General features: G+C 34.8%; 1 protein-coding gene across 2 annotated transcripts; it reads left to right on the top strand.

The window, feature by feature from the left end:
• The first annotated feature begins 12,642 nt into the window (after window positions 1–12,642).
• Window positions 12,643–51,559, top strand: LOC148939902 (heterogeneous nuclear ribonucleoprotein A1, A2/B1 homolog). Of its 2 annotated transcripts, none has more exons than XM_089105873.1 (4): window positions 12,643–12,759; window positions 14,272–14,482; window positions 16,782–17,023; window positions 51,322–51,559. In XM_089105873.1, the coding sequence occupies exons 1-4, from the start codon at window positions 12,679–12,681 to the stop codon at window positions 51,355–51,357; spliced, it is 570 nt and encodes a 189-aa protein (XP_088961999.1). In that variant the 5' UTR covers window positions 12,643–12,678; the 3' UTR covers window positions 51,358–51,559. The 2 variants fall into 2 exon arrangements, with proteins under 2 accessions (XP_088961999.1, XP_088961998.1); XM_089105872.1 differs by lacking the exon at window positions 51,322–51,559 and adding an exon at window positions 21,059–21,213.
• The last annotated feature ends 20,530 nt before the right edge of the window (window positions 51,560–72,089 follow it).

The following is a 72,089-nucleotide window of genomic DNA, read 5'->3' as shown; positions in this document are numbered from 1 at the left end:
TTTCTTTATCTTTTTATTTATAAGGAGGGGGGGCAAGGACCTTAGATTCTTTTTGTCAGAATGTCTATCAATAGGATTTCAAGCAAACTTTGTCTAAAGTTAGAATAATTGCACTGTCTGTGCCTTTTGTCCTAGCTGTGCTACAGAATGATTACAGCATGAAGAGCAAGGGATGCTGCTTGTTTTAAGTTTTAATATTGCTACTTACTTTCGCTTTTGGGCAGAGAACACAAGCATATTTGTGCAAAGAACAGGGGTACAAAGACTGGAAGTAGCGGGGTGAATGACTCATAAAGCAACACTTTTGAATTTCCTCAGATCCAATGTATTCTAAAGATAAATAACCCATTTGTGCACCTTATTTTTGAAGAGGCCAACTGTAAACATGGTAAACATACTGCTACATTTTTATGGTAAGCTAAACAGTAAACATAGTGCTACACTTTGTGAGAGATTAGATTTTGAAGTCCTGGGAAATACCTTAAATGATTATAGGTGGGGAAATTGAGGGTATAATTGTCCACCTTTGATGATAAATTCTTGACAAGCTGATGAACTTTAGAGGCTTGAGGGTGGCTGCAAAGAGGTCACACATAGCAACACTGGTGCTTAAGTTGGCAGTTTAAGTTGAAGTACAGCTAAGCTCAACATCTGGAACAAGTACTTTAGGCCAGTTGATGAGTGTCAGAGGTCCTGGCTCTTCTCAGAACATTTCATGAATGCACTCGTATCCTGTTGAAACTTATGGCACAAGTGCCTTGTGCCAATTGAGTGGATTTTTAAAGCTGAATGCTACCTAGCTTGTATATAAAGATACCCAGGTTCATTTAATATTTTGTATGCAATTACTTATAGCCAAAGTAATTTTGTCTAATTGATTTTCTACCATTGACCTTCATGGTTCAACTATTTGTAGGTATCAAAGTTTCATAGTTTGACTATTTTCCTATTATCATGGAAAGTGACTTGTAAACAAAAAATCAAAGAGCTCCTTAATTTTCAGGGGGAAGGGTTAGACACTGTCTTGTGCTAAATCCCCACTGACGTTTTTTTTTTTTAATTTTTTTTTTTTTTTTTAAGAAGGTTTTGTTTCCACCTCTATCATGGAGATTGACTTGTAATCAAAGAGCATGATTTTGTTCTTGCGTAAAGGTTTACATGCTTATACTAAATGGCATATACTTTATTTATATTATGATATGTCTTTTGCTAGGGAAATTTACCTTTATGCATGTGACTTCAAAATGTTTATAAGTGGTAATGTTGTGCAATGATATAGATTCACAAGGACTAGTAAAGTGTTTTGCCTGTATTATTGATATAAAACCATGAGGTTCTTACTGTAAATTCATTGGAAACGGATAAGTGTCATATATTTTTGGGTAATGCAGCACAGGCTTAGTTTGGTCATGATGTACTTTAAGAAATAGCACAGTTTGGGATTTTTAACTGTAAGTATAGATTGGTCCATGCTAAAAGTGACCAAAACTCTAAAAAAAGTGAGCTAAACTTAAGATGTATATACAAAATTAACATAGCAAATGAATCTACTTTTCTTGGCCTTAATTTGCATTGAGTTGAAAAATCACTATTTTTCAAATGAAAGCAATGAATAACATCAAACCCCAATTCAAACATAATTAGTCCTGGAGAATGAGATTACCAGTTTTTTTTCACATTACCTCAAGAATAAAAGAAGTTTTTGTTTGCATTTTTTTACAAAGTAAAATGTTCACTTAAAATGTTTTGAATGGCAATTGGTAAACCAATCACTAGCAGCCTCCAGCTTGCTATATTTTTACACTCTAAGATGCTCCCTGTTAAGCTCTCGCCATAGTGTAAAGAAAGTAGCAGAAACTTCCTCATGTGGAATAATTTTAATGATTACTTTCCTGTGGAAAAAACTTGTTTTTAAAAACTAATGAACAAGATAAGTACTGCTCACATGTTAGTTTGTTAGAACTCAAATACTATTTACAAAATATGCTTTTAATTTTACCCTTTAGGATTGTTCCCCAACACTTCCTGATTGATCATAATTCAAAAAGTGGTCAGCATGTCTATTTATGGGAACAAGCATGGGGAGATGCTGGAGAGGGTGGGAACAAGAAGCAAAATTTTTAGTCCTCTAATTATAGAGATTGGGAATCTTGTTCATGCTCAGATCCCTACAAGATGTGATATAACCACTATATGTGAAATACATTTTTTGGTTTGTTTTGATTTGGAATGTTTATATTTCAATATTGGCATCAGATTTGTAATCAGCAAGCTAGAAAATTATCAAGAATCAATTCTCGTTGAAATCAAACACCATTGCAAATATGCACCAAGTTTGTCTTGATTTTGGCCAGTCAAACTGCAGTCTTCAAATATTTAAAATTTATCTGAGGATTATAAAAAAAACTCATACATCTATATTATTTTTTGACAACCAAAACAAATCATACCATATCTATATTTGGTAATAGCTAAATCTAGAGAGCACTTCTTGGGAAGGTGTTATGAGCATAGATGATGCTAATAGAGGATTCGAGAAATTCCATAGTATTTTTGTGAGTACACATAAGGACTGTTGCTGTCAAAAGTGTACAAAAACCCCTGGGCAGAAAAATCAACCTATCAGCCCTTGTATTAGTAACGGACTGCTCCAGTCTATTAATAAGAAAATAAACTTACAACTGATCACATAAATGACCCATACATAGCAACGCTTGAGAAAGAGAATTATAATAAATTTCTTTGATCAATTCTACAAAAAAGTCAAGAGAGATTATCTTAATGAGAAGATTGATGAAAGTGGAAATAACTCTCGGAAAATACGGAACGTTGTAAACTCCATACTGCGCCCCTGCAGCCCTCCCCCTGAGCTTCTATTGCAATTATCTGTTAAGGGGGAAACTGTAACAGGACAAGAAAATATTGTAAATGCATTGGGGACATTTTTGCAAAGGTTGGAAAAAAAAAACAGGAGATTCGATTGAAAAGCCCAGAAAGAGTTTTAAAAATTACCTTGGTCCAGCACGCTTCAAGTCATTAGCACCCGTACCTATCTCTCCATCTGACATCCTGTTAATTATACGAAATCTGCGAGGCAATTTGGCTTCTAGGTTTGACCGAGTACACACAAAAGTTTTAAAAGCAGTTGCCCTGTCTATCATTGAGTCCCTTACTTACTTAATAAATTTGTCGTTACAAAAGGGTACTTTCCCAGAATTACTAAAGAAAGCTAGAATAATTCCGCTGTACTAAGGAGGTTCTCGACTTGACCCAGCTAATTACAGACCTATTTCTATTCTTTCAGTATTTTCAAAAGTTTTTGAAAACCTATGCAGCAGCAGCTACTCCTGTTTCTGGAAAAGAAAGGGCTTCTTAATAATCGCCAGTTTGGGTTCAGACCAGGGCACTCCACTCAAGATGCACTAACAGCTTTAAGTTTGTGGATAAACAAAGCTCTTGACTCTGGCATACTACCTGCAGTAGTTCTGCTTGATATCAGAAAAGCATTTCATAGTATGTACAACTCAATTCTCCTCGGGAAACTGGAACACACAGGAATACGAGGCGAAGCTCTGGATTGTTTATGATTTTATCTTAGGGACCACAGGATTTATATGGGAGATGATCCAAGGAACGATGTACTCGTCAACTGTGGTGTCCTCCAAGGCTTAATATTAGGCCCACTTCTATTCCTGCTGCACGTTAACGATCTAAGTCGAGTGCTGCACACAATAATCTTTGCTGCTTGGTTCCATGCTACAATGGAGACTATTTTCAATCCAAAGATGATGACAATGAGCTTGTGGCCTTTGCTGATGATTCGATGCTTGGCTGTTGTGAAAAGGATAAGACACTGCTCATATACAAGCTGAGGGATGTTCTGGAGGAGACATATTTCTGGAGGGATGCTAACCGACTAGTCATTAACGTTAATAAATCTTGGGTTTTATTTTTTTCCCGGATCGGAGGTGTCCATCCAGAGATATATGGTATCCAAACTTCCAGAGGTCTAATTAGTCAGCCAGAAAAGCGCTTCAACAAATACCTGGGAATCCTCCTTGATGAGAAACTGTCGTTCCTGTATCACATCCAAGCAATAGAGCTGAAGCTATCCCAGAATCTTAGAATAATAAAAAACTGAAGCCCAGCTTGCCATAGAAAACACTTGTCCCTCTATACAACGCCCTCATAAAGCCCCATTTACTGTACTGTGCAATGATCTGGTTGTCAACTTTCAATTCTCATATGCAAAAACTGAATTCGATTCGTAGACAATGTCTTATATCATAGGCAGCGCAATAGCGCTGCCTAAGTAAAGAACGGTGTTGAAACAATTTATTATTTATTTTTTGGTTTCTTGGTCTTAGTCCAGGGCACTTCGTATCGAAGGAGTTGTCGTAGAAACTGCAAAAAGGGCTCATTTGATTAAATTGGAGGGGCTTATGTTCTTTTTAATAGTCAAAAATGATTGGAAGGCAACTCCAAATTTTAAGATAGCCATTTTGTACAGCGTAGTTTATTTTCAGATAGAAATTGATATTTTTGAGGAGAACACACCCCCACACCCCTCAGGGCAAGGGTTGTAAGTTGTGCCCTGATGGCATATAAGGTTTTTATAGAAAGCGTTGTCGTAGAAACTTGAAAAAAGGCTCCTTCGATTGGAAATTCAAAGGGCTATTACCCTTTTTAATAGTCGAAAGTGTTTGGAGGGCAACTAACCCCCTTCTCGCGCCCATCATTTCCCCAAACACATACAATCAAAATTTCGAAATAGCCCTTTTGTTCACAATATTTAAAAGTTCTGGAAATTAGTTCTTTGAGGATGACAATCCCCCACCCCCTCAGCCCGCAGGGCAAGGGCTATAAGTTATGCCCTGGGGTTATATAAGGTTTTTTGTAGAAAGTGTTGTCGTAGAAACTTCAAAAAGGGCTCATTTGATTGTAAATTGAAATGGCTAGTGACTTTTTTATAGTCGAAAATGATTGGAAGGCAACTAAAACCCCTTCCACACCCACCATTTATTCAAACCCATCCAATTATAATTTTGAGATAGCCATCTTGTTCAAAGTAGTTGAAAGGTCAAAAAATTTATGTCAAAGAGAATGATACTCCCCCACAGCCCTCAGGGCAAGGGTTGTAAGTTATGCCCTAGGGACATATAAGATTTTTTATCAAAAGCTTTGTCATAGAAACTGGAAAAAGGGCTCATTTGATTGGAAATTCAAAGGGCTAGTGTCCTTTTTAATAGTCGAAAGTGATTTGAGGGCAACTAGAGGAAGTCCGATCAAATACTGAGAATAGATTCGTTATCATTTTCAATTCGGGTAAACAACTTGATTCAATAGCGTCCTAGTAGGAGATATCGGTTGTGGCTGATAGAGGGGCCAACATTCTAGTAATTGATCTTTTTTGTTTATTCTATTTAATAATTTTGTCGGCTTATTTCCGTATATTTTTACTGCTACCAGACATTTAGCGGTTACCTTAAGATTGGCTGTACCCACCCCCCTCTCACGCCACCATTTCCCCAAACGCATCCAATCAAAGTTTTTAGATAGCCATTTTCTTCAACGTAGTTAAAAGTTTTAGAAATTAGGTCTTTGAGGATGAAAAACCCCTCAGAGCCCCCCGGGTAAGGGTTGTAAGTTATGCCCTGTGGGCTTATAAGGTTTTAAAGATAGTGATGCTGTAGAAACTTCAAAAAGGGCTTATTCGATTGGAAATTAGAAGGGAATGTGCCCTGTTTAATAGTCAAAAGTGATTGGAGGATAACTAACACCCCTGTCACACCCACCATTTCCCCAAACACATTCAATCAAAATTTTGAGATAGCCATTTTGTTTGATGTGGTTAAAAAGTCTGGAAATTATATATTTTTGAGGAAAGCAATCCCCTAGAGCCCTCAGGGCAAGGGTTGTAATTTATTCCCTGGGGGCATATAAGGTTGTTCTTATAGAAAGTATTGCCGTAGAAACTTCAAAAAGGAATCATTCGATTTGAAATTGAAATGGCTAGTGCCTTTTTAATAGTCGAAAGTGACACCCCTCTCACACCCTCTATTTCCCTAAACACATCCAATCAAAGTTTTGAGATAGCCATTTTTTCAATTTATTTCAAAAGTCCGAAAATAATGTCTTTCAGGATGACAACCCCCTTACAGCCCTCAGGTCAAGGGTTGTAAGGTATGCCCTGGGGCATATAAGGTTTTATAGAAAGCATTGTCGTAGAGACTTCAAAAAGGGCTAATTTAACTAGAAATTGAATGGACCGGTGTCCTTTTCAATAGTTGGAATAATCGGAGGGCAGCAAAACCCCCTCTCACGCCCACCATTTCCCTAAACACATCCAATGAAAATTTCGAGATAGTAATTTTCTTCAACATAGTTGAAAGTTCTAGAAATTAGGTCTTTGAGGATGACAACCCCCTCCCCTCCCTATCCCTCAGGGAAAGGGTTATAAGTTTTGCATTGGGGCATATAAGTTTTTATTGAAAGTGTTGCCGTATAAACTTTAAAAGGGCTCATTCGATTGAAAATTGAAAGGTCTAGTGCCTTGTTTAATCGTTGAAAGTGATTGGAGAGCAACTAACGCCCCTCTCACGCCCATCAGTTCCCCAAACACATCCAATCAAAATTTTGAGATAGCTATTTTGTTAAACGTAGTTGAAAGTTCTGGAAATTAGGTGTTTGAAGAGGACAAACCCCCCACAGCCCTCAGGGCAAAGGTTGTAATTAATGCTCTGGATGCATATAAGGTTTTTATAGAAAGTATTGTCGTAGAAACTGCAACAAGGGCTCATTCGATTGTAAATTGAGAAGGCTAGTGCCCTTTTTAATAGTCGAAAGTTATTGGAAGGCTTGGCATTTTGTAGTAAAGACCGATATGGGTACAGTGTATTATTCGATTGAAAATGTATATCGAAAAGGGCTTATTCGACTGAAAATAGAATGGGCTAATGCCCTTTTTAAAGGTCGAAAGTGATTGGAGGGTAACTAGTCCCCCTCTCACGCCTCCCCCCCCCATTTGCCCATTATGTTTAAAAACTAAATTTTGCCTTAAGATTAAATCAAAATGCACTGTGTTAATGCTAATTCCCAATAAGGCATCTCAGCAGTATCCCAAGAACGACTGAGGGTACTATGTTCAAACTTTTGGGGCTACTTCTGCTCTTAAAATTAAACCAAAGCAAATTAGCGTAAGTGTATCCAAGATATCAAAGAAAGTAAACAGATTTTTTTTTACAAATGGTATCAAGTTTTCTATCTCAGGTCAACTAAAGGAGGTATGAAACTAAATTAAATTCTACTATTTGTGTCCGGATTTTTAAAAGGGTGTATGTTGTTAAAAATTGCTGAAAATTTTTCTCCAGCATACAAATAGCAGGCCCAACTATAAAGACTTAAAAAAAAAGATTTAAAGAATTTGAAAAATCCAGGCAACTGATCAGAGGCCGAATGGTGTCTGGTCGACGCTACGGGGCACCTAGTGCATTTGCTCCGCATTTTGGAGGAAGAAGAGTACAAGACTGTAGATAAGCTGGAATAAAACTAAAATTATCTTCTTCTCACAAGGTCAGCGTTGCAATAATCTCCGGCCACAACTACCTTGAAAAGAGTCCTTTAGTTGATATTTCTTTGCTCAATCATTGCGCCTAACGGCCTTATCCTCCCTAAACTTAAGAAAAACTGTTCAAAACCATCAGTGTCATAGGATGGTTAAACCATTATTTTTAGAGGAAACCTCTCATCCATTTTGTTCATCCATGAATCTACAATGTTCAACAGAGCCGGGAATTGCCTAGCCAGAGTAGCAGCAATTGGAATAATTGACATTTTGAAAACAAAACGTCTTTGAAAGTTTGAAGATAGGCTCAACTTCCTATGCAACGGGGAATGACTGCGGACAACCAAACAGACTCTTTTAGTGAGCCAAGCAGTTCGATGCATACACATTATGATGGTCTGCAGGGGCGGATCCAGGATTTTTTTAGGGCGGGGGGCGCAAAATAGGTTAAATTTTGCATAATATAGGTATCATGCGTAATAATGTGTTTTGCGTAATATGTTAATAGGTAAGTTATTACTAAGTAAATATTAATACTTATTATTAATATTTACCTAAAAAATAATATAGCCTTCCCGTTACGCTCTGTTCTTCAGAAGTCAAAGGGAGTGTTAGTTCTACTCCCTCTTCGCTATAGTTTCTCCTTGTTTTAAGCTTGCCTTTGTTATTTATTCTAATTTCTGTTCGTTTTGGGTTTCATCAAACATTTCGTGGTAACGAACTGTAAGTAAAGAGCGACCCGGCTCAATAGTAACCGAAACTCTATAAAACGGAATTTTGATACCAATAGATACATCAGAAGAATCAGATTTTTATGCTGGTTTCAAATATATAAGCTTCATCAAGTTTAGTCTTACACACCTGAGAAAATTTGCCTTATTTTCAAAAAAGGGGAAAACAACCCCTAAAAGTCATAGAACTCTAATGAAAATCACACCATCAGATTCAGCGTATCAGAAAACCCTACTGTAAAAGTTTCAAGCTCCTATCTGCAAAAAATGTGGAATTTTTTATTTTTTGCCAGAAGAAAGATCATGGATGCGTGTTTTTTTTTGTTTTTTTTCCAGGGGTGATCGTATCGATCCAGTGGTACTGTAATTTCGGAAAACTGGTCATTTTAATGGAAAATAAAAGTTCTAGTGCCGTTTCCAAGCGACTAAAATAACTGGAGGGCAACTTCGCCCCCCTCCCACGCTCATTTCTTTCCTAAAGTCACCCAATCAAAATTTTTTGATAAGCATTTTGTTCCGCAAAGTAAAAAACCTAATAGATATGTCTTTTAGGATGACTTAATCTCCCACAGTTCCCGGGGGAAGGGCTGCAATTATAAACTTTGCCCATTGTTTACATATAGTATTGGTTATTGGGAAGTATACAGGTGTTTTCAGGAGGAATTTGTTTCTAGTGGAGGGTCGGGGTTGAAGTAGGGGTTACGGGGGAGGATCGTTCCAGGGAGGATATTTCCTTGGGGGAAGGAATATTTCGATGAAGGGGGCGCCAGATTGCCCGGAATTATTTAAAAAACGATCAGAAATTAAATAAAAAATAAGTTTTTTTCAACTGAAAATAAGGAGCAACATTATAACCTCAAACAAACCGAAATCATTACGCATATGAGAGGGTTCACCTCCTATTCAATAACACACTCTTTAATCTAAAGGTTTTTATTACTTTCAAAAGGGCTATCTATTCTTATTAACCGGCCTTTGTGATTCAGGGGCATGTGATTCGAACAAAATTTGAACTTTAGCGTAAAGAGCGAGGCATTGATTAGGGGGCGAACTCCCTAATATATGTATTAAAAACATACGAACATATAAGTTTGTTACGTAAGTTAATTCGTAAGTTACGTCAGAACAAAATTTCGAGAAAGCAAATTAGCCAAAAAAGGAAAATTAATACGCGAATTTCGTTTTAAATATTCACGTACGGTGAGCCAAAATCAAAGCTGCATTAATTCAAAAACGTTCAGAAATTAACTAAAAAAAAACTAGTTTTTCTAACTGAAAGTAAGGAGCGAAATTAAAACTCAAAACGAACATAAATTATTCCGTATATGAAAGGGGCTGTCCCCTCCTCAACGCCTCGCTCTTTACGCTAAAGTTGGACTCTGTATCAACTTTATTTTTAAAACAATACAAAACTTTAGCGTAAAGAGCTAGGCGTTGAGGAGGGGACAGCCCGTTTCATATGCGGAATAATTTCTGTTCGTTTTAAGTTTTAATGTCGCTCCTTGCTTTCAGTTAAAAAAACTGTTTTTTTTTTAGTTAATTTTTACTTATTGATTGTAATTTATGGTCTTTCTACGCTTGAAATATTCCTTGCCTTTATTTCTGCTCGTCTTTGGTTTAATGTAGCTCTTTACTTTTCTTAGAAAATTTGTTTTCTGTTTTAATTCCAAAAATGTGTTATGTTTTAAACGAGTCGGTCAACATTTTGGGGCTGGGGGGGGGGACAAACACCTTAGCAGCACCAAAATACTAAAATAATTTTTAATGCTGAATTAGCCTTTCTAAAAACCTTTTTTGAGTATTTTTATTGAAAAACAATTTTTTTGGCATTTTCACTGAAAAATAAAAAATATATATAGCCTTTACTTCATAATTTTTTTTCTGTTTCAGCTCCTCTTTTTAGGGGGAGGGCACCTTGAATTAACATCTATAAAAAAAAAATTTAAATACAAGCATTATATGTTGAATATAAACCATCATAGTCAACACACCAACGTTGACTCAGTGCAAGCAGTGTAAACGACACATGCTTTACACTGGATTCTGATGAATGGATATTTCTTCTGGGTTTCGTTTGCTGCGCTGGGCTTCTTTTGGACTGTAAAACCCCTTCCTAGCTAAGGTATCTATTATGGGTAGCCTTCCCATATGGGTTCTTCCTCATATGGGTATATTATTCCTGTATAATAATATTATTACTAGTAAATATTATATGTATTTGCGTAATATATTAATAGGTAAATTACAAATATAGGTATTTTGCGTAATAAAATAGGTGTCATGTGGATTATGCCTGGATTTTGAAAAATATTTTGTTCACCCTCCTCCCTAAATTCCCATGAAATGGTACCAGTGTGTAACAGATTGCCTCATGGCAACTAGGCCACATGGCAACATGGCAACTTTCAGTATTGCTGTTTAAAGCTCATGTATTGGCTTTTAAAAAAGTGATTTTGAAAGTAGAATAATTTTTTTTTTCAGTTCATAAGTCACCATGGATTACGATGAAAATGACGATTACAGAGTCTCAATAATTTAGAAAACTGTTTGTTGGAGGTCTTGACGAGGAGACGACAGTCGAGAGTCTTAGGTCTCATTTTAAACAATTTGGTGAAGTTGTAGATGCTGTTGTCATGAGAGATCCAGAAACAAAAAGGCAAGTATCAGTTTATATTTTGATTTTTTTTTTTTTTAAGTACATGATATTATGAAGACCCAGTGCTCCCAGTTGCAGTAATGTAAAAGGCAGTTTGGTATACAGCACAAATTTTGCAGGAGTTTAGGAAACTACAAAATGTGTTTTAATATTATTATGAATATTATCAATAAGTAGTAATCTGTAAAAAGGGGACTTTGTCTTGGTGTTCAAGATACAGTAACGAACTCTAATGCAGAGCAATTTTTTAGCAAGAAAGTAAGAGAGAATGCATTTTGGAAAAATAGAGAGCTTCTAAATATTTATGAATGGAATGCAGAAGCCATTCTAGGCAAATGGTTAGTGCCCCAGAGATGAAAACCTAGGGTCAGGAGTTCAAGTCCTGGTGTTTTTTATTTGGTTTGAAATGGGGATCAATGGTATGACCCTGTAAGTTCAGCCAGAGTCGACCCAGCTCTAAATGGGTACCTGGTGAAATCTGGGAGAAAGACACGGGAAGTGTCGGATGATTTTCCGCCAACCATGCATTGCAATCCCAGTCGAAGGCATTGCAAATCATTGGTCAGCATGTAAAAAAAGTTTTTAAGTAAGTTTAACACATTTATAGAAAGGGTTGTTGTGCTGGCCCTGCTTGTAACTATAAGTTTTCAAGATGTCACATAATACCTTTTGATTTATCTCACCTTCTCTGCTAGCCTTTCAAAGAGCTTATTAAATGTGTTTTTGTACTGGTGGATAACTTGGAAAGGTATTTTACAACAATCATAAATTGGGTTGTAAATGTTTCTTGCATGATTTCTTTAAAGTACCAAGGACACCTAAAATGAAAACTAATTCTTTAAATTAGTCAAGTGGAAACTAACACAACCATATACGTCTTAAAAAAATGTGAAAAACTTGGAATTCAATTTTTAAGGAAAACGAGCTTCAATTTATGAATGTATTCTGGAAGCAAGTTCGTAGCAAATTTTAAAAATAAAGAGCACATGTTACTAATCAGTAGAAAATGAGCAAAAAAAAAAAAAAATCAGTTTATAACCTTAGAAAGTGTTGCTTTCTCGATTTTGCTGGTAAAATAAAAGTTGGAACCTAGTTCAGCAAAGCTCTTTTCTTTGAAAAATAATTTTGAGCAACGCTTCTTGAAAAGAGCTTGGCTAGACTAGGCCTATTATTGATGTTACTAGAATTTTCGACACTCCGGGACCTTTTAACTATGAAGCAGTTTACAGGGTTTTGTAGTAATATATGTTAAGAACAAGGACTGAAAATATCTTAATGTAATTAACAAATTTTTGCTAGTACTAATGAGAAAAATTTGTCTTTCTGTAGTTTGATATTGGAGAAAACAAAATCAAGCCTCAATATCTAGCCTACAATAAAGCTATTATAATCTATGTGATGCTTTTTGTATGGCATTAGTGGTCTGTTTAATGTATGGAAAACGTAAAAACAGTGTTATCTGAGCACCACTGTCACTGATTTTAAGTTTAGTCATGATTGGCTTATTTCCTGTACAATAAAGCTTTTAAGGCTGGTTTGGTACACTTTTGATTCTAATTATTTTTCGCCATTGTGAAGTGTATTTTCGGTTCGAATCTTGCACAGTGGACTTCTTTTCTAAATACATTCATTGATAAATGGTGTCAAAATCCTGTAATTTTTTTTTATTGATGGTTTTTCTCTTCAGATCTCGGGGTTTTGGATTTGTAACATATTCAAGAGCTGCAATGGTTGATGATGCACAAGACGCTAGACCTCACAGAGTTGATGGTAGAGAAGTTCAACCAAAGAGAGCTGTTCCTAGACAGGTATGATTGATAATGACCTAATTTATTACATATTGTATATTTACTCATTAGCTTAGATCCTCTTGAGCCATTGATGGCACATAGGTCATTGACGAAACCTCTCCACTTATCTCGAAGCTATGCTGTAGGGGTGGCATCTTTTGATTCCGGTACTAACGATGTCTCAGCCATCCTTAGATGTCGGTGATATGTTCACTTTTAGATACAGAGATACCCATTGATATGGATAACTCATACATTTGAACAGCACCTGTTCCTTATTTGCACTACTCCTTATTGTCAATAATTCCGCTCCAAGAGCCACTTGGAGCCATATCTTCATCAGTGAGGCTCTTTCATAATAAAGGTTTGATTTATTCTCACAGTTACTACTGTAAATTTGAGGTTGTGGAAATTGCCTTCTGTGATTTTTGTGTTTTGCATATAAATATTTCAAGTGATGTATAAAAAAATATTAGCGATTAATGGTTGTCGTGCGGATCCCAGTTCTTTGTGCCTTATTATTAGCATAATTGATTAGTAATATAAAAAATATAATTAATAAAAGTTAATTATTTTAGGAATACTTTGTAGTCATTAATCTAATAAAGCGTAAGGTTTTGAGTAACAAGAGGGTGGAGCCTAAATGAGCCCCAATCAGTATGTGACATATATTTATCTCCCCCTGAAAAATGTTGAATTGATGCAACTGATGGTGGCCCATTGGGCTGATTCTGCTTAGCAATACAAAGGCCGAGGAGTGATCCCAGCTGCCGCAAGGTCTGGAATTGCTTAGAAATTGTACATAAGCGTTTGTAAATAATCAAATAAGAAGAGGAAAAGCTACACTCACTATTGTTAAGTTGAAAACACATATGTTTTTAATTGCAATGAAGTTCTACGTAATTTTATTTGAAAAATGAAGTTAAAAAATTTACTCATTTTTTCTTCAAACACATTAAAAATACAAGATATCAAGAAATCTTATTAATCATACATCTTTTAAGAAAGCTCTTCAATTTTCTCTTCAAAATGAAGTTAAAAAATTTATTCATTTTTACATCAAACACATTAAAAATATAAGATATCAAGAAATCTTATTATTCATGCATCTTTTAAGATGCATGAATAAGCTCTTCAATATTCTCTTCAAAATTAAGTTAAAAAATTAATTCATTTTTGCTTCAACAGATTAAAAATATAAGATATCAAGAAATCTTATTATTCGTACATCTTTTAAGAAAGCTCCTCAATTTTCTCTTCAAAATGAAGTTTAAATTTTTTTTTATTTTTACCTCAAACACATTAAAAATGTAAGATATCAAGAAATATTATTATTCATGCATCTTTTAAAAAAAACTCTTCAATTTTCTCTTCAAAATGAAGCTAAACAATTTATTCATTTTTGCTTCAAACACATTAAAAATATATTATATCAAGAAATCTTATTATTCGTACATCTTTTAAGAAAGCTCCTCAATTTTCTTGGCATCAAAGCTGCTGTTAAATTTTGCAAAAAAAATTTTTGTTTAGCTTTCTGGAAAAGCAGATGCTGGTGCCTCTGTGAAAAAGATTTTCATTGGTGGACTGAAGGAAGACGTCGAGGATGAGGACCTTAGAAAATACTTTGGAAGATATGGCACCATCACTGATGCTGAAGTGATTATAGACAAAAACACAAAGAGGAAAAGGGGATTTGGTTTTGTTGAATTTGACGATTATGATCCAGTTGACAAAATTATTCGTAAGTTTTGTTGTTTTAGCTTTAACTTGTGTTGTGTGTGTTATGTTAACTTGTTTATTGCCCTTACCGCATATATAGCTATAAAAGTGATATTTCAGTGAAGAAAGAAGAGGGTAGTTTAGGGAGTTTTTTTTTTTTTTTTTTTTTTTTAAAGCCACATAAACCAAACGAAGAAAAAGAATGTTAGGCATGTTTTGAAAATCAAACAAGGAGCCTAGTACTTCACTGCAGTAAAGTCAGGGAAATAAGAAAATGACTAAGTAATATAGACTTGCAAATAACTAAAAATAGGGACCATAAACAGCTCTCCTGACTTTTGTTCTCCTCTCTCTGATTGTAGCCTTTAGTACTAGGATGTTAGTTCTTCGGGTATTCAGTACAAATTTCGTAAATTAAATCGAAGGGGAAGAAATATATTGTGCCCTTTTTTGCTTGATAATTTATGTTTAATGTCAGCGGAAATTAGTGCTATTCCAATTTTTGTAGAACTTTCAAATGCGCCAACACCCAAGGTTATAAAGATTTACTTTTATTATATTGCAGCGAGTCAGGTAGTATGGGTAAGCATCGCGCAGACGAATTATTTTTATTCCCTGAATATTGAACTGCTAAATGGGTAATCCGTCCCCTTAAAAGGCGCTTCTCAGTGGAAGCTATTGAAGGTCTTTATAACTAATAATAAACCCAATTTATCCCCATTCCCCTCCAAAATGTTTCATAGATTCTTTGGAGACTTAAAAGGTCTCACCCTTGCGTATTGTAGGTTCTGCAGCATTAAGAATAAAAGTATTGACAGTTTGAATTGTGAATGTGCCGAAACTGTTACAGTTGGCTCCTCCCAATAAAACAATAAAGTACCTCAAACTCTGCAAACTAACACCTCAAGTTAATAGCTTGGTTGACCCCACCCTAACAATGAGTGTTCAACTCGAAATATTCAACTTATAGTCAAATGCCTATAATTTAAAGAGCTAGTGCAAGAGCTGCAAGCAGTCGTACTAGAATACACCACTTTAAGACAGAGGAATCAGAGCAGTGTTAAATAGTCTTGACTGGGAAGTTCATAAACCCTAATAGAAGAACGAGAAGAATCAGGCTCAGCAACATTGGAAAGCTAGGTTGTCTTAATATATGTTACAGTTTTCATAGCCATCGAGGCATAGAAAAAAAGGAATAAGTAGATAGAATAGCGAGATAAGTTCTATTGATATTAGTCTTCTTAATACCATTACAGCCAACCTTAGCCATCTTTTCTATTCATACTAGTTGGAGCAACCAAATGGAGACGCAGCTAGTAGTCTATTGCACAAACATTTTGAACTTAAAGAAGAATACACTAGCCATATACTACTTATTTGTAAAAAAAAAAGAAGAGAAAACAAAGGAGTCAATATCATTAAAATACTGAACCCCTCAACTAAACACTAGCTCAACTATAATACAATACCAATAAAATACCAACTAGGCAGGGATTAAAATAAACCCTTTGATAGTAATAAAAACATGGACCAAATCTTCAAAAAGGGAATCTTGTGTATTTTTTTTTTAGTTTTTTTGATGATTTAGACCTGCAACATCGTATATATTAGGTTTTTATTTGAAAAAAAAAAACCTAGAATAGATTTTCTAGGTGAAGGCTTCGAAGCCAGTTGCTCAGCTGATCAACTTCCATCATGCTGCTACCGAAGATAGGGACACGAATAAATCCAGAAGGAAGAGGGGCAAATATTCCAGGCTTCAGGACGCACGCACTCATTGTCTGTAGTTGGTTCAAGCTGATCCTCTGATTTTTCTTTTGACCTTTAGAACTTAATCCGCTGGTATGAATACTAAAAGATGTCAACGATTAGACGATTGCTAGTATAAGCTAAACTAGTATCTTTGACTAATAGGCATCAATTGAAGAGAACTTCGATAATGCTAGATCAGAGGACAGATAAACTACCCAAAAGTGTGCCTCAGCACTAAAAAATTAGTCCTCTGATTTTTTTTTTTTTTTTTTTTTTTTTTTTTTTTTTTTTTTTTTTTTTTTTAGCAGTGTAACGAGCCAAAATTTGTTCTGCAGTTTAGCTATAATTTAAGGTAGAAAACATAGTGAGAAGATGCCTAATGCTGCTGTGAATGAATTAGCTGTAGCCCTCGTGGTATATGTTTCCACCCAATGAAAAAGAATCACTAGGTTTTGGTGAATCATAGGTTGATTTAATGATTTTCTTCACTAATCTAGTGATTTATGTGCTGATTTAGTGATTTTTTTTTGTTTAGGAAAAATTAAACAGTTATTTTTGTTTTCTTTCAGTCGAAGGTAATCACTATTTAAAGGGACGTGTTGTGGATATTAAAAAAGCCATGAGAAAAGGAGAAATATTTGATCAAAAACAAAAAAGAGATCGTCCTGCCAATAGCGGTTGTGGTGACTGGGATGGTCCAAGGACAAACGAGCAACGCTGGAATCGAGGCAGTGTTGGAGGTGGTAGCTATAACCAGGGACCTGCTAGCGGCTGGGGTGGTGGATATGGTGGACCAGGACCTGCCCCACAGGTAAAAGCTTTTCCATTTCATCCTTCTAAGTGTAAAAATAGCATCACTTTCGTCTTTAGTAATCATTATATAGTTGATTGCGGGGGAGGAAGAGTGTTTAGGGCTGTGTTGGGCTTCAAGCGGTCTGATTCAGAGAAGCTGATTCAGAGAAGTTTTATTCACAGAAGCTGTCTACAATTGTGTCTTATTTTGCTTTTCAATGTTGATGTTTTTTCTATTAATCCTTAACTTGTCCAACACGGAAAATGCTATAAAAATCTGTGTAGCTTTTACGCTTGACTTCTGTGTAGCTTTATACTACTACTACATTCATTTGTTACTGACGCTAAGAAAAGAGATGGCGCTAAAAAAAATAGATAATTTCTTGAAATATTGGAACTTTTTCCTCTTTAATGTTAATACATTAACTCTTGAAACTGTGTTCGCTGCTGTCCACTGACAACTTTCTAAAATGTCTCTTGGTAAGACAGAAACAGGATTTGGAACCTTGGTGAATGCCCTGACGAGAATAAACTTGGTATTAAAGGTTGGAGCTGTTCTGGTAATGTGGGATGGTTTGGGGTTTCTGTTCTATCACAAGCTCCTTTTTCCGTCCCTATCACCGACAGACAAATTCTGCTTGTATGGCCTCAAAGTGGCATCAGGATGGATCTTTCACGAGTGTTCCTTACCGAAGCTGTGACTGTTAACAGCGCTAGAGGGTTACCTTGAAGAGTGGTGCCCCTCGAGGAAATTATAGCTAGTAAACGACACAGCATTTGCGCTGGATTCTGACTAATGGATAATTCTTCTGGCTCTGGTTTGTTTTGAATAGACTTTTTTGGGTTAAAAAACTTCTTCCTAACTAAGTTATCTATTATGAGTTACCTGCCCGTAGTAGCATAATATTTTTTAGGCATGAATATATGATTAGTCGGAGGTAATAGGCATGAGATTGTCTGTGCAAGATTTAGACTCTTGTTGATAGAAGATCATTGCCAAGTGTGGAAAGCCATGTTGTGACCAAGATGGGCCCAGGACTGCACAAAGTCTACATTCAACTTGAGGTCTGAGGGAATTCTTGTTGTCCGGTTCTAAGCCTGGCTTAAGCGCTTCGTGTTGACTTTAGAATATATGTTAGTTTCCGTCCTGCAGTAATTCTGGGACCATTGCTTTTCCTGAGGCAATAATAATTTCAGTTATTTAAACAATATGAAAATTGCAACTTGAAATGTTACGACGTTAAAAACCAACTATCATATCGAAGTTTTGACTGACTAATTCAGACGCTTTGAATTGGACTTATTAGGAGTTTCAGAAACTCGTATCCCAGGAGTAGGAAACATGAAATCAAGTGATGTATAATTTATTTACTCAGGCAGGAAGGATGGGGTGATAGACTGGGAGCTTAACCGTGGCGCCCTGAAAAATTGTTTTTTTTATGTATAAGTTTGGAAATATTCTTGTTTAAGGAGCACAGGAAAGGCAATGGGAGACCACAGAATCAAATGGGGAAGAAAAAGTCTCCTGGACTTAGATTACGCTGATGATTTGAGCATCCTAGATGAAAGTCTGAGCAAAATGAATGAAGTTTTAGAGGTTTTGCGAGTTCAGGGTGCTAGAATAGGTTTGAAAATTAATATCGACTAGGAATAAGTTACGTTGGGTAATGAAAAGATTGATTAGGTGGACAGCTTCACTTACCTTGGTAGTATTATTAGTAAAGATGGTGGGAGAAGTGAAGATGTTAAAAATAGAATAGCCAAGGCACAGGGTGTTTTTTCACAGTTAAAAAAGGTTTGAAAGAATAGGGAGATAAGTCTGCAAACCAAAATTAGAATATTAGTAGCTACAGTGATGACATTGATCAAAAATGCCTCTGAAGCATGGGCACTCCGAAAAGCGGATGAAGATTTGCTAGATTTTGTTCTGGGTACCCGGCTGACTGACCATATTTCAAACAATAGGTTATACGAAAAAAGTGGCTCAATACCGCTCTCTAGGGTTATAATGAAAGAAAGGTTGAGGTGGCTAGGGCACGTTGTGCGGATGAAGGATGACAGATTGCCGAAGATTCTTCTTTTCGGCAAACCGTCTAGGGCTAAACGGAAAGCAGGTCGTCCTCGTCAGGGGTGGGAGGACGTCATAAAGAAAGATTTAAAGGAAATGGGAACTTCGTGGGCGGGTGTAAAAAGGGAGGCTTTGAATAGATTGGTGAGTTGTTAGTAGTATTAGTAGTAGTATTCTTGCTGTGTAACTTGTAAATCTCTTAAATCTATGCACGCTCCTCCTCCTCCATCCGAATCTCCTGTTCAAAGCCTCCCTATTTACATTTGCCCAAGAAGTTTCCTTTCCCTTAAGTCTCTCCTTACGACACCCTCCCACCCCATTCGGGGACGACCTGCTTTTCGCCGGACCCTAGACAGTTGGCTGACAAGGACTTTCTTTGGCAAATTGTCATCCTTCATCCGCAGAACGTGTCTTGGCCATCTCAACCTTTTTCTTTATAGCCCTAGAAATCGGGATTGAACCACATCTTTCGCACAGCCTATTGCTTGAAATGCGGTCAATCAGTCGAGTACCCAAAACAATCCTTTGGTATTTCGGCAAATGGGCAAGTTTGTGTTAACAAAGCGTTCTTTGGAATATGCTCCATTTTGAAGCTTTCCTCAATCTGTCGTTTTATTCCCCTGATCATCCAAGCCGATTAGCATTTCTAGTCCTAGCTCTAGCATAAAAAAATCGTTATCTTTATAAATTACGAGAAATTCATGTAAATGTTTTCGAGGATTGTAAAAAGACTTTTACAAATAATTCGGGTTAGAAGTACATTATCCGTAAGGTATTCTATTCAAACTTTCGATTTTTCTTTTAAACTGTCTTCAATATTGTCAACACGTATGCCTCTTTGGTATAAAGCTATGTTGGAAAAAATGGGATTTCTTAGGAATGTTGGTTGGCAGGAATTGCAAACCCCTATTGTATCCGTTAACTTTCTCTTTAGTGAGTAACCCTTTGTTCTTCATAAAACAATATTACTAAAAAACGGCAAACAATATACGTAAAGAGATTTTCTTTTCATTTTTTTTTTTACCTTTCTTCTTAAATAATTTAAGTATTTTGGTTCTGACGGAAATATTTGCATAGTTTTCTTTATTTTTTCACTGGCTTTTATTGTCCTTGTTTTCTCTCCTTCGCAATTTTTTGTTTTGACATTTCTTCTTTTTTTATCTTTTCTTATGTATGTTTAAATGCAGATCGTATACTAATATTATTGTCACATTGTGGTTTTTAAAAGTTATATAAAAATATTGACCAACTTCGAGTTCAGGTCCTTATTTCGAGTCTCATTAGTTCTGCTTCCTCATTATCATCACTAGCTTTATTCAATTTATTTGACTGCAGACGAAATACACCTCTAAATCATTATTAATCAATCTTTCCTAGAAGACTAATTAATTTCCTTCTCATTATTAGGTATAAAGTACAAAACTTTGTTACAAGTGTTTTAAGAGTTCTGCTACAAATTTGATTATAAGTACTTCAGAGGTTTTGATTTCAGTGACGAAATGAGAGGACGTATCTGTTAGTAAAGCTGGATCCGTTTATTTCAAATTATTAATTAATCTAAGCAAATCTTAAAGAATCTTGATGGTTTTTTGGTATGAACGGATTTAAGATGGGTTCAAGGGAAAGGGAAGAGGATAGAAAACGCTTTTTAATATATTAGTAGCGTGTACTTTTATCAAACGCTTCTAGAAACTCCCTGTGATTTAAAGGATCCATAAAAATAGACAGACTTCAGGCCTGCCCCTGTAGGAATTACAGTTGGCTGCGTGTATTTTAAGATGTGCAGTGCAAGCTATACAGAAATCTTCTTTTAATTTAGGAGTGTGATTGTGAAGATCTGAGAAATGTGACTTCTATTGGGCTGTTTAAAATATGTGTATCTATAACGTATATGTTTATAAAAAAAACAGAAAATCACCCTTAGAGTTCATATGCTTGTTAGTATAGTGAGATATTTTTGATAAAGTCTAAATTTCGAATCAATAGGGAGGTTACGGCGGCGCTCCACCACAGCAATGGGGTGGCCCACAGCAGTAATGGGGTGGCCCACAGCAGCAATGGGGTGGCCCAAAGCAGCAATGGGGTGACCCACAGCAGCAATGGGGTGGCCCACGGCAGCAATGGGTTGGTGCGCAGGCGCAATGGGGTGGTCAACAACAGCAATGGGGACCTTACCCGTCTTCAATCACTTACCCTAACCAACCATATGGTGAAGGTGGATATCCCTCACAAGGGGGACCAGCCAGAGGAGGCTGTGGCTCAGGTTATGGTGGCCCACCACAAGCAGCAGCACTTCAAGGATGGGGTGGTCAACCATCACAACCGCCTTTTGGTATTGGGTATGGACCAGAGCCAGTCTACGGAGAGGGCGGAACAATGCGAGGTGCTGGATATCAGGGTGGCTACCAAAGTCCAGCTCTGTATGCTCGTAAGTGGCTACTAATCTTTCTTTATTTAAAGTTTCCATTTATTTCTTCTTTTTCTACTTCTCTTCTCTTATTTTTCTTATTATTCTCTTATTTTTATTTCTTCTCTGTTTAGAAGCTCGGACGTAGTAGTGAATAAACTGATTCGAAGCAGATTTGATTTGGGGAATTAATATTTGGAATTCCCCTTGTTGCTTGTCATTATGGTTGAACCTGAGGAAATGCTTAAACAACTATTTTAAACTCTCTTGATTCGAAACTTCATTAGCCTACATGTATGGTCTTTGGGGCTTCTTTTTGTTTGAACATATAATAAACACTATCTCTTGTTGTATCAACCATTGTTTTTATGTAATATTTGGGCAATCATGCATTAGAAATTTCCCTTGTGCCGCATTTTTAATGCTTTGTATAATTAAGGACCCTCAATGCCTTACGAAAATGTCTGCCCTCATTATACCCAAGTTATGACTTTATGGAATAGCCAGAAGTTGGTGGGTAAAACCATGTGCAACAACGAAGAATTTTCTATCGCTGATGATACTACCCCTCCCCAATCCATCTATTCATGCAGCTAGAAATAAATTGCATGTGAAAAGTCTAAAGCTTGTTGCTCTGGGTATTTCAATTTCGGTTTCGAATTCGTTCCCTCCCAATATCGAGGCTGATCTTGTTAGTGGAAATTCATTTAAAGTATAGTGTTGGTGATCTGATTACGGAACTTAGTAGTGAGCCTCCATCGTCTCTTTTTGTTTCCCCTTCCTATGTTCTTATTTTTTTAATTGTTTTTATTAGTGTTGCATTTTATGTTATATTAATGTTATATTAATGTATTTTTAATGTTATATTAATGTTATATTCAAATATAACATTAGCTCTTGCAAATCAAGTAATATTGAAATATAAATAATAAAACATATTAATTTTAAATCTATGAAACCCAGTTATTTTGATAAAGAAAATATTTTTTCAATGAGAAACCTTCCACTGGACACTATCTGAGGCTTGGATACGACCTGTGTGTGTGTGTGTGGGGGGGGGGGGGTTGGAGCTGCCCTCCGATCACTGACTATTAAAAGAGCACTAGAGGTCTGATTGCCAGTCCAATGAGCCCCCTCCGAAGTTTATATGACCATACTTTCTATAAAAAACCTTATATGCTCCCAGGGAATAACTTGCCCTCGCCCTGATAACAACCCTCGCCCTGAGGGCTGGGGGATTTGTTATCCTCGCAGACATAATTTCCAGAGCTTTCAAAGACGTTGAACAAAATGACTATCTCAAAATTTTTATTAGAAGTGTTTGGGGAAATGATGGATGTGGAGGGGGGGCATTAGCCCTATGATTACTTTCGATTAATACAAAAGGCACTGGTCCTCTCAACTTCCAATCAAATGAGCTCTTTTTGAAGCTTCTACAACAAAACTTTCCATAAAAAACCTAATATGCCCAAGGGTATAACTTACTACCCTTGTCCTGAGGGCTATGGGGGAGGGTTGTCTTTCTCAAATATATAATTTCCAGGCCTTTCAACTAGGTTGAACAAAAGGGTCATATCAAAATGTTGATCGAAAATGTTTTGGGAAATGATTGGTGTTGGGATGGGGGGGGGATTCTCCCTCCGATTACTTTCGACTGCTAAAAAGGACCCAAGCCCTCTCAATTTCCAATCGAATGAGCCCTTTTTGAAGTTTTGACAATAACACTTTCTATAAAAACCTTATATGCCCCCAGGGCATAACTTACAACCTTGGCCCGGAGGTATGTGGGGTGGGAGGGGGGGGGCGGGGTTCATACTCTATGCAAATCAAGCTTGAAAGGAACAAAAATTACCACAAACAAGGGTTTGGGTATGACCTCCTTCTCTCACTGTAAAAGTCTAAAACCTCCTTCACCATTGGCACTTTACTGAAAAAGATATACGCCTTGAACGGTCTTCGAAAGTATACACAACTTCAAATTGAAATTTTTATGTAGAGAGATATAAATTATGGAAAGATCCGTCAGGTCAAGATTTTGTTTCACAGTAATTGTATTTTTATTTTCAATGCTGTAAGAACTGGAAAAGAAAATATTTGTAATATTATCCGTTTTCAGTTAAGCGCCAATGACGCATTAGGCTTTTGGTTTTTATTTTCAGTTAGGAACGGAGGTAGTATGCCAATAATTGTCTGTGGTAACACTATAATCGTCTTTAATAACTTTAAAAAGAGCTAATAAATTAAACAAAATGTTTGATGTATAATTATATTAATCGCTGAAAGCTCGTCAGTCCAAAATGTTACTAAAATTTTAGATTTTATTTGCAATATTAACTAGAAAAGATAATATTTGTCTTAAAATTCGTTTTCAGTAACGCGCCAATGACGGATTAGTTTAGGTTTTTATCTTCTTTTACGTATACATATAAATTTGTCTTGAAAGGAATGTGACATCGATTTTAAGAGAAAATCGCATATAATAGATAAATTACTTCGAAGCTAGAAATGGTCAAAAAATAGAAAAAAAAACTTAATATTCAGAATGAAGAGTGGGAAGGGCGCTATGGGATTCTTTCTCCCCCCTTCTGTATTATTAATGAGTTTTTACACTGCTCCCTCATTTTAGGTAAGAAAGATGGGGACAACTATCAAATTACAGTAAGAAAAAAGAAGAATGATAATGGAGAAGAAAGGACAGATTTACTTGAAAAGATTGCTAATGGAGAAGATTTAGAGGTACGTATTTGTTAAACATTGGCAAGGAGACCATCTGGAAAAAAGGGAGGGGGCTATGCGCCTACTCAAGGTTTAAAATGCCAAAGAAGCTAGTGCCACTTCGAGTTCAACACAAGATACAAAGAAATCAATAATATATGAGAAATAAAATATGGATAATTATCATATTAATGAGTTTATGTTGCCGAAGACGAAGTTTTTTAAAATAACATCTACAGGTATTTTTGTTCTATTTCATGTAGTCTAGTGATTAGTATGCAAGTAGTCTTGGTAAAGAGGAAGGTGTCTTCATTTTTATGGTTGAAAGGCAGTGTGGTGTTCCCGACTGTAGACTGAGCAAGCTCAATCCGTCGATTCAATCACGTTTGAGATGTTTTCCGGCTAATCTGTTAATTGCTAAAAAGCTGGGAGGTTGCTCCTGTAGTAGATACAAACCGTAAGTGTGGTAATGGCAAATCGTCGTCGCTGGGTTCAACCAGTTCAAGCTTTGTTTTTAGGTGCCAATTCACGATGATTTAATGAAGGGGTCAATTTTTTCGAATTTTTCATAAAGATCTAGGTAAAGGCAATTGCCCCTATCCCCTTACTGTCTCTCTAATTTTAACATACTGTAGTGTCACCAACATTTGGTGTCTAGTGATATCAGGTCTCTGATCTAGATAGTCAATAGAATGTCAATTGTCGCCATCCAGATTATGAGTTTGAAATCCTATCCTGATTGTCACTGGAAAAATTACAGCAATGATACACAGTTACTAGAAAACACAGCGATGGGTTTTCAACATATTATGAAGTTGTCAAGATATTTAAGATATTTTGGAAAAATAGAAGTAGTTAAGTGTTTCGCTATTTCTCACTTACAAAAAAAAGCAAAGTTAATTGTAGCATGAGAATACTGGAATTGTTACTATTTATCTAGGGAAGAGAGGAAAATTGTATTGATGTGTTTGGGGAAAAGGTGGGCGTGAGAGGGGGGTTAGTTGCCCTCAAATCACTTTTGACTATTAAAAAGGGCACTAGCTTTTCAATTTCCAATTGAATGAGCCCTTTTTCAAGTTTCTACGACAGATTTCAATTAAAACTTATATGCCCCCAGGGCATAACTTATAACCCTTGCCCTGAAGACTGTGGGGGGAGGGTTCTAATCAAAGGTATAATTTCCTGAACTTTAAACTGCGTGGAACGAAATGGCTATCTCAAAATTTTGATTGGATGTTTTTTGGGGAAATGGTGGGCATGGAAGGGGTGTTAGTTGCCTTCCAATCACTTTCGCCTATTAAAAAGGGCACTAGCCATTTCAATTTCCAATCGAATGAGCCCTTTTTGATGGTTCTACTACAACGCGTTCTATAAAAACCTTATTTGCCCCAAGGGTATAACTTACAACCCTTGCCCTGAGGGCTTTGGGGGGACTGTCATCCTCAGTGACCTAATTCAGTGAACTTTCAACTACGTTGAACAATTGGCTATCTTAACAGTTTGATTGGATGTGTTTAGGGAAAAGGTGGGCGTGAGAGGGGCAATAGTTGCCCTCCAATCACTTTCGACTATCAAAAAGGGCACTAGCCCTTTAAATTTCCGATCGAATGAGCATTTTTTGAAGTTTCTACGACAACTTCATCGATACGAAGTGCCCTGGCCTAAAGGGAAAAAAAATTAATACTTACATGACTTAAAACCCTTGCCCTGAAGGCTGTGGGGGAGTGGCCTCCTCAAAAACATAATTTTTATCTGGAAATCAACTACGCTGAACAAAATCATTATCTCAAAATTTTTATTGGATGTGTTTCTGGAAATGGTGGGAGTTGAAGGGGTGTTAGTTGCCTTCCAATCCCTTGCGACTATTAAAAAGGGCACAAGCCACTCCAATTTCCAATTGAATTAGCCCTTTTCGAAGTTTCTACGAAGACTTCTTCGATACGAAGTGCCCTGCTCTAAAGTGAAAAAATAATAAATAATACATTGTGCCAACATCTTTCTTTTATGTCCTCAGGGAAAACTTAAAATATTTGCCCCGAGAGTTGTGGGGGAGTGTCCTCCTCAAAAACATATTTTCTATCTGGAAATCACCACAGCGGAACAACAAGGTTATCTTAACATTTTTATTGGATGTGTTGGGGGAAATGTTAGACGTGGGGGGGGGGGCTAGTTGCTCTCCAATCACTTTCAACTATTAAAATGGGCACTAGCCACGCCAATCTCCAATCGAATGAGCTCTTTTCGAAGTTTTTACGATACCTCCTTCGATACGAAGTGCCCGGGTATGGAAACAAAAAAAAATAATACATTGTGCCAACATCGTTCTTTACTTAGGCAGCGCTATTGCGCTGCCTATTATTGGTGAGATATAGTTTATATAAAGTGACGCCTTTTGAATTAATGCAGCCAACTTGTGACTCTGGAATTGTTACTATTTATCTAGGGAAGAGAGGAAAATCATATTTGTCACAAATGTTTGAGACTATTATTTGATAGCCTCATTCACATCACGCCTTTCACTGTAGCCAAATTTGTGTCCCTGGAATCATTAGTAATCATCTAGGGAAAAGAATAAATAATTTCTTAGACCACAGTGCTTTGCCATTTATTAATTAATGTGTTGTTTTTATTCTTTGTTACTGCTTTGTTTAAATTAAACCCGCATTTCTCGCTTAATTTCTCGTCTAGGCAAAAGAGAGAAAATTTTGTTTATCACAGATTTTTGAAGCTGTCATTGATAGCCTCATTTGACGCCGATATTTGAATATGTTGCCGCCGCCAAAAATATGACATGGATGATAGTAAAAAACGCTGCATAACCTGGCCTCTTTTCATTTCTCAGGGTAGTGCTTTCACTTAATAGGTGTTAAACTCTTTCGGTGCCGCGGGTGAAGCGAGGATAAATACTGATTTTAGGCTACTGCACCATACACTTCAGACCAAACGTACTCAACCGTCTGCCAGTTTATAGTGCCTGGGAGAGCGGGAATGTTGATGTCCTGGAACAAGTATTAGTAAGAAAGATGGTATTCAGAGTAGTATTTTGTATAGGAAGAATTCAGAATATATACCTGACTACGCATAAATTCTAAAGAAAAAAACCCCATCAGATACTAAGGTTAACATAGCAAATATGAAGGCGAAGAATTAATAATTGCGAAGAGGCGTACTTACCTTCAGATTATAACTTATTTGAACTATTTCTAAGAAATTCACTGCATATAACCACCACTAGCGAGAGCAACAGCGCAAAGCATTGTTAGTTTCTTAGCTACATTTACATTGAGGGATTGAACAACGGCCTTCAGGTGTGGCTGGATTCACATTTGCAATTGAAAAAAAGCTGGCATATTTCATAAAAACTCCGACATTTCATACGATTTTTTAAGCTCATTGTTATGAAAGGGAAAAGAAAATGTTTATCTTAGATAGAATGTATTATACAGATTTCTCAGCATCCAGTTTGGACAAAATGACAAAACATTTCTTGTGTAGTAGGTGAGCTCTTTGGGTAGCACGGAATCATCATTAGTGCGTTCGAGCATCCCTTATCCGCTTAAAACTATCTTGCTCGGATGTAATCTGCAAAAGATAACAACAAATAATTAGCGAGCAAGTTGTTAACTGAAATGCTATGGACAAGAAGGTGAATAATTATCAATCTCGTGTTCTAAGCTGTAAACAACTTATTCACTGATCCCTGGAGGTGTGCCACGTTTTCTATTCTTTTTTTTTTCTATTTTGAAATGGGATTTTTTTGTTTACATTTGACGTCTAACTTATTTTGTATTTTCGGGGTTTGTAGGTTTAACTTATCCAACAACTAATCTAGACCGTTTCATGTAGTTGACCTCCTAACTTCTCACGTTGTATATCTCGTGCAACGCTTAAGATAAGTAATCAGGCTTAATGGATAAGTAATCACGATATACTTGAACGTACTCTGTATACTTCCTAAAGTCATAATATTAAAATGCCAAGAAAAGTAAGGGACAAATGATTTGTGATATCTCTCGGTACTAGAGGCTGGGTAAGTCATTAATTATGGACAATTAATTTCGATTTTTTGGAGTCTTTCTGTCTTTTGGTCGAGGTTCGACGTGTATTCAACTTAAATTAAGAACTTGTGTCACAGAATTTAGCTTTATGAAAAAATATAATTGGTATAATTTTATTAAATTTTTCATATATATTGGTAAACTTAAAATCCGTGAATAAAAATACGTCGGAAAAGGCATTTTTTTTTTTTACCTGGGAGGTAGAAATATAGAGGAGCACAAGTATACGCTGCTCTCTTCTGATTTTTGTTCATCACAAAACATCGTATATTGTAGTTAGCAGTGTGTATTCTGTAGAAGCCTGATGTGACGTCTATGCTTGGTGATGTGGACAAATGGACACTAAAACGGAATAAACTGATGGAAGAAGTTAAGAAAGGGTTCCATTGCATGGCTTTCAGTGATAGTTTAGGTTCTGAATCCAAGCCAAGTCGTAAAATGGAATCTCCCTAAAAATATCTTCACGAGATGTTTTTTCTTTTAGTTTAATGTTCTGTTTTTAGTATTGTCTGTTCTTTTTTTAGTGTAATATGTTTAATTATATCTACATTCTATAGGGACAAGATTTGGGTCTGTCAACGTACCAATAAATTTAAAGTGCTCTTAAAAGAGAGCAGTTTCTAAGGGCTCTTTTCAAGTGTTCAATCTCTTGTTTTGAGTTTTTAAAGAAAAAATTTTATGTGTTGAGAACTAAATTCTAGAAGAGAAGTGAAAGTAAATAACGTTAGCATAAAAAATTACATGTTTTCACTATCAGGAGGAGCATTGTCATTTTCTATATAATTTAAAATAAAAACAATTTTGAATTGGTTAGCACTAGAATTTCAAAACTTAATAATATCTTATATAGTTACTTACAATAATTACTCGAATAATTACTATCTTTTAAATAATTATTGTTAAACAACTACATATCGGACCAATTCGCTTTAGTAGGCTTTCAGTTTTTCTGTTGTTTTACTAGATGTTACTTGTGATACTGATTTTATTTGTGATCTCACGACTCTGCCCTGCTAGTATTAGAATTGCTAGATGTTAAAAGTTAATAGTTAAATCTCTTGTTTTTAGAGCAAAAAATTTACTTGTTGAGAACTAAATTCTACAAGAGAATCGATAAGAGATAACGTTAGCCTAAAAAATGATAGGTTTTCTATCAGGTTACTATCAGGAGGAGCATTTTCATTTTCTATTTTCTATATAATTCAAAATAAAAAAAATTTTGAATTGGTTAGCACTAGAATTTCAAAACTTAATAATATCTTATATAGTTACTTACAATAATTACTCGAATAATTACTATCTATTACATAATTATTGTTAAACAACTACATATCGGACCAATTCGCTTTAGTAGGCTTTCAGTTTTTCTGTTGTTTTACTAGATGTTACTTGTGATACTGATTTTATTTGTTATCTCACGACTCTGCCCTGCTAGTATTAGAATTGCTAGATGTTAAAAGTTAATAGTTAAATCTCTTGTTTTTAGAGTAAAAAATTTACTTGTTGAGAACTAAATTCTACAAGAGAATCGATAAGAGATAACGTTAGCCTAAAAAATGATAGGTTTTCTATCATGTTACTATCAGGAGGAGCATTTTCATTTTCTATTTTCTATATAATTCAAAATAAAAACAATTTTGAATTGGTTAGCACTAGAATTTCAAAACTTAATAATATCTTATATAGTTACTTACAATGATTACTCGAATAATTACTATCTATTACATAATTATTGTTAAACAACTACATATCGGACCAATTCGCTTTAGTAGGCTTTCAGTTTTTCTGTTGTTTTACTAGATGTTACTTGTGATACTGATTTTATTTGTGATCTCACTACTCTGCCTTGCTAGTATTAGAATTGCTAGATGTTAAAAGTTAATAGTTAAATCTCTTGTTTTTAGAGCAAAAAATTTACTTGTTGAGAACTAAATTCTACAAGAGAATCGATAAGAGATAACGTTAGCCTAAAAAATGATAGGTTTTCTATCAGGTTACTATCAGGAGGAGCATTTTCATTTTCTATTTTCTATATAATTCAAAATAAAAACAATTTTGAATTGGTTAGCACTAGAATTTCAAAACTTAATAATATCTTATATAGTTACTTACAATAATTACTCGAATAATTACTATCTATTACATAATTATTGTTAAACAACTACATATCGGACCAATTCGCTTTAGTAGGCTTTCAGTTTTTCTGTTGTTTTACTTAGATGTTACTTGTGATACTGATTTTTATTGTGATCTCACTACTCTGCCTTGCTAGTATTAGAATTGCTAGATGTTAAAAGTTAATAGTTAAATCTCTTGTTTTTAGAGCAAAAAATTTACTTGTTGAGAACTAAATTCTACAAGAGAATCGATAAGAGATAACGTTAGCCTAAAAAATGATAGGTTTTCTATCAGGTTACTATCAGGAGGAGCATTTTCATTTTCTATTTTCTATATAATTCAAAATAAAAAAAATTTTGAATTGGTTAGCACTAGAATTTCAAAACTTAATAATATCTTATATAGTTACTTACAATAATTACTCGAATAATTACTATCTATTACATAATTATTGTTAAACAACTACATATCGGACCAATTCGCTTTAGTAGGCTTTCAGTTTTTCTGTTGTTTTACTAGATGTTACTTGTGATACTGATTTTATTTGTGATCTCACTACTCTGCCTTGCTAGTATTAGAATTGCTAGATGTTAAAAGTTAATAGTTAAATCTCTTGTTTTTAGAGCAAAAAATTTACTTGTTGAGAACTAAATTCTACAAGAGAATCGATAAGAGATAACGTTAGCCTAAAAAATGATAGGTTTTCTATCAGGTTACTATCAGGAGGAGCATTTTCATTTTCTATTTTCTATATAATTCAAAATAAAAACAATTTTGAATTGGTTAGCACTAGAATTTCAAAACTTAATAATATCTTATATAGTTACTTACAATGATTACTCGAATAATTACTATCTATTACATAATTATTGTTGAACAACTACATATCGGACCAATTCGCTTTAGTAGGCTTTCAGTTTTTCTGTTGTTTTCTTAGATGTTACTTGTGATACTGATTTTTATTGTGATCTCACTACTCTGCCTTGCTAGTATTAGAATTGCTAGATGTTAAAAGTTAATAGTTAAATCTCTTGTTTTTAGAGCAAAAAATGTACTTGTTGAGAACTAAATTCTACAAGAGAATCGATAAGAGATAACGTTAGCCTAAAAAATGATAGGTTTTCTATCAGGTTACTATCAGGAGGAGCATTTTCATTTTCTATTTTCTATATAATTCAAAATAAAAACAATTTTGAATTGGTTAGCACTAGAATTTCAAAACTTAATAATATCTTATATAGTTACTTACAATAATTACTCGAATAATTACTATCTATTACATAATTATTGTTAAACAACTACATATCGGACCAATTCGCTTTAGTAGGCTTTCAGTTTTTCTGTTGTTTTCTTAGATGTTACTTGTGATACTGATTTTTATTGTGATCTCACTACTCTGCCTTGCTAGTATTAGAATTGCTAGATGTTAAAAGTTAATAGTTAAATCTCTTGTTTTTAGAGCAAAAAATTTACTTGTTGAGAACTAAATTCTACAAGAGAATCGATAAGAGATAACGTTAGCCTAAAAAATGATAGGTTTTCTATCAGGTTACTATCAGGAGGAGCATTTTCATTTTCTATTTTCTATATAATTCAAAATTAAAAACAATTTTGAATTGGTTAGCACTAGAATTTCAAAACTTAATAATATCTTATATAGTTACTTACAATAATTACTCGAATAATTACTATCTTTTAAATAATTATTGTTAAACAACTACATATCGGACCAATTCGCTTTAGTAGGCTTTCAGTTTTTCTGTTGTTTTACTAGATGTTACTTGTGATACTGATTTTATTTGTGATCTCACGACTCTGCCCTGCTAGTATTAGAATTGCTAGATGTTAAAAGTTAATAGTTAAATCTCTTGTTTTTAGAGCAAAAAATTTACTTGTTGAGAACTAAATTCTACAAGAGAATCGATAAGAGATAACGTTAGCCTAAAAAATGATAGGTTTTCTATCATGTTACTATCAGGAGGAGCATTTTCATTTTCTATTTTCTATATAATTCAAAATAAAAACAATTTTGAATTGGTTAGCACTAGAATTTCAAAACTTAATAATATCTTATATAGTTACTTACAATAATTACTCGAATAATTACTATCTATTACATAATTATTGTTAAACAACTACATATCGGACCAATTCGCTTTAGTAGGCTTTCAGTTTTTCTGTTGTTTTACTAGATGTTACTTGTGATACTGATTTTATTTGTGATCTCACGACTCTGCCCTGCTAGTATTAGAATTGCTAGATGTTAAAAGTTAATAGTTAAATCTCTTGTTTTTAGAGCAAAAAATTTACTTGTTGAGAACTAAATTCTACAAGAGAATCGATAAGAGATAACGTTAGCCTAAAAAATGATAGGTTTTCTATCAGGTTACTATCAGGAGGAGCATTTTCATTTTCTATTTTCTATATAATTCAAAATAAAAACAATTTTGAATTGGTTAGCACTAGAATTTCAAAACTTAATAATATCTTATATAGTTACTTACAATAATTACTCGAATAATTACTATCTATTACATAATTATTGTTAAACAACTACATATCGGACCAATTCGCTTTAGTAGGCTTTCAGTTTTTCTGTTGTTTTCTTAGATGTTACTTGTGATACTGATTTTTATTGTGATCTCACGACTCTGCCCTTCTAGTATTAGAATTGCTAGATGTTAAAAGTTAATATTTAAATCTCTTGTTTTTAGAGCAAAAAATTTACTTGTTGAGAACTAAATTCTACAAGAGAATCGATAAGAGATAACGTTAGCCTAAAAAATGATAGGTTTTCTATCAGGTTACTATCAGGAGGAGCATTTTCATTTTCTATTTTCTATATAATTCAAAATAAAAACAATTTTGAATTGGTTAGCACTAGAATTTCAAAACTTAATAATATCTTATATAGTTACTTACAATAATTACTCGAATAATTACTATCTTTTAAATAATTATTGTTAAACAACTACATATCGGACCAATTCGCTTTAGTAGGCTTTCAGTTTTTCTGTTGTTTTCTTAGATGTTACTTGTGATACTGATTTTTATTGTGATCTCACTACTCTGCCTTGCTAGTATTAGAATTGCTAGATGTTAAAAGTTAATAGTTAAATCTCTTGTTTTTAGAGCAAAAAATGTACTTGTTGAGAACTAAATTCTACAAGAGAATCGATAAGAGATAACGTTAGCCTAAAAAATGATAGGTTTTCTATCAGGTTACTATCAGGAGGAGCATTTTCATTTTCTATTTTCTATATAATTCAAAATAAAAACAATTTTGAATTGGTTAGCACTAGAATTTCAAAACTTAATAATATCTTATATAGTTACTTACAATAATTACTCGAATAATTACTATCTTTTAAATAATTATTGTTAAACAACTACATATCGGACCAATTCGCTTTAGTAGGCTTTCAGTTTTTCTGTTGTTTTACTAGATGTTACTTGTGATACTGATTTTATTTGTGATCTCACGACTCTGCCCTGCTAGTATTAGAATTGCTAGATGTTAAAAGTTAATAGTTAAATCTCTTGTTTTTAGAGCAAAAAATTTACTTGTTGAGAACTAAATTCTACAAGAGAATCGATAAGAGATAACGTTAGCCTAAAAAATGATAGGTTTTCTATCAGGTTACTATCAGGAGGAGCATTTTCATTTTCTATTTTCTATATAATTCAAAATAAAAACAATTTTGAATTGGTTAGCACTAGAATTTCAAAACTTAATAATATCTTATATAGTTACTTACAATGATTACTCGAATAATTACTATCTATTACATAATTATTGTTAAACAACTACATATCGGACCAATTCGCTTTAGTAGGCTTTCAGTTTTTCTGTTGTTTTACTAGATGTTACTTGTGATACTGATTTTATTTGTGATCTCACGACTCTGCCCTGCTAGTATTAGAATTGCTAGATGTTAAAAGTTAATAGTTAAATCTCTTGTTTTTAGAGTAAAAAATTTACTTGTTGAGAACTAAATTCTACAAGAGAATCGATAAGAGATAACGTTAGCCTAAAAAATGATAGGTTTTCTATCAGGTTACTATCAGGAGGAGCATTTTCATTTTCTATTTTCTATATAATTCAAAATAAAAACAATTTTGAATTGGTTAGCACTAGAATTTCAAAACTTAATAATATCTTATATAGTTACTTACAATAATTACTCGAATAATTACTATCTATTACATAATTATTGTTAAACAACTACATATCGGACCAATTCGCTTTAGTAGGCTTTCAGTTTTTCTTTTGTTTTCTTAGTTGTTACTTGTGATACTGATTTTTATTGTGATCTCACTACTCTGCCCTTCTAGTATTAGAATTGCTAGATGTTAAAAGTTAATAGTTAAATCTCTTGTTTTTAGAGCAAAAAATTTACTTGTTGAGAACTAAATTCTACAAGAGAATCGATAAGAGATAACGTTAGCCTAAAAAATGATAGGTTTTCTATCAGGTTACTATCAGGAGGAGCATTTTCATTTTCTATTTTCTATATAATTCAAAATAAAAACAATTTTGAATTGGTTAGCACTAGAATTTCAAAACTTAATAATATCTTATATAGTTACTTACAATAATTACTCGAATAATTACTATCTTTTAAATAATTATTGTTAAACAACTACATATCGGACCAATTCGCTTTAGTAGGCTTTCAGTTTTTCTGTTGTTTTCTTAGATGTTACTTGTGATACTGATTTTTATTGTGATCTCACTACTCTGCCTTGCTAGTATTAGAATTGCTAGATGTTAAAAGTTAATAGTTAAATCTCTTGTTTTTAGAGCAAAAAATTTACTTGTTGAGAACTAAATTCTACAAGAGAATCGATAAGAGATAACGTTAGCCTAAAAAATGATAGGTTTTCTATCAGGTTACTATCAGGAGGAGCATTTTCATTTTCTATTTTCTATATAATTCAAAATAAAAACAATTTTGAATTGGTTAGCACTAGAATTTCAAAACTTAATAATATCTTATATAGTTACTTACAATAATTACTCGAATAATTACTATCTTTTAAATAATTATTGTTAAACAACTACATATCGGACCAATTCGCTTTAGTAGGCTTTCAGTTTTTCTGTTGTTTTCTTAGATGTTACTTGTGATACTGATTTTTATTGTGATCTCACGACTCTGCCCTTCTAGTATTAGAATTGCTAGATGTTAAAAGTTAATAGTTAAATCTCTTGTTTTTAGAGCAAAAAATTTACTTGTTGAGAACTAAATTCTACAAGAGAATCGATAAGAGATAACGTTAGCCTAAAAAATGATAGGTTTTCTATCAGGTTACTATCAGGAGGAGCATTTTCATTTTCTATTTTCTATATAATTCAAAATAAAAAAAATTTTGAATTGGTTAGCACTAGAATTTCAAAACTTAATAATATCTTATATAGTTACTTACAATAATTACTCGAATAATTACTATCTTTTAAATAATTATTGTTAAACAACTACATATCGGACCAATTCGCTTTAGTAGGCTTTCAGTTTTTCTGTTGTTTTACTAGATGTTACTTGTGATACTGATTTTATTTGTGATCTCACGACTCTGCCCTGCTAGTATTAGAATTGCTAGATGTTAAAAGTTAATAGTTAAATCTCTTGTTTTTAGAGCAAAAAATTTACTTGTTGAGAACTAAATTCTACAAGAGAATCGATAAGAGATAACGTTAGCCTAAAAAATGATAGGTTTTCTATCAGGTTACTATCAGGAGGAGCATTTTCATTTTCTATTTTCTATATAATTCAAAATAAAAACAATTTTGAATTGGTTAGCACTAGAATTTCAAAACTTAATAATATCTTATATAGTTACTTACAATGATTACTCGAATAATTACTATCTATTACATAATTATTGTTGAACAACTACATATCGGACCAATTCGCTTTAGTAGGCTTTCAGTTTTTCTGTTGTTTTCTTAGATGTTACTTGTGATACTGATTTTTATTGTGATCTCACGACTCTGCCCTTCTAGTATTAGAATTGCTAGATGTTAAAAGTTAATAGTTAAATCTCTTGTTTTTAGAGCAAAAAATTTACTTGTTGAGAACTAAATTCTACAAGAGAATCGATAAGAGATAACGTTAGCCTAAAAAATGATAGGTTTTCTATCAGGTTACTATCAGGAGGAGCATTTTCATTTTCTACTTTCTATATAATTCAAAATAAAAACAATTTTGAATTGGTTAGCACTAGAATTTCAAAACTTAATAATATCTTATATAGTTACTTACAATAATTACTCGAATAATTACTATCTTTTAAATAATTATTGTTAAACAACTACATATCGGACCAATTCGCTTTAGTAGGCTTTCAGTTTTTCTGTTGTTTTCTTAGATGTTACTTGTGATACTGATTTTTATTGTGATCTCACTACTCTGCCTTGCTAGTATTAGAATTGCTAGATGTTAAAAGTTAAATCCCTTGTTTTTAGAGCAAAAAATTTATTTGTTGAGAACTAAATTCTAGAAGAGAAGCGATAGTAAATAGCGTTAGCTTATTATTATTACCGTGTTATATGACACAAAAAAACAATGCTTAATGTTCAATGCTCTGTGTGAATAAACGTATCGTTTACATAAAGCTATATGTGTTTTTTTATATACAAGAAATACAATAAGGTATACAATGAAATAATTATAAGATAAAAACAATATGAAATACTGAATAAATTGAAAAGCCAAAAGCTACTTAAATTTCTATGATGGGGGAACCTTTAGATCCCCCTGACTGATATATGTACTAGTAACTAAAAAACTGTTGGATTAAGGGGCGAAGAGTGTCCCCGCACAACAAGAATACAGTTCTATTTTGATAATGGATGGATTCGAAAATGGACGGGTTTTAAAATTAATGACGTGTATTTATTGAGGCAGTGTTTTCATGTCACTGTTATGGGCCGCTACTTTGCCGATTAATTTCCAGGTTACCGATTCTGAATTTTTTCCTGAAAATTAAAAGCATAAAGATTACTTAATCTAGCGGCAAGAATTTAGAACATTTTAGCAGTAGTCTGTAACATTTAGCAATATATTACAGGTGACTAGTCGTCATCAACAACATGTAGTTTAACTAGTTAGAAGGGAATAAGAATTGGTTGAAGCTTTCAAATGAATATATTAGAGCAAATTTTTTTATGCAAAGGCGTTGTACCCTGACAGAGGAAAAATAAAAGGATGCGGCAGAGGTGATTTGGATAAGAGGTGATTGGTAATTTTACCAAATGAGGTTATTTTTATTGAGAAAAATCCTCTGCGCCGGTATAAACCTAATTCGAAACTCGATTTTTCTTTGGGTTTACCCTACTCGTTGAAATATGATTGAAAAAATGGACTGAAGAAGGGAGGGGAGGGGGCAGGCATCAACTGAAATTCAAATACATAAACAACTAAAATAAATTTAAGTTTTTGGGAAATTTTGAAGGTAGCCCTATAAATTCATTAACTCATTCAGGTTAGACAGTTGATACTTTTTTAAATGCGTGGAATATATAAAACTTAATGCTGAAATTCATTTTCTTAGAAGCAAGGTAGTATCCAGAGGTGGTTTACCCCCCCCCCCCTCAAGTTTTTGTCAGGTTTGTAAAAACACAAAAAAAATGCATGATAAATCCATGAAAAAATGATATTTTTTTTTTAATTCTCCCCCTCCAAAAGAAAATATCTCAGATACTGCCTTGCTAAGAATTCCTGCAATCAATTTTATTTGCTCTCAGAGAAATACCTACCAGATTGCTATAATATGTGATACTCGTAAGCAGTAAAATGACTTTAAGTGCCTTGACTAAGTCCTGGGTTTAATATTCTTCTTTCGTGACAAAAACAATTGGGTACTTCTTCGATATACCCACTCTTTTATATAGTGCTAGTTTGGTTAATGCTACCCACTCTTTTATATAGTGCTACTTTGGTTAATGCTAATGAAATAAAATAAAATAGGATGAATATATAATAGTTAAAAAACAAATTTGGGCTATATATTTGCGCATTAAGAGGAAGGGGGGGGGGGCAAAGCATAGCATATATTAAATACGGAACCTAACCTAACCTAGGTACCTCTCTCCCCCCCCCCAAAAAAACACTTTAAATATCGTATACGCAATTAAATCCACGCTATGCATCTACAGCAGTGTGTAGAATCATCCCGTAAAACGGGTTTGTTCAAAGCGTCTTGAGTTTGAGATATAAAAAGAGTGGGTATGTCGAAGAAGTACCAACAATTGTAGTCCTTACGAAATCACGCATCTTTTTATGCATAAAGGGACTAGAAAATTCATACACATGGGTCTTTCCTTTTATCTTTTGGTAAAAACTGACCTTCAAAATAAATAGAAGTTTTGAAGAAATTCCTACCATGGTTTTAGCATAATCTAGACCAGAAAATTCCAATGATAAGGACAGTTAAGAAACATAAATTTATATCCAATACTTAGTAATAACATACATATGTATAAGGGCAAACACTAATGCTTGAAAGACGGGACAATGCTTGGACAACGGCCTCTGCAAAGGGCTGTCTCGACCCTTTCAGGGTACCTACAAGACTGGGGACCTTGCGGTGAACTCTATACCTACATGAGGAGTGGCGCCCATCGAGGAAGTTATAGCCTTGTAAACGACACAGCGTTCGGACGGGATTCTGATTAATGGATAATTCTTCTGGGCTTGATTTATTTTGACGGGTGTTTTCGGGCGGAAAAACTTCTTTCTAGCTAATTTATCTACTATGGGTTGCCTCCCCGTAGTAGCATGATATTTTTAGGCATGAATATATAATGAGTCAGAGGCAATAGGTTTGGGACTGTCTGTGCAGGATTTTGACCAAGATGGGCCCAGGATTGCACAAAGCCTCCATTCATACTGGAGATCCCAGAGACTTCTTGCTGTCCGGTTCTAAGCCGGCTTAAGCGCTTCGGTGTAGACTTGAGAAGATATGTGATCCCCTTCCTGCACAGGTATCCGGGATCATCGCTTTTTCTGAGGCCAAAATAATTTCAATGATATAAAGAACATGAAAATTGGAATTTGGAATGTTACACCGTTAAAAAATTACTATCTTATCGACATTATGACTGACGAATTCAGACGATTCGAACTGGAGTTTTTAGGGGTTTCAGAAACTCATATCCCAGGGCCAGGAAGCATGAAATTAGTTGATATAGAATTTGTCTACTCAGGCAGGAAGGATGGGATACATAGACAGGGAGTAGGGCTCATGATGAATAAGGAAGCTGCTAAGTCTTGTCTAGGCTGGGAAGGTATGAATAATAGAATACTAATTGCTCATTTTATGATTAAAAATTTCAGGGTATCAGTTATAGTAGTATATGCCCCTGTTAAACCGACTGACGGAGATAGTAGTGACTCATGAATTTTACTTACAGCTACAGGAGCAAATAGACAGGGTCTCAGGTAGAAATATGGCATTTTATTAGGAGATTTCAATGCCCAGGTCGGTAGAAATAGGGATAGATGGTATCCTAGCCTAGGTAAATTTCGTGTTGGAAAAGAAAACAGTGATGGTTACAGACTTTTGCAGTTTTATAGGTATAACAATCTAGTTATAACCAATATCTTGTTTGGTCATAAAATGGCCCATAAGTTGACATGGTATTCACGTGATGGTAAGACAGCAAACCTTATTGATTATATTAAAGTAAACCGAAGACTTGCAGGATCAATACAGGATACTAGGGTATATGGGAGTGCTGTTATTGATCTTAAAAGTAAAGTTTAGCATCTAGTAGTGTTTAGGGTTAATTTAAAGCTGAAATTTCGGAAGGATAATTACCTCTCGGGAAATTATGATGTTGGTAGACTCCAGGATGAGAATTTGAGAGAAACTTTCCAGGGACAGTTGAATTCTCAATTTGAGAGTTTAAAACTGGACAATGTGGAAGATGGTTTGAATAATTTTAGAAAAACAATTTGTGAAGTTGCTGATGGTGTCTTAGGGAAGAAAGTTAAGACTACAGCTAGGAATATTTTAGTGAAAAAGCTTTATGTTTAATAGAGAGTGGAAGGGGTTTGTACAAGAATTATCTGATTGATAGATCATATGAAAACAAAAGGAATGTAAGGAAGGTGGAGAAAGCATTAAAATATGAACTAAGGAGATGTGAAGTGCAGGCCATGGATAAATTACGGAGGATGTGAAAGATGCAGCTGGATGGCATAATAGTAAAATATTGTACTGGCATTGTAATAAATTCAGAGGGAGTAGTCAATCCGGACTTGTCCCAGTTGAAGATAGGAACGGGGCCACAATTAGTGATAAGGAAAGGGTTAAAGAGAATTGGGCAGAACATTTTGAGAATGTGCTAAACCGAGATAGAGTTGCAGGAAAAGATATATAGGAAAATGAAAAAGATTGTGATACATTGGCTGTGAAGCATTAATTTGTTTTATGAGGAATAATTAGCGACAGTATTAAAAGGATTAAAAAATAATAAGGCTCCAGGTGCTGATAGTCTGGTAAATGAGTTTCTTAAATATGGGGGCTCTGAGGTTAGAAATAAATTATTGAAGATTATGAATATAATTTTTGAAAAACGGAATGTACCTAATGATTTTAGGAAAACCTTAATTAAACCACAGTATAAGAAAGGTGATAAGAGTGAGTGTCGTAATTATCGAGGCATTAGTCTGGTCTCTGTAGGTAGCAAATTACTTAGTAATATGATACTTTTTCGACTGGGAGATGTTGTAGATAAAGTTTTAAGAGAAAAACAGTGCGGTTTTAGAAAAGGTAGAGGATGTGTCGACCAAATTTTCACTCTTAGGTTAATAATAGAGAAGTGCTTTAGTTTTCAAACACCTTTGGTCCTAAGTTTTATAGATTATGAGCAAGTGTTCGATTCTGTTGATAGAAGAGCTTTAGCAAAGGTCCTATCCTTGTATGGTATACCAGACAAAAGTGATTAGTGCTATGTACGAAAATAACGCTGCTGCGGATAAGGTAGGAAGTGAGGGTAGCAGCTGGTTTTTTATTAAATCAGGAGTTAAGCAGGGTTGTGTTCTATCCCCCTTTATATGGATTATTTTGATGGACTTTGTCTTAAGGAGCACAGGAAAAGCAATGGGAGACCACGGAATCAAATGGGGAGGAAAAACTCTCCTGGGCTTAGATTACGTTGATAATTTAAGCATCCTAGATGAAAGTGTGAGCAAAATGAACGAACTTTTAGAGGTTTTTCGACTTCAGGGTGCTAGAGTAGTTTTAAAATCAATATTAAGAAGACGAAATCACTAAGGCTAGGAATAAATGAAGAAGAAAAGGTGACGTTGGGTAACGCAAAGATTGATCAAGTGGACAGCTACACTTACCTTGGTAGTATTATTAGTAAAGACGGTAGGAGCGGTGAAGATGTTAAAAGTAGAATAGCCAAGGCTCAGGGTGTTTTTTCACAGATGAAAAAAGTTTGGAAGAATAGGAAGATAAGTGTGCAAACCAAGATTAGAGTATTGGACGGTGCAGTGATGACAGTTGTCAAGTATGGCTCTGAAGCTTGGGTGCTCCGAAAAGAGGATGAAGATTTACTAGATGTTTTCCAGAGAAATTGCCTACGGATTGTTCTGGGTACCCGGCTGACTAACCGTATTTCAAACAGTAGATTGTACGAAAAATGTGGTTCAATCCCACCTTCTAGGGCTATAATGAAAGAAAGGTTGAGATGGGTAGGGCACGTTTTGTGGATGAAGGATGACAAATTGCCGAAGATTGTCCTTTTCGGCTAAACGGAAAGTAGGTCGTCCTCGTCTGGGGTGAGAGGATGTCATAAAGAAATATTCAGAGAAAATGAGAACTTCCTGGGAGGGTGTAAAGAGGGAGGCTTTGAATAGATTGGGATGGAGGACGAACGTGCGTAACTTTTTTGGCCTCAGGTGGCTCGATGCTGCAGTGAGCTGTTATTAGTAGTAGTAATAGTAGTATTCCGAATAATCAAATCTACCTTATGATTTTGTTATCGCTAACTTTTTCAGTTATCCACTCATCTAAAAAACGACTAAAAAAAATTATAGGAATGCTAAGGAGATAGAAAATCGTAGCGTAAGGTTAGGTGAATAAATAAAAGCCTTTATTTTGACATCCATGAGTAATAATGATATTCCTAGATAAAAGTTTGCTTTAGTTCGTTTTGCAAACCTATTTTGCGTTGCTACTCAAGAACTTTCAGTTTCGAAAACTATATATAAATGTTTTCAAAGTCTAATCAGTAGAAGTGATTATTTTTGACATTTTTAAGCTATAATGATTTTCCTAGATTCAACTTCGCTTTAATTTCTTTTGGATTCCCATTTCGCATTGCTTCACAAGAACTTTATGGTTAGGAGACTATTGGTGTAAACGGCTTTATTGCTCATCGTTGAAAAACTGTTAGACAGTAATTGATTTTTCACATTCTATAGCTGGCATTTTAAAATGACTAATGGCTTATTAGTTGCTTAACTTCATTAACTCAACATTCAGTCTTAAATAGTTTTCAGTTTCGCAGTGCTTCACAAGAACTTTATGTTTAGGAGACTATGTGTAAACGGACTTATTGCTCATCACCGAAAAACTGTTACACAATGATTAATTTTTCACATTTTATAGCTCGTATTTTCAATCGACCAATGGTTGATCAAATACTGATCCACTCAATTAACTCAACATTCAGGCTGAAATAGTTTTCAGTTGAGCATGTTTAAACCCTTTCAAAAGAGATTTAAATCTTCAGAGATCACTAAATACAAAACTTAGCGACATAATATCTTCTTTGACTATACCAATCACGGTCTCTGTCTGCCATCTCAAATAGTTCTGAAGGCTTAAAAAGAAATGCTATCCCCTCAAGTAGTTCCGAGGACAGTAGCTCCGAGAACTAAAGAAGAGCTACAAGATGTAAATTACATTGCATTGAAAACTAAAGAAAGAAATTTCTAGTTTGTCTCAGTAAAGAAGACTACTGGTGTTTTGTGTTACTAGCAACATCATTTAAGTTGGTTATTAAAACCTAAATTAAAAATTAATTAGATCTATTATTATTTTAATGTTTTACCCAGCCTTTATTCTGTATATTAAACCAGCGCTTATAATATTATGATCACTGTAAAATGGAACAAATAAAAGGATTTACTGAGTAATTTCAGACCTTGAGATGGAATCAAATTTTAACATATAAACGACCTAAAACTTAGGTGGAATATGATGGAATTTTAATTCTCCTGCAGGGAGATGGGATTCCCGGATTTAGTAGTTTAGCAACCTAAGATTTTTTTCCACCATCCAAACAAAAACTGTTGGCTAACAGTTTTACTAACAATTATATTTCGCCGTCCGAACAAAGCTGTTAGCCAACACAGTTAGAAAATTTCTCTAACAAATTGAATCCTTGTTGAAGTGTTTTAAGAGAATATTCAAAACTAGACAATGGCTTAAGCAAACTATAATAGTGAATACCCGTAGTCAGGTCTTTTAGATGTATCCGAAGAAGCACAAGGGCCAAGTTTCTTTCCAAGCTTATGGTTTTTCAATTTCCCAACTATTTGTTACGATTCTACCATAATCTTATTAAATAAACAATTCTGTTTCCACGTTCTTAGAAAATTGTTATTAGCTAACATTAATTGGAGGGAAAACAGCCACAAAGAGTGCATTTATGTTCGGCAATCCCCGAGGGGTCTTTTTGTGCCCACGCTTGGATTAATGATCCTACTTGTCCGGATCAGTGTTGCCAGGTTGGGCAATTTCCCGCCAATTGGGCTATAAAATTTTCACCTTCGCGGGACAAGTTACTAAAAACCGCAAGGCGGGTTTTGGGCTATAATGTTTTAAATCTCGCTACTTTTGGGATATAAATTGAATTCGCTTGAAACTCAAAAAAAAAAAAATGTTTGAAAATTTTACCTATTTGGTCGTTGTAGCTTACCTTCTTTGTAGATTTGAACCACGATATAAATATAATGTGTCTTGACTGTGGTTATCCCCTTCTAATTTGTGGGTACCCCAAACCATATCTTCATAACCATTCCTTGAAAATAAAAGTATGTAGAACGTCTACTCTACCGTCCCAATAAACATAATGTATACGCATAATACTCTGATACTTTTTTTTCTGAGCATGCACCACAGTTTATAGAATTAGCAGTATGATCATACCCTATCTCACCCATTATAAAAACCCGGACCAAGGTGCGAGTGCTCCAGAGAACGTTTTTGCAGATATAAACATAAGCGGCATTAGATCTTTTCACGGGTAGACAAGTCAGATTTCTCTTGGACACGAAACAAGTGGAAACCCGCTATTACGAATAATGCACTTTGTAACCATTTCTCATTGATTGACGGAAACAGACTAACCCGCTAATGTAGAAATAAGTGGGAGGAGCTTTTTGTTCGTACCGAGAATGAAGACCAGAAATGATCTGCGATAAACTTACTGGATAATTCTATAAACTGTGGCATGCACTTCCGCTTCCAGCTTCGGACTGCTAGACGCAAGAAATCAGAGTGAAAAATTATCGCAAAATGTAATGAACTTTACATTCTGAGTGTCTTCGGAATCACAACCAAATTAGCCAAGCAGACAGGGTGTATTTTGTTAGTTGGAAAAATCTAATCACGGAGAAGGACCTTAGAGTCAGACAGAAACTAGGATAAAGTAATTTAGCTTAATTGTAACTGTTCAAAGAGCTGTTCATAGGGTTGGTGGTATCCGGGGAAAATATTAAAATTAGTACATTCACCGCTCTTTTATTAGAATTAATTCACCGCTCTTTAATAAATGGAAAAAACTTTTTCCACAAAATAAGTTTCTCAAAGAAAAGTAAAGAACTCTATTAAACAAAAAATGAGCAAAAATAAAATCAAATAATCTACCAGGCGTGAAACTACCACAAATCAGCATCGATAAATAAGTGAAACTCAAAACGAACAAAAATTACAATAAATAACCGAGTCAAACTCAAAACGAGCAGAAATTAACATAAGTTGGGCTCAAAACCCCTACGCCTTTCGAAGGCCAGAACATAATTTGCACTTTACTGAAAAAAATATAAATATTTTTACTTATATAACTTTAATAAACTAAATAATATTAACATTTTGATTACTAAATATCAGTGTATGAATATTAAACTTACAATGCACATTCTTTTGCATTTTTTTCAGTAAAGGGCAAAATAAGTTCTGGCCTTGGGAAGGCACAGGGGTTTTGAGCCCTACTCGTGCTAATTTCTGTTCCTTTTGAGTTTGACTTGGTTATTTATTGTAAGTTCTAATTTCTGTGGCATTTTTGTACTATAAAAATGTCAAGCCTTCCAATCACTTTCGACTATTAAAAAGGGCACTAGGCCTTACGATTTCCAATCAAATGAGCCCTGTTTGAGTTTCTACGATAACACTTCCTATAAACACCTGATATGCTCCCAGGGCATAAATTATAACTCTTACCCTAAGGGCTGTGAGGGTGGTTATCATCATCTAAGACCTAATTTCCAGAACTTTCAACTACGTTAAAAAAAATGGCTATCTCAAAATTTTGATTGGATGTGTCTGGGAAAATGGTGGGCGTGAGAGGGGCGTTGGTCTTTCTCCAATCACTTTCAACTATTAAAAAAGGCACTAGCAATTTCCTTGCAATTTCTAATCAAATGAGCCCTTTTTAAGTTTCTACGACTACGCTTTAAATAAAAACCTTATATGCCCCCGGGGGATAACTTACAACCCTTGCCCTGGGGGGTGGGGGGGGGGGGGGTTGTCATCCTCACAGACCTAATTTCGAAAACTTTCTACTACGTTAAACAAAATGGCTATCTGAAAATTTTGATTGGTTGTGTTTGGGGGTGGGCGTGAGAGAGGGGTTAGTTACCGTCCAATCACTTTCAACTATTAAAAAGGGCACTAGCCCTCTCAGTTTCCAATTGAATGAGGCCCTTTTGAAGTTTTTACGACAACTCTATCATAAAAAATCTTATATGCCCCCAGGGCATAACTTACAACCTTCGCCCTGGGAAATCAGGAGGGTTTGTTATCCTTAAATACATAATTTCCAGAACTTTCAACTACGTTGAACAAAATGGCTATCTCTAAACTTTGATTGAATGTGTTTGGGAAATGGAGGGCGTAAGAAAGGGGTTAATTACTCTCCACTCACTTTCGACTATTAAAAAGGGCAATTTCAATTTCCAATCAAATGAGCCCCTTTTGAAATTTCTACAACAACTTTCTATATAAACCTTATATGCCCCCAGGGCATAACTTACAACCCTTGCACGTAAAGCTCTGATGGGGTTATCATCCTAAAAGACCTAATTTCCAGAACTTTCGAATACGATGAACAAAATGGATATTTCAAAATTTTTATTTTGATTTTGGATGTGTTTGGGGAAATGGTGGGCGTGAGAGGGGGGTTAGTTGCCTTTCAATCACTTTCGACTATTAAAAGGGCAATAGTCCTTTCAATTTTCAATTGAATGAGCCCTTTTGGATGTTTTTACAACATCAATTTTGATAAAAACCTTACATGCTCCCAAGGCACAACTTAAAACCCTTGCCCTGAGAGTTGTGGGGGGGGGGATGGGTTGTCATCCTTAAAGACCTAATTTCCAAAACATTCAACTGCGTTGATTAAAATGGCTATCTAAAAATTTGATCGGATGTGTTTGGGGAAAGAACGGGCTTGAGAGGTGGGTTAGTTGCCTTCAAATCACTTTTGACTATTAAAAAGGGCACTAGCCCTTTGAATTTCCAATCGAATGAGCCCCTTTTCAAGTTTCTACGACAAACATTTCAATAAAAACCTTATATGTCCCCAGGGTATAACTTATAACCCTTGCCCTGAAGACTTTGGGGGGAGTGTCCTTCTCAAAGGTATAATTTCCTGAACTTTAAACTACTTGGAACAAAATGACTATCTAAAAATTTTGATTGGATATGTTTGTGGAAATGGTGGGCGTGGAGGGGGTGTTAGTTGCCTTCCAATCACTTTGGACTATTAAGAAGGGCACTAGCCATTTCAATTTCATGTCGAATGAGCCCTTTTTGAAGTTTCTACGACGAAGCGTTCAGTAGAAACCTTATATGCCCCCAGGGCATAACTTACAACCCTTGCCCTGAGGGCTGTGGAGGAGTATCCTCCTCAAAAACATTATTTCTATCTGGAAATCCACACCACTGAACAAAATGGCTATCTAAAATTTTTGATTGCATGTGTTTGAGGAAAAGGTGGGCGAGAGAGGGGGGCTAGTTGCCCTCAAATCACTTTCGACTGTTAAAAACGGCACAAGACCTTTGAATTTCCAATCGAATGAGCCCTTTTTTAAGTTTCTACGACAAAGATTTCAATAAAAACTTATATGCCCCCAGGGCATAACTTATAACCCTTCCTCTGAAGACTGTGAGGGGAGTGTCCTGCTCAAACGTATAATTTTCTGAACTTTAAACTGCATGGAACAAAATGTCTATCTCAAATTTTTGATTGGATGTGTTTGGGGAAATGGTGGGCGTGGAAAAGGTGTTACTTGCCTTCCAATTACTTTCGACTGCTAAAAAGGGCACAAACCATTTCAATTACTAATCGAATGAGCCCTTTATGAAGTTTCTACGGCAACGCTTTCTATAGAAACTTTATATACCCCAGGGCATAACTTACAATCCTTGCCCTGAGGGCTGTGAGGGGGCTATCATCCTCAAAGACCTAATTCCCAGAACTTTAAACTATGTTGAACAAGATGGCTATCTCAAAATTTTGATTGGATGTGTTTGGGGAAAAGGTGGGCGTGAGAGGGGGCTGGTACCCTCCAATCACTTTCAACTATTAAAAAGGGTACTAGCCCCTTCAATTTTCCATTGAATGAGCCTTTTTTGAAGTTTCTGCGACAACTCCTTCTATAAAAACCTTATATGCCCCCAGGGCATAACTTAAAACCCTTGCCCCGAGGGTTGTAGGGGAGTGTCCTCCTCAAAAACATATTTTCTATCTGGAAATCAACTACGCTGAACAAAGTGGCTATCTCAAAATTTTGATTGGATGTGTTGGGGGAATGATGGGCGCGGGGGGGGGGGGGCTTGTTGCCCTCCAATCACTTTTCGACTATTAAAAAGGGCATTAGCCCTTTGAATTTCTAATCGAATGAGCCTTTTTTGAAGTTTCTACGACAACGCCTTCTATAAAAACCTTATATACCCCCAGGGCATATCTTTATACCCTTGCCCTGAGGGTTGTGGGGGAGTGTCCTCCTTAAAAAGATATTTTCTATGTGGAAATCATTTACGCTGAACAAAATGGCTATCTCAAAATTTCGATTGGATGTGTTTGGGAGAATGATGGGCATGGGGGGGGGGGGGGGCTAGTTGCCCTCCAATAACTTTCGACTATTAAAAAGGGCACTAGCCACTACAATTTTCAATCGAATGAGCCCTTTTCAAAGTTTCTACGACAAATCCTTCGATACGAAGTGCCCGGGTATGGAGAAAAAAAAAACACATTGTGCCCACATCGTTCTTTACTTAGGCAGCGCTAGCGCGCTGCCTAACTAAAGAACACACATTGCACTGAGGGCTCTGAGGGGGTTATAATCCTAAAAGACAAAATTTCCAGAACTTTCAACTACGTTGAACAAAATGGATATCTCAAAATTTTAATGGCGTTAGTCGCCAAAATTAACGCCCCAAAATTTTAGGGGCGTTAGTCGCTATCCAATCACTTTCAACTATTAAAAAAGGCACTAGCCCTTTCAATTTCCAATTGAAATAGCCCTTTTGAAGTTTCTACGACAACGCTTTCAATAAAAACTTTATATGCTCCAGGCATAACTTACAACCCTTGCCCTGATGGCTGTGAGGGGGGGAGGGGTTGTCATCCTTAAAGACCTAATTTCCAAAACTTTCAAATATGTTCAATCAAATAGCTATCTAAAAATTTTGATTGGATGTGTTTGGGGAAAAGGTGGGCGTGATAGGGGGGTTAGTTGCCCTCAAATCACTTTTGACTTTTAAAAAGGATACTAGTCCTTTGAGTTTCAAATCTAATGAGCCCCTTTTCAAGTTTCTACGACAAATATTTCAATAAAAACCTTATATGCCCCCAGGGCATAACTTATAATCCTTGCCCTGAGGGTTGTGGGGGAGTGTCCTCCTCAAAAATATGTTTTTTATCTGGAAATCAACTACCCTGAACAAAATGGCTATCTCAAAATTTTTATTGGATGTGTTTGGGGGAATGATGGGTGTGGGGGGGGGCGGGGGCTAGTTGCCCTCCAATACCTTTCGACTATTAAAAAGGGCACTAGCCCTTTGAATTCCAGTCGAATGAGCTTTTATTTATGTTTCTGCGACAACGCCTTCTTTAAAAACCTTATATACCCCCAGGGCATAACTTTAAACCCTTGCCCTGAGGGATGTGGGGGAGTGTCCTCCTCAAAAATATATTTTCTCTCTGGAAATCAAATACGCTGAAAAAAAGGGCTATCTCAAAATTTTGATTGGGAGTGGTGGGGGGAATTAAGGGCGGGGGGGGGGGGGGGGGCTAGTTGCCAGCCAATCACTTTCTACTATTAAAAAGGGCACTAGCCATTTGAATTTTCAATCGAATGAGCATTTTTTGAAGTTTCTACGACAACGCCTTCTTTAAAAACCTTATTTGCCCCCAGGGCATAACTTTAAACCCTTGCCCTGATGGCTCTAGGGGAGTGTCCTCCTCAAAAACATATTTTCTTATCTGGAAATCAAGTACGCTGAACAAAATGGCTATCTCAAAATATTGATTGGATGTGTCTGGGGGAATGATGGGCGTGGGGGGGGGGATAGTTGCCCTCCAATCACTTTCGGCTATTAAAAATGGTACTAGCCCTTTAAATTTCCAGTCAAATTAGCCTGTTTTGAAGTTTCTACGACTACGCCTTCTATAAAAACCTTAAATGCCCCCAGGGCATTACTTTAAATCCTTGCCATGAGGGTTTGGTGTGAGTTTGATTCTCAAAAATATATTTTCTGTCTGGAAAACAACTATGCTGAACAAAATGGCTATCTAAAAATTTTGATTGGATGTGTTTGGGGGAATGATGGGCGTGGGGGGGCTAGTTGCCCTCCAATCACTTTCTACTATTAAAAAGGGCACTAGCCCTTTGAATTTCCAATCGAATGAGCCTGTTTTGAAGTTTCTACGACAACGCCTTCTATACAAACCTTATATGCCCCCAGGGCATAACTTAAAACCCTTGCATTGAGGGTTTTGGGGGAGTGTCCTCCTCAAAAACATATTTTCTATCTGGAAATCAACTACGCTGAACAAAATTGCTATCGAAAAATTTTGATTTGATGTGTTTGGGGGAATGAGGGGCGTAGGGGGTGGGGGCAGTTGCCCTCCAATAACTTTCGACTATTAAAAAGGGCACTAGCCACTCCAATTTCCAGTCGAATGAGTCCTTTTCGAAGTTTTTACGACGACTCCTTCGATACGAAGTGCCCGGGTATGGAGAAAAAAACAAAAAAAAACACATTGTGCCCACATCGTTCTTTACTTAGGCAGCGCTAGCGCGCTGCCTATGATAATAAAAGAGCGGAAGTTTAAGCGGTAGCCTCTTAAGCTTTCGTCTAAAATAATGATAAACTATAATGAGGAACAAATATATACAGTCAGAATACTTCCGTCAGCAACAGTTACAACGAATCAAAAAAAAAAAAATAAAGAACCAAGAAACATACGGTTCGAAGATAAGCAGCAAGAAGAATCAAAACTACTCAAAAACAAAAGGGAAGATCAAAGAAATATGCGGCTGAAAGATATGCCACAGCGAGAACAAGGAAATATGTGGTTAAAGGATAAGCTTCAATGAGAATTACCTGCAAATGCGAGACAGTGAGCATCAGAAAATGTAAACAATGGAGTAAAAAACAAAGAATTATGCTGTTAAATTACAATGTTTTTTTTTCAGATCAAAACCAATGGGAAAGTGGACAAAATACTCTAAAACGTACAACCCAAAATGGGAGAAAGAATTTACTTGGGTCTGGCAGTGTTCATTGGATGAAAACAAAGCATACTGCATTGCATGCAAAAAGGAAATACGAGCCCATTGAATTGACCTAAGTGTGCATTCTAAGACACAGAAATACAGACTAAAATCCATGCAGACTTTTCCAGGTAACAGTTCACAGACACTGGACGGACATGTCAGTGCCCTGAGTGAGACGGTCAATAAAAATGAACTGTCTTTGGCCTGCCATATTGCATGCCATCCCTCAGTCAGAACAGTGGATCCTCTTAGCGAGCTCATAAACAGCATAATTAAAAGGCAGCCATCAACAACTACTGATGAGCCACCAGAAGTATTGAGGCTTCACCGAACAAAATACACCACCCTTATCATTCATGTGATTGCGCCGTCATTGTTGGATGAGGTTATTGAAGACAGTTCTGCCAGAAGGTATTCTCTTATCCTGGACGATTCAACAGATGTTGGGACTAAAAAGTATATGGCTGTCTGCATTAGTTTTTTTAGTTGCTGTAAAAAGAGGATAGTACCTGTTTTTTGGGCATGATCAAAGTAATCAGTGCCACAGCCGAAAACTTGTATAGGGGGGTGAAAGCATTTATCGAAGAGAAACTAAAACTGAATCTGGAGAACTTAATTGGTCTTGGGAGTGACGGAGCAAGCAATATGTTTGGGGCTCATTTTTCTGTCTACATCAAGTTAAAAACATGCAGTCCTGGCTTAATATTAGTGAAGTGTATATACCAGTCTCTTCATCCCTGTGTCTCAGCAGCATCAAAAGTCCTGCTTACAAACCTAGAGTTACTGATCAGAGAAATATACAACTGGTTTTCTAACAGTCCATTAAGAATAGAAGCATATAAAAAATCTATTCTATGATAAGTGTAGGAGATAAAGAGCCAAAAAATATAGAACAGTTATCAGGTACACGATGGCTCTCCCGTGGTGTTGCAATAAAGCGGAGTCTAGACCAATGGTTAGAATTGAAATCTCATTTCAATCGAGCTGCCATGACGGAACGATGCTTTACAGCCAAAACACTGGCTATGATGTATGAAGATGAAATCAATTACTTGTCTCTGACCTTTCTTTTACCTATCATAAAAGAATTCATGCACGTGAACTTGATGTTTCAGCAAACTTCAGCAGATTCTACAAAGCTGTTTAGAGACTTCGACGCATTTACTGCAACGCTTTTCCGTAGAATACTTGGAAGTTCCAAAAAATATGTCCGTGTCTGAACTGCTTGAGATAGCTTTAACAGAAGAGAACTTGCAAACTTTTAAAAATGTTGATCTTGAGACAAATTTTCGTCGAATGCTTAACAACTCCCAAGTTGATAGAGAACAGAAGGAAGAACTTAGAAGACGGTGCTATAATTTTGTTAAGAAACTTTGTGAGGAGGTTAAAAAAAGGGTTCCGTCCCATTTTACTCTGCTTTCATCGATGTACCTCCTCTCCCCAGAAAAGTGTTTTAGCCAAAGTAGATGTAACTTCGACCAACTACCTATCTTACTTTTGGTCTGTAACCTGAATGAGAATTTAAGAAAAATGGAATCAATTGAAGATCAATGGCGATGGCTTTAATCAGAAAATTGGTTTGCAGTTTCAGATAAAGGCACTTCCATGTCAACTGAACAACTTTGAGTCGCTGCAAACCATAACACAAATGCGACCGTTGAGTTTTCATTTAAAGAGATTACCTATGCTGTGCTTGACCCTCTTGCCCTTCCAGTGTCAAACTTGCCAGTGTCTTGCTCTTCAAGTGATTAGAGGATGTTTTTCTGGAGACGAAATATGCTGTCAAACCTTTGTTCTATGTAAATTGATGTTGCAGAGGTTCAATAATTCAATGTGCAAGCTTCAGAAAAACATTGAATCAAGCTACATCGAAGAAGCGGGGGTTTTGAGGTAGTGCATGTGGTATTTCCTAAGTTTTAATCCAGATTAACAATAAAACTTTCTGTAATTGTGGTTTCGGTCTGATATTTTTTTATTCTAGGTTATAAAGATAATGGATAAAGCTTGAATGCCTGATAATGCAAAATAATTAAGTATATACCCTCCATAGGTTAAATGGGAGGATAGAACGAAGTTGAAAAATAAAACAAACAAAATTATCACCCCTCTACTGTTGCCGTCATAAATTGACTAACGCTTTACTGATAGCAAAAAAAATGGAATAAAGGTTGTTCTCTCACTGCTATAGGAAAGAGCCATTTGGGGGGAAGTACCTATTATCAATTATCGTCCCTGATCCTCTGGAGCATACATGTCCGGTAAACTCGCCAGTGATATGCTAAAAGCTTGGAACAAAACAGTGCAGATGTGAATTTTATGTTTGTTACTAGGTATTCTTTTAAACTTACATAATACTCTTTTTCAATAAGATCATGGTATGCATGCAATAAACCGAGTGTGTAAAGAACAATTTGCCTTGTTGGTTTTACATATTTTTTGTTTTCTGTGAGGCACTAGTCAATTTTATGACTGCATACGTGGAGGCTTTGTTATTTTTGTTCATTCACAGAGCTCTTTGTTGCTTTTGACCTGTGCTTATATGTAGATTATCTGATATGCCGATTGTATTTCTTCATCATTTTACCCGTAACAGGGCTATAATAGAGTTATAACAACGTTTGCTATTTTTGGGCTAGTAATTGCTCCTGTTTGGGCTATACTTTATGTCAACAACATGGCAGCATTGTCCTTATAAGTAACTGAACACAGTATAGATGACATTTCACATAGAAATTTTAAATTTGATCAGGTATGCCTTTTTACAAGTCATAAATAGGGCTAAATAACTTATCTGATAACTCTATGGAGGTTTTGACACTGGTTTCTTTCAGAATGACGTTACAACTTTCATTATGCTGAATATTTTGTGAGCCCACGATTTTAAGTATAGCCTAATTAGGCTAGGGCTTGAATGTGCAGTTGAGCTTTAGGAATGCTTAGGTTAGGCCTGAACCCCTACATTTAAGGATGGTTAAGCTCCTGTTTATTTTAGGTAACTTTCAAAATAAGTTCCCAATTAAAAAAAGGATGCTAGTTTAATGGTTTGCCTCTTCAGAAGAAAACTATAAAATTCTGAAAACTAGGCTAGCCTATTTCAAAATTCTTAAAAAGGTAAGATGCCTAGTAGTTAGACAGCTGATTATTGCTTAAACAGTTAAATCATTTAATTTCAACAGTTAAATCAGTTAGCCTGAATGTTTTAACTAGATAGCCTATACACTACAATGCTCAGAATGTCAAATAGGCTACTACTTAGTAAAGCATGATCTTGAATACACATTCAAAGCCTAATTATAGAAATGCTTTCCAATCTTGGACACAGCATCTTATAGTTATAACAACCTATCCAAATCACCAACAGTGATATATATATATATATATATATAGCCTATATATATATTCACAACAGATGAATGTTATTTGTCTTGGACTGATCCCCTGTAGATCATCTCTCAGAGTCTGAATATTCTTTAGAGAAAGGCATGGTGTTATAGTGCACTAATTGCTCATATGTTTTCATCATTATTGTTAAGAAATCTCTATTTCTGAAAGAAAGAAGAATCCTGATTAGATTTGTTCTATCTGCCAAAGCTGCCACTGAATGTTTACTCAAGATTTTCTCTTGGGTGTCAGCCAGCAAGCACCTATCATAGAAAATCCAGGTCATGTTCCTTTGTGAAGTAAACATATGAGGCAGGGCAATTCTGCCTTTTAAGGAGCCTATAGATTTGATGTGGGATTTCTCAGAAACTCGTGTAATTGCAGATAGGATTTCTCATGCGATTGTGAGCTCTCCCCTGTTTTTGTTTGCAATGCATTTGCAAATGGTATTACAGAAACTAAAATCACTAAAGCTATGGTTGACTTTTACAATCTGGATATGTTAGTAACTGAAGAGAACTTACTCTGGAAAGTTGCTGAAAATCCTATGGAGAGAGGAGTAAGACATGACAAGGATGCAGAAATTGTTACAGCTAAAGACACTATGAAGCTGTTTTTTTATCTTGTCTAGTTAAGTTTTAAATAGCCTGCAATAGTGCCTCACTCATTTAGATTGCCCTTTGTTAAAGTCTGATTCTAGTGTTTGCTTGGCTTTACTTGTTAGTGACAATGGCAGAAAGCTAGAGAAGTCCATTAATTTTCTTGTGACAATAGGAAAAGAAATGCAGTTGTTTTTGTTGAAGTACCCAGGCCCCTTAGACCCACCCTCCCCATCAATATCATCTGATTGGCCTTCTCTACTTGACAGATCTGATATAGTAGAGACTATTACTATTGTAAACCTGCCAGCCTTGTTATGTGATCCTATTTCCAGGAAAAAATAATAAGATAAGTTTAGTCCAAGGTGTATCAGAGAAATAAAAATTACTACTGATTTAATTTTTATTACTGTAGTGGCTGAATCTAGGAAAAAGTTTTCTTCTGATCAAATGGGATCTTTCCCTGGCTGTGTCATTAAGAGGGCCTAAACTTTACAGAATTATCCATGGTGTGGAAGTAGAGTTTGACATTGAAACTCTAGCAGCCACTTTGCCTGGGATTCTGGAGTTCAGGCAGCTTGGAAAGTCAAAAACCGTAAAAGTGTCATTTGAATCTAAAGTATTATATTGTCCATTGGGTCAAGTTTGGTTTTCAAGATCTTCTGAGTTGAGAGACAAAGTGGCTCCTAAAAGATAATTTGCTTGTTATATTTTTCTCTGACATTGAAAAGAATTGCGATTCGGCTACTCTGAAGTGCACTTGTTGCTGTGGAAGTCATTACCTTACCTTAATTTGCACTTTGGAGCAAATTAAGATCCATCATGATCTGTTACATGCTCCATACTTGATGATGTGAATGATTAAACATCAAATGCATTCCTCTGGTACTTCCAGGGAACACCATTCCATTCAACATCCACTGATTTTTGCAACAGTTTATTATTAGGTGCTGAGACTGTTTTGTTTGGGACACTATTCCAGTGGTTTACTACATGACAGGAGAAAAACTAGTTTTGGTGTCGAGTTTTGATAGATGGTTTGAACAGCGTCTTTGAATGTCCCCTCCTGTCAGTGCCAATATTTCATAGATCAACAAAATATACTCCTTGCAATAACACAATTTGTTGCCCAAACTGTATGTCAAACAAGCATCCATCCTATAGTTTCAGTTGCCCTGCTATTAAGAAGTTTCTTAAATGAATATAGTTTCCACAGTTACATCCTTTAATTCAAATGGAATTGTTGACAAATTTGCAGTGCTGAAGGAGTTTGTTTCTGAAAATAGTTCAATACTGTGTGTGGAAGAGCACCATTTGTTGGACCTTCTGTTGAATGTGTTAAGTTCCCTTTGAAGTTTATGCAATATACTTGCAGTTCCTGCAAGGCCTACTGAAGGCCAACCCAGTTGGTGGTGCAGTTACATTTACTCCTAAAGAATTTAGTGCTATTTTATCTTGGGCTGACAGATCTTTTCTTGCTTGCAAACTTTTTGTTTGTGTTTTAGTCAATTTCTATTTGCCTACGCATTATCACAATGATTCGTCTTTTGAAGCATATGCATTTACTTGCCATAGACTTAGTAATTTTATTGCCCAATTAGATTTGAGTTTATTCATTTTTATTTGTCGTCATTTTAACTGTGATCTTGATAATGTAAATGAGCTTAGTACAATTTTATTTTTGTCTTTACCAGATTTTAATATTTGTTGCAAGTCACTGTATTTTACTTATTCTCATTGGAGTGGGAGCACAAGTAATATTGATTGTGTTCTTGCTAATTTTGCCCCCTCTTTTATGGTAAAAGTTATTCCAGAGGTCCCAATAAGTGATTGCTAAGCAATTTAGTTTTTGACAACATTTTCAGTAATCTATAATTTGGTTTCTGGATCTAATTCTGTTCCTATCCATCCAAAGTATTTTGACAGAGTTTTTTTGGGATGATACATTGATACTGGTTTACCATAATAAAGTTGAATTTTTAGTTTGAAAGGTAGCTGTGCCAGTTAACCTGAATTGTCATAATGTTTAATAAAGAGCTTGCACTTAATTATATATATTTTCAGTTATTACATTGCTTAAAATATGGTGCTAGAGAAACTTTTCAAGTAAAACAGTTTCAACTGAACATAGAAAAATCTTTTTGGTCATAAAATTGGCTTCCTGTACATGCTTATCATGAATCTTATGCCCAGGCAAGATTCTCAGATGTTTCAATTACTAGGAATGTGTTTTTTTTTTTATAATAGGGAATTCTAAATGAAGCTCCTAACCCCTCGTCCCTGTTTTTAGGCAAGATTTCTAGCGCATGTTTCATCATGTGATATACCCCCTTTGTTTTTCTATGACGAGCCCTCGGACGTCAAGTGACACACTCCCGTTTCAAGCGCATGTTATACCACATGACACACCCTCGCCTTTAAAGGGTCAGATAAATGGAGCTACCATCCCCTCATACCGTTACACCTATGCAATTCGGTTACCGGTTCTATTAAAGGGAACACAATTGCCAAGTGTTCCCATACTTTTTCGCCCAAAACCCTCAAAGCATTTCTTCATTAACTTAATGGCGGTACAAACTTTTTACGAGGTCAACGCATCTTACGTATTGAAGACATCTCTATCTCTGCCTGTTAATACCATTTTGACATTTTTTGCCCAAAAGCCTCAAGACATTTTCTTTTTTCGGCATTTCATTTTTTCACTCAAAACGCCTTCCATTTTTTTTCTATAGTTCATGACCCCTCCAGGACTTGAAAGGTTATTCTCTTCCAATGGAATGCACTCTAACTGAAAGAACTAAGAAACATTCCTAATGTTCTGTATTAGAAAAATACTTTCAGTGAATAACACTAGCCCCTTCAATGTCATGAAAGCCATAGCAAGCACAGTAATTTCTCAATGCACCTGCATCATTAGACACAAATCCCAGAGAGTATTAATTTACAGAGACAATTTCTGACAAGTGTTTATACAAAGGGGAAATATATCCTTTCTTCATGCAGGATATTAGATTTCACACTGTCACGACAATACGCCCCCCCCCCCACATAGCATGCAATACTGGGGGAATAAGGTTGATATTAGGTGCAAATTTAGAACACATTAAGAGCCCCTAACAAAAATACATCGCTTTTAGACAGGACAATGCAAATGAGAAAAACATGAAATGGCTTATAAAAGAATCATAGGCAGCGCTATCGTGCTGCCTAAGTAAAGAACAATGCACTGTATTATTTATTTATTTTTTTCCATACCAGGGCACTTTGTATCCGGAATTCTGCAACAGTCGTAAAAAATGTTGCTTTTTTTTATTGGCAAAACTAGTATTTGTTTCGAACTTCTGCTCCCCCTTGACAGGCTTGCAACCTATTGGGATTTTCTTTTCGGGTTCCCTTGAATCGGCATATACTAATTACCTATAATATCGAATATAGTTTAACAAAATATATTATAAATAAAAAGAGTATATATTCATTGCTAAACACATTCTTAATGAGTCTAAATAAAGTTGTGTAATTTTTAGTACAAGTAAGACTAACTAAAAGGTCAGTAGAACTATATAGCTTAGTCTCAGGGGACTTTGATGCAACTATTAACTACTAAAATGAACCATTTTTTATATCAGAATTATACAATCTTGTTGGTTATACAATCTTGTTTTTTCATTAACTAAATTATTTTACTAAATTAATTAACTAAATTAACTAAATTAGATTAACTTAAAGGTCTTAGATAATTTCTGAGACCACAGTGCCTCTCCATGACGATAAATAAAAGTTCAAATAGGGATAAAATCCTTTTAATAGACAGTGATGGTGATAACAGTGATAGAAATTCACAAAAATACCAGATATTTCGGTCACATATGCAGTGACCGTCATCAGTTTTACTACTGATGACGGTCACTGTATATGTGACCAAAATATCTGGTATTTTTATGAATTTCTATCACTGTTATCATCATCACTGTCTATTAAAAGGATTTTATCCCTATTTGAACTTTTATTTAACTTAAAGGTCAGTAGAACTATATAGCTTAGTCTCAGGGGACTTTAAGGCAACTATTAACTACTAAAATGAACCATATTTTATATCAGAATATACAATCTTGTTGGTTATACAATCTTGTTTTTTCATTAACTAAATTATTTTACTAAATTAATTAACTAAATTAAGTAATTTAGGTGAACTAAAAGGTCAGTAGAACTATATAGCTTAGTCTCAGGGGACTTTGATGTAACTATTAACTACTAAAATGAACCATTTTTTATATCAGAAGCAAATCTTGTTGGTTGTAGTCTCGAGTCTCGACCAAGTTTGGATGCTAAACGGATCATCTATGAGATTTTGCTGAGAGGAATAATTATTTTCAATCCAATACAGGTCAATAGTAGGTTTTTTTTTGGGGGGGGGGAGGGGGTCCTAAAACCCTTCAATGCGGTTTCTAAATTCACATTTTAGAAATGATAATAAAATAAGTATGAAAGGAAGATAAATAAGGAACTAAAATTCATTGTTGTTTTTTTTTGCACATCAAATCCTGTAGAACTTTGGTAATTTTAGTACAAAATTCCCCTTTTAAACTAGCTGCGATTATAACAATTGATTTTTGTAGCCGATACGCTTTAAGTTTAATTTAATTCCCCCCCCCTCCTCATCCTTAATTCCTGGATTGGCTCCTAGGCTGAACACTTAACATTACTACTTCTTTTTTTTTCAACTTGAAATTAGGAATATACTTTTTATGATTAATAAGTACGATAAAGAACACAAAAGAATGAATAAGATAAGCAGCCCTAGGCAGGGGCGGATACATGATTTTTTTTAGGGGAGGGGAGGTGCAAAATAGTTTGATCCGATAAACTTGCGTTAGGAGCAAGTTTAATTAACGCTATCTTGCGTTAATTAAGTAAATTACATTACTTTAGACTACCTTAGGGGAGGTGCGCGCCCCCTCACCCCCTTCCCCTGGATCCGCCACGGACCCTAGGGTAAATTTTTGATTAATTCAGTAGCAGGGACCATCAGCTTTCCTGAATTGGACCACAGTTGGATTAGCGTCTTGGAATTGTTGCGCAAGCTCTTAAGAGTTAGACCAGTTTTATAATAATTTGCCTGTCTTGAGTAACTAGACTGCTCTAGACCCCAATTACCTCAATTATTACTATAAAAAGAATAAAAATTCCTGGGATTTCTTCCGCTGAAATTGACCCTGTAGGGAGAATGACCACAAGAGCTGTTGTTAGGAGGATAGTCCCCACGACCTCTGTACACAGGAAGCTGAAATTTGTATCTGGGGCAGAAAAAAACCTATGGTGGGACTCCTTAGACTATTCATATGTACTCGTAAAGAAACTATCCTTAAAAAATTTCTAGCTTTTTTGCAATAATATGTTATGCCAATGCCAATCACAGAACGGTGACTTAATGAAGAGGGTGTGAAACTTGAGAACTATGAACAGAGAACTTAAGGGCTGGGCACACGTAGCTGATTTCAGGAACTGATTTCAAAATCAGCGCCGATTTAAAAAGAAATCGACATTGATTTGAGCTTGAAAAATTTTCTAGTTTTCGGCGCCGATTTGCAAAATCAGCACTGATTTTCGTCATGATCATCTAAAAAAAAATAAGGATGCAAATAGATAGTAAGCTTGTGATATCTGTAGTGAGAGACCCCACTACTAAGCTGAGAAATAAGCTGATATCAATCAAGCAACTATTAATAAACGCCAGTTGACTATTTGTGTCCATGATTTTTTGTTTTGAAAACTTTGCGCAATAGATTTTTCTTTCAACAAATTTTTTTTACCGCTATCATTTGTCCACTGATGCTGAAATCGGTTCCCGAAATCAGCTACGTAAAAATGGGTTAATTGGAGCCTCTTTGGGTTTCCTTTGGTGTCAAGAATCATCTTGTAACCTCGTCAGTTGATAAAAAAAAAAGAAAAAAAGAAGCAAACTATGCTTGTTGCCGGACTTAAACATTGGTCCTGAAAGGGTTAATTAAGCTCAAGTCATACTTTAGCATAAAGAGGGAGGGAAAATCCCATCTACTTACGAAATCCTTTTCAGTTTGAGTTCTAATCTTGCACTTTACTACCGTCAAAAAAGTTGGTTTTTAAAATCAGTCAGTAACATAAGAAGTCTGTAAACTTTGCTTCGGAGCTCTGTTCACCAATTTCGGCTGCCTAAAAGGGTATCCTCAGCAGCTCAGAGGTCACCAATTTATAGAGTAATTGCTCTTTGGAACTCTATTGCCAGTGAACTTTCTCTTATCAAAAACTCTTCTTCCCTTTGCAGAAAAATATTATCTAAGGCTTGAAGTAATTTCGTTTTTTTTTTATTTATTTTGGTTTATCTATTTTTTCCGCTTTACTTTATATATTTTTTTTTCTTTTCTCCTCTCTTATTATGTTGAATGAGATTCGAACCCCGTTGTTTAATTATATTATTGATGGTCTGGAATTTTAATGAATTACAAGAAATTTTCAGTTTTCATAAAATTAAGTCAATTGTTATTGTGTAGCAGTTTTTTTTTTTTTTTTTTTTTTTTTTTTTTTTCGCATTGTGTTTATATTTTTGAGATATTGTATTATTTTTTTTTTCCTTCCCTGATTTGTTTTGTGTGGATTTTGTGATTGTTACGAGGTCCTCTACAAGCTATGCTTCTTGGGACCTCTAGCGCTTAAGTGTATTTATATATGTATTGTAGTATTTAATAAATTGAATTGAAATAAGCTTGTTTGCTAGCAATTTTGTTGGGGTGGTGGAAGAACAGCTTTTATCAGTAGGTCATACTCTGAAAAATTTTGTGGCCAGATTGTTCGACTTACTCTATTTTCGATTTATGTTATTTTAGAGATAAATGGGATAAATACTTGAAGCTAGCCAGAATATGGCCATTATACATTTTTATGCTTTTATCTGTATGACAGAAAAGCAGTGTTGGTTTTCTTTGTATACTGTTGTGATTAGCAAAGAAGTGAATGCACAATCTGGCCATTATATGCATAATATGGCCATTATACATTTTTATGCTTTTATCTGTATGACAGAAAGGCAGTGTTGGTTTTCTTTGTATACCGTTGTGATTAGCAAAGAAGTGAATGCACAATCTGAGCACCATTACTTCTACTGCTACTAAAACTGTTATGCATAACTATAGATAACAGTATATATATTGTTATAGATAAATAGCTTGACCCTAAAACGAACAGAAATTAAAATTAGTAATCAGTTCAACCTTCAAGTGAAGAGAAATTTACACAAGCAGGAGTGGGACCACCTTCTTCTTAACTTTCTAAAACACCATAGGGTCATTTGCTTTTTACTGAAAGGAAACATATTTTAAGCATTTTCTTCAAGTCTGAAATTGCTAAAATTTGCAAAAATTAGGATCATTGAAGAAATTAGGAGAAATTGGGAAATTAGAAATTAGGATCTTAAACACACCACCAACTTTCGTTAGTTCTTAGGTCAGGTCATCGTTAGGCCATCTTGATTATCATAGTGATTTAATTCATATTTCTTTTTGGGGATGTTTTAACAAATAGAAACAATACTGTAAAAAAAACATGGCCTATAATTTATATTAGAAAGTAAATGGCACTGGTCTAACTTGATTATTCGTCTCAATTTCTATTCGTTTTAGGATGAACTTATCCATCTATAGCAGCCTCTTTGATCTTTATATTTATATACATATATATATATTTTCAAATATATATATTTTCCAAAACGGGACTTGTTTTATTTTCTATTTTTTTGTAAAAATACCAATGAAAGGTATTTTTCAATGAAAAAAAAAATGTATTCTTCAAAATCTAGGGGAGACGGGCCTACACATCTTGCAGGCCCAATAGTCATCCCCTCTGTCCTCCCAGTGAACGCCACTACTGATACTCATGACTGCTTTGTATTCATCTTGCCTAAAAGGGGAGCTGTCTTCCCCCTCAGAATCTTGCTTTTGAAACTAAACTCTGACTTTTTGTGCCAATGCTTCGAGAATAAAACCTCTAACGCAAGACACATTAATTTTTTCACGATATCTAAAAGATGAGACGGTTTGTTTATTCGTATTTACTTTTGACAATAAAATTGTCGGCTCAAATGCTCTAAAAGGCAATTGATAAATAAAAGAGCATCAAATTACTGCCTGGCTGTATTTGTTGCAATCTAGTCAAAATTGTAGATATTTTTTGTAGTTATTATATTGCAGATTTCTCAAACTACTATTAATACAATATAAATATCAATTGTAGTGCTTGGTATTCCTCCTTCAAGAATGTAAAATCATAATTGTAAACTTGAAAATGGTTTGTCATACTGCAATTTTTCTTTCCTAAAACGCATATTCTTTCCATATATGTCTACCAATTTAACTATTATTTCCTGTGATGGAAAACTATAATTCCCCCCCCCCGGTGGTATCTTCCCAGTGACATTTTTTCATGAATATTTAATATTTCTTCAAGAGAGAAAAAAAGGCATAGTGTATAGAATTCCCTTAAGATTTGGGTGTGGGCTACACAAAATTTCTAAAAATTTTTAGAACAGTCATTCTTTTCCAAATGGCAAAGAAATTTCTATGCTGGGTTCCTTTCACGTTTTATGCTTCACTTAAACTTGCAAATTCTGCTAGTTATATTTTGCTTCTTGTATGCATTTTCAATTGAGGTCTTAGCCCAACTAAAACTTCTTTTTGCATTACTAAATTAACATACAACTTGAAAGCAAGAAGAAGAATATAAAGAACCAAAGTTTACTTACTGCCAGTATAGAGAAATTTCAATGTGAAGGGTTTTTGTTTCATCGTTTTAAAAACATATCAAAGCATCCTAAGCCATTGCATTTATTTTAGCTACATTGTTATTTAGGTTAAGCTTCTAGGTCAATTTTTTAAAATAAGTTCGAAACTAAAACGAAATTAAAAAGCACCTTAGAAAGAAGAGGATGAATATTCAGAATACAAGTTTCCTTACTGCGAGGACAAAGAAATTTTATTCCGAAAATCATTCTTTTTCTTGTTTTTTTTTTAACATGCAAAAGCAGTCTATACCACCACAGTTATTTCAAGCCCAATTGTGTTCGAAGTCAGACTCATTGATTCTATTTTTAAATTGAGCTTTCAGCCAGAATATATTTAGATATCTTTACTATTTTACTTCACCAAAAAAAGAAAAATAACACAAAAAATTGTATAAAAACTGAACAACAACTTAAAAGACCTCAGTCCTTTGGGTGGATGTATCTTCTAACCATTTTTTAAGTTAAAATGAACAACAAAAAAAACTCATTTACTATTTTTTTTATAACAAAAGAAAAAATGTAATTTATAAAGTAAAAAAAGATATTAGTTATGCAAAATAGAACAAAAACTGTTGGTCACAACCTACCTATATTCCCGCCTCCTCACGGACCCTCCCAAAATCCATAAAGTTCAACCACCTTTTTCAACAGTTTTTCTTTATAAAATAAAATAATTTTTGAGAAAGCGCGAATTTTTTGAGGATAGGACCTTTAAAGAATGAAGAATACGACAGAATTAAGTTTCTGCGATACTTTGATTTGTAGTTTCCGTGCGGAAATTATTATTTTGTATATATATATATATATATATATATATATATATATATATATATATATATATATATATATATATATATATATATATATATATATATATATATATATATATATATATATATATATATATATATATATATATATATATATATATATATATATATATATATATATATATATATATATATATATAAGTTGGAGCTACCTTTCTTGAAATTTGCAAGTTGTCCCGTTGAGCTTGTAACTCACTTTCATTCAGTGTTGCATATTCTTGGGATTATGATGATAGTATTTAAATCTAAATATTGGTTATTTGCATGATGTTTTTTTTGTTTTTTTTTTATCGCGTCTACTTTGTTTTAGAAACATGTCAAAGCGACCCAAGCCGCCACTACTATGTCAAACCCAGTCAAGAGGGAGAAGAAATCAGCCTCTAGTCACCCCTTTAGTGAGGACAAATCAACCTCCAACAACCCCTTTAAATCAAACTTTACAACATAATGAGGTGGCACAAACAGCCACCGGATCTCGACAAAGATCTGTGTACCCTAGATCAAACGATAAGCTTCTATTTTCAAATTTGAGTCTACTGGGATTTCAGTTTGATGAACAGTCGCAGAAACATCGAATTGACCTAAAGAAGGTAAGGAAAAGGATATAATGGTTTAAACCAGTGGCTCCTGCCCATGACTCACCAAAATATTACCATGCTCCACTGATGGAGCCTTCACCCCATTTTGGGAATCACGGGTTTAAACTGTCAAAAGTCCAAGCAAAAACTGCAAAATATCTTATCTTAATATCCAAATAACTAAATAAATATCTAAATCTCTAAATATAATAAATCTCTAAATCTCTAAAAATCTCGTAGCATCTAAACAAATATCTAAATATCTTAATATAAATGTTTACTGTACTTGTTACTCATTGTTTCCCTATTCACTGTTGTAGAAGCATTCTCTACCATCAGTCAAAGTAGGCTTTAGCTTGTCAATGGTTCATCCTTTTGTGTTTTTTGTACATTTCATTATATCCCTTTCTTTGAGCTGAAAATATATGTTTCTACCCCTTTTTATTTATTTTCTTTCGGAGAGAATTAACACTATACTGTTGAACACGGTAGCATGAACACATATTTTATACGTTTTCATAAGTTGTAGGCTGTCTGAAGAGCAGAGAAACACAGACTTGACTTAGAAAGACTAGTTTCTAAGTAACTTGACAATTATACTACTTGAATATTTTGGACTGCCACGTGCTTGGAACAGGCTTCGAGTATATTGCTTTATCTTTTAATAAATATGATCATTTTGTTTCTAGCCCTTTTTGAATAATATGAAAAAAATATATATCATTTTTTTTAAGCACTGTCTTGATTTTGGTTTAAGTTATGGCTGTAGCACTTATATTTTGTTGTACCGAAAATGGATTGATATGTCCCATGCTTTTTTTTCACAGTTTAAAGCTCTGGTGACCCTTTTCCCTATAGTTTAGGGTTGTGAACGTCTTTCACAATTTAAATTCGTGTAGCATATTATCCTCGTTATCTTGGACCATTATTCACAACAAAATGGCACTACAACCACTATTTTTCATAATTGAATATGCCAATTGGTCCCCCATTCAAGGGTCTTTCTCATCATTCTCTGAATACATTTTGTTACTATTCATGAATTACTTCATGAATTACTTAATCAAGGTGAATAGGACTATCAAAGGCTTTTAAGAGTTGATATTTGAATTAATCACTAAAAGCTTTATTTCTGTATCAATTATTTTCTGTGAAATATTAAAGATTGTTGATTTTAGTGAATTAATGCAAAATTTTAGTAGATAAACTTTTAGCGGCCTCTTCTGGTCTAGCCAACTAATGCAAGTTGAAGGAAATTAGGATGGTTTTACAAGAAACTAAGCTGTCTTCTATGCCAATAGGCAGTATTCTTCAAACCAGCAAATTGTGTTTAAGTCAGGTGTAGGGATTTGGTTGTCCAGTTTCTGAAAATATTGGTTCTAGTGCCATTTTGTCCAGAATAATTGTCCAAATTGTGATGAAGATTTGTTCCATTTTTAAAATGACCTTGAAAATGGGGATCGCGTACCCCATCTATGGATGCATCTGTGGAGGCGTATTCACTCCGTATAAGGTAATGGAGGATGTTATTAGCATCTCAACCTCATTGACTGTGTGTTAGTCTTATGAACTAGAATTGAAGTCAAATTATTTAGCTTTACGATTAAGTTTTTACAGATTTTCTAGTGTAAATCCTCGACAAATGGTGGTTGTGAGAAGTTTAAAAAAAATATTTTTAAACCCTGAAAATGTGAAGTTTCGTTTTATAGTAGTCGCGCTCTTTTTTTTTATTGATAAAGATGTCCAAAAAAAAACAATTGTAAAAAGTAAATATAAATAATATAGTAAAATAAAAAATGTATATATTTACAAGTGCAAATATAATCCTAATAGTAAAATAAATAATACATTTACTATATTAAAATAAATAGTAAATTCATAAATAGTGAACCAATATTAAATGAAACAAATGTACCAAACAGATGGTGAAAACAAAAGGACGAATAATGAATTTTTAATTGATAATCTTTGCTCTTTGTATAGCTTATCAATAGCACTTTTTGATAATGTTGGAACCTGTTTTAAGTTGTCAAATTGGTTTTTTGAAGAAAAAAAAAACTGCCAATCCAAAACCAAGATATGTCACATCTAACTCCCATCGTAGTTTTTTCAGCCACTATTTCCTTTTTAACACCTTAGCAATTTTTATCTTAAACACTTTTTTCTCAAACACAAGACTGGAGTTACTGTCTTTTGACAGAGGGCAGTTCGGTCACTGTCACGCCTAAAGTTCGTATCTGACGCTTTGACGCTATCGAGAATATTGCCATAAAGCGTTTACTAAAGGGATGATCATTCGTTTACTAAAGTAATGAATGTTTTATCACGTTTGATCCTCCTGGTCTACATTATGCCGTTGATCCGTTGCCGTTTGAGGACAGCTTAAGACCCATTCACAATGAGATTTAATAATGTTGATATTTAGCTAGTGCTGATTCGAGGCAATCAGATTTCTTATGGAATTCTATGAACAATACTGATTCGCTCAAATCGGCACTAGCTAAATCTCGGTATTAGGAAAATCATATTGTGAATGGCAAGCAGTTTTTGGCAAAAAATACAACATTTAGGCGTGACAACCACGATTTATATTCTTTTTATTCTTTTTTTTTGTGTTGAGCAACTGAAGCTACTTTGAACAAAACGTGATTGCGAATTAAAAGATGTAGTTATAAGGTTTGCCTTAATTAATTTAAATAAAAATTATATAAATAAAAATTTACAATGAAATAGTTTAAATTAAAAAATAATAAAAATTAAAGCGAAAGATTTAAAAAAAAAGTTGCAAAATAAAAAGCTAACCAATTCCGATGAATTGCAGGATTTGTTTCGAAAACCAAGTTTGAAGACCTTCGAAGTTGTATTAGTTTTTCTTATGGAGCAGTCGGATGTTGTTAGAAACGAAACCGAATTAAAAGATGTATTGCTATTAACTGGCAGAAAAAGGGAAGTTGAATTTCGGAAAATAATTTTGAAATGGTACAAGTCCCTTCAAGACGTAAGTATGTCTCCATTACCTTGTCCATTGCTTACCGTTTCATTCCCTGTTTGCGCATGATTGGCTTGATGTTGCTATTTTGACCAATCAGGGTAGCTGTTGCTACTAATCAGGACTGCAAAAAAGAATGAGAAGTAAATTATGATGCCTAGCTATAGATGTCTTGCCCTACATGTGTGTGATATTGTTATGTACGTTTATAAAAATTAGTGTGCAATATGGTGGACTTGGTAACTATTTTAGCACCATTGACTTAAATATGTTGCCTTGATTACTAAAATGAAAATAAAATAAGAGCAATTTTATGTGCCTATTGTTCTGAATATAAAATTTGTTTGGCCTTATGTTTTAAATTTAAATTTCACCACAATTAGCAATGCAATTAATATTGTACAACCCTCATAGGTCATATTTGAATACAGGTAAAAGTTTTTCGTACTCTGTACTAGACAAATTTGTAGTTTCGTGCATGGACCCACCTTTTAGATTTGTTGCCCCCTTCTTTTAAAGTTTAATTTTTTTCGCATGCTGACCAATGATCTGCCTAGTACAGGTACCGATCCAACGATTCTCTGCATATGGTCGGGAGTGCAATGTGGGTTTGGGGGCAAATCATCCGACGCTTCCCGTATTTACTCCCCCAGATTTCTCCAGGCACCTATTTGGAGCTGGGGTGACTCCGGCTGAGTTTGTAGACTCACACCACTGACCACTGTGCAATGCCAAAAAATCAACGACACCAAGACTCGAACCCCTGCCCTCACGGACACAGGACTGCGAGCCTAGCGCGCTAACCACTCGGCTAGTATTTTCAAAACAATTAAGTTTAGAAAATATACTTTTTCAGGGAGTATTTTCGTTGAAAAATGCCTTTTTTGGTATTTTCATCAAAGGAACAAAAAAAATTAGGAAATTACCCCCCTCCCCATAAAATGTCGTGAATTGACGCCACTGACACAGGGGTCAGAAATAAGGTTGGTAAATTGGTATGTAATCAAAATAAAAACTCGTTGTCAAGCTTAGGTATAATTTCACGTGAGCTGATCAGTCACATAATAAGGGAAGAATATTGCTTAAAATTGTAAGGACATGTGTGCTAAAAATATGAATTTTTTCATAAAATGAACTTGTGTCAAAATGTATGAGTGCCCCATTATTTAAACACTTGAATAGTCTTGAACAGTTAAAAGACTGAGGCATGAAAAGTATAAAAAAAATATAAAAAACCAATAGTTATAATGAGAAACTGTAGATTTTTTACAAGATATTTGTTGGGTAACGGCATATTTCTGTACTTTACTTGGAAACTCTTAAGTATATACTGTTTAATGTACACTAAAGTTACATACACTATAGGTTTATTCTAATGAAAATTGTTGTATTATTTAAATTACCGTATTATTGTATTATTAGAAATTATTTGTTATTGGCACTGGATTAACGACAACACGACCCTTTTTTTACATAGCAAGATTCAGTGTGTCTTCAGTGACTTGATGGTATGCTGCCATTTTTGACAATTAGATAATTACCAGCTGTACGGGGTGTGGGGTCGGGGGTTGGAACAAGAAATAGACAAAAAATCTCCAGAGACGCCCATGCTTCATAGGACTACCAGTTACTTTTATCCTCAGTAGAGAAGGCTATAATCTTAAAAAGTATCCAATGAGAGTAATTTATCACAGCTAAGCAGAAAAAAAATTGTTTAAAATCTAAAAAAAAGTTGTTGTAAAAACCCATTGCTGTTTAAATCCAAATAATTGTCTTTAATGTATGTTCATACTATTATAGTATATTTTCTTAGTTTGATTTTGAAATGCGACTAAATAACGGTCTTGTCCATGTGCTGATTTTTTTTCGTGTTTTGATTTCGATTCCATTCTACAATCTAATTGTATGTAATCTTTGATCAGCACTTGGAAAAAAAGGCACAAAACATCGTCTGTATTTTCAGTTTTTACAGGTCTACATCAAAAACTGGGGCTTTTTCTTTGCAACCTGACTTGTTGTAGGATTGTTAGGGGAAGGGGAACTTTTGCACTTAAAGAAAAGGAGCTATCCACCAATAATTTCATTCCATTCTATTTATTTTATTAATGCTAAAACTCTATTACAAACGTGAAACGGTTATTTGGCTCAAGAAGCTCGGCTTGTTGTGGCCACAAAGTACAATAATAAAACACAATAAGAGCCATAAACAATACGCCAAAATAAAGATAATGGAGAATATACACTAGAATAAAGTAAAAAGAAGAAAGTAGTACTAATAATAATAACGATAAACAAAAACCAAGAAAGTAGAGAAAACAGGAAAGGCTAAGTTGGCATTAGAACATGGAACAAAAAGAAGAAGATTGACGAGGACTTTAATAGTTAGGAAGTAGGCTTTATATTTCTGGGTTTTATTTATCATTTGTGAGAATTTTTTATAAGTAAATCTTGTAAATTGCCGTTTGTCAGTCTTAAATGTTAATTCTCACTATCTGAGTTAATCAAACTATGCAATTTTATTCCAAATTTAGTTTTGAAACGTGATCCAACCTAGCGATTTTTAGTGATCTTTACTTGATTTTGACTCTATTTTGCCATTATTGCTTTGTCATTACTTTGCCCTTTTGCTCTCTTATTACACTTTTTCTTTAATTAGCACTGTGTTTGTTTTTTTTCTTTGCTTGATTTTGACTCTATTTTGCCATTATTGCTTTGTCATTACTTTGCCCTTTTGCTCTCTTATTACACTTTTTATTTGACTAGCACTGTGAAGCAAGACGACAAATAAAATGTTCTGTATTTTAGGTTTTGACAATTGTATGTGTAAAACTAGGACTTCTTCCCTGTAATTACGATTCCTTGTTGGATATTTAGAAAGAACACTCGTGAACTTAAAGAAAGGTAGTTTTAGGGGGAGGGGGATTAAACGAAACAAAGATAGTTCGGGGAGAGGGGGATTGAAGCTCATTTCGTAATGCAGTCACACACGCAGGATTGTCAGTTCGTGGAAGACTTAGCACTATATTAAGTCTAATACTATTTTGGTATATAACTCTGTTGGTAACAGCTGTGCAACCAAGGTGAGGGCATTCCAAAGAACGTAATAACATTTCAGCTAGTAAAACTCGCTTGGTAAATATGGTGAGCAAAATTTGCTTGCTGATTTAAAGTGTTTTCTGGCAAGATTTGTAGCACCATGAATTACTTATTGATTTGCCTCTAATATTTGTAATTTGAGGTCGTTGATTACAATAGGCTCTCTAAGAACTCTTTAAAGACATTATTGACACATTGCTAGTCTGGCGGTGTAGGATACTACAGCAATATGTTACCACACATAGCTTTCTGAAATTTTAGGCTCACTCATGAAAGATGTATTTTAAAAAAAAATTTCATTTTTGAGAATCTTAAATTAATGTTCGATGGAAATCATATTCGGAGTAAGTCGTAGGTTGGGATACATTAAAAAAAATACAGTCCTATAATTCATTGCATTTGATT

This window comes from Artemia sp. Qi Xiang Cuo, chromosome 20, assembly GCF_049724085.1.
Source record: "Artemia sp. Qi Xiang Cuo chromosome 20, ASM4972408v1, whole genome shotgun sequence".
NCBI lineage: Eukaryota > Metazoa > Arthropoda > Branchiopoda > Anostraca > Artemiidae > Artemia > Artemia sp. Qi Xiang Cuo.
This window is presented reverse-complemented; position numbering and strand designations above follow the sequence as displayed.

What these genes read in the sequence shown, in the direction of transcription:
- LOC148939902 (XM_089105872.1), top strand. Translation starts at nt 12,679, where the DNA reads ATGGTTGATGATGCACAAGACGCTAGACCTCACAGAGTTGATGGTAGA. An exon ending in AGAGAGCTGTTCCTAGACAG is followed by an intron (nt 12,760 to 14,271) that starts GTATGATTGATA and finishes ATTTTTGTTTAG; the next exon opens with CTTTCTGGAAAAGCAGATGC. An exon ending in TCCAGTTGACAAAATTATTC is followed by an intron (nt 14,483 to 16,781) that starts GTAAGTTTTGTT and finishes GTTTTCTTTCAG; the next exon opens with TCGAAGGTAATCACTATTTA.